Raw genomic sequence first — 66,430 nt, forward strand, 5'->3', positions numbered from 1 at the left:
TATCTGCCTGTGTGTTAGTATATCTGTATCTGTGTGTCTGTTTCTCTGCAGGTTTGGTAATGTTTGTATCTGTGTATGTACATGTGTGTCAGTGTATGTGTCTGTATATATGACTGTGTGTTAGTGTGTCTCTATATCTGTGTATCTGTATATCTGCAGGTGTGGCAATGTTTGTGGGTATCTGCAGGTGTGGCAATGTGTGTTTCAGTCCATCTGTGCAACTGTATGTGTGTCTGTGTATCTGTCCCAAACTTACCTACGCCTGGCACCCGCGCTGCTCCCCTCCTCTGGCCACATGGGCAGAACGCACCGCGTGGCCCTATTACTGCAGTCCTCAGGCCGTGTGGCCCAAACACTCCACGTGGTTGCGCGGGCTGAATAGGATTGTATTCCCCTTTGGTCCCGCGAACAGCTCCTTCTGCTGCCCTAAACTGCAGCCCCGTCTAAGCTACCCCATGCTGTTTGGGGTTGCAGAAAAGACGTGGACCAATGGGAACTCAGATGAACTTATTTAAGACCTGTTCTAGCCATTACCTTTTGCCCTAGCATGGTTTCTGTCCTGTCACACGTTAATGCTAATAGTAAGTCTCTCTTGTTATATCCTGCTTTTGTCCTCTGCTTGTTTTTGACTTGTGATTTCTGGTATCCTGACCTGGCTTCCTATTTGACTTTTGATTTCTGGTAGTCTGACCTGGCTTTGAACATACTCTGTATATATATATATATATATATATATATATATATATATATATATACACACACACACAATAAATTGGGGTTTTGCACTCCAGCCTCTGTGTTCCTTGTCAGGTGCTCAGCTGCACAATTTACACAGTGGTATACAAGCCAGCACTCAAGATCTTCTTAGGATAAATAGTTTAAGCCAGAGATTAATCCAGGGGGAAAAAAAACAACACTCAATCTGGACACTTTGAAACCTTTATTATTGGGAAAGAGAGGCAAAAAATGTCAGTCTTTTACGCATTTGTAGTGGTAGGGTAGGTGGCGCCCGGTGGACCCTAGATAAGAAGTCAAACCATTCAAAACCTGTTTGATTGCTTATAATGAGTGGGCGTCAGAATACTCCGGACACCATAACCACTGCACAATCCATGAATACTTGAGTAGCAACTGCATATACCAGGATCACGGTGCTCATATTTTCCACCTGGTGAGAAAGTTTAAGTGTGATTCACGAAAAAAGAGAGGATCACAGGCACTCCAAATTGAAACCGTATGCAGATTTATTAGGAAAAAATGCAACGCCAAGCAACGTTTCGACCGACAAAGGTCTTTTTCAAGCTTGGCGTTGCATTTTTTCCTAATAAATCTGCATACGGTTTCAATTTGGAGTGCCTGTGATCCTCTCTTTTTTCGTGTATTATTCTGGGATTGCTGGTCCTGATCCGGAGCACCCTTGGCCGTTGGGATTGAGTGCGGTTCCCACCATCTACTTTGCGCAATAGTTTAAGTGTGATTGGCTCAAGGAGAGTATAGAGCTGTTAAAGGACCACTCTAGGCACCCAGACCACTTCAGCTTAATGAAGTGGTCTGGGTGCCTGGTCCCTCTAGGATTAACCCTTTTTTTTATAAGCATAGCAGTTTCAGAGACACTGCTTTGTTTATACTGAGGGTTAATCCAGCCTCCAGAGCCTCTAGTGGCTATCTCATTGACAGCCGCTAGAGGCGCTTGCGTGCTTCTCACTGTGAAAATCACAGTGAGAAGACGCCAGCGTCCATAGGAAAGCATTGTAAATGCTTTCCTATGTGACCGGCTGAATGCGCACGCGGCTCCTGCCCAGGGCTGGATTAAGAGCACAGTGGGCCTGGTGCTGACAATTATGATGGGCCTAACTACGGAATCTTATCGACCAAAAACACTAAAACAGTCATACCTCCCAAGCGTCATGTATCTGATGGAGATGGTGCTGGAGGGAAACTCATAGGATGCAGCTATAAGAAAACACATACTCTATGCTAATCTCTCTCTAATTTATGTTTTCATCTGTCAAGTAAATCCATAACCCCTAACAGCAGTTTCCAGTGAAGCAGGAAGTCAATGGGTGGGGTAAAAGGGTGGGCCACTGGTGCGAATCACGTAACCTGCCAAAAGGGGAGAACATGCCTAAAAAGGGGGCATGTCTGTCCAAAGAATTGGAAGGCCAGCCTGGCATGAATGCATGTCAGGCTGCCAGCCAATCATGCAGGCTGTCCAACTAAGGGCATACTATGCAAGCAGCACCCTGAGCTTGACATAAATGCGTCTAATGATGCGCTCACTCCATGCTTTCTAAGGACTGTCCCCTAGCACCCCACTAAGGACTGTCCCCTAGCTGGTCCACTTGTCTCCTCACCTTCTTACTAGCAGGCAGAAGTTCCTGGAAGGGGCCAGGGTGGTGGTTTTAACATAATAGGGTCAGAAATACATGATTGTGTTCCTGAACCTATAGTGCTCCTTTAAGCAAGAGTATGTGAAGAGTAGTTAGGGTTGCCACCTTTCTTGGAAAAAAATACCAGTCTTAATCATTTTTATAATTAATTAGTTATGCGTGACATCACATGATGTAAATCACAAGGAGTGATATCAGAGAAAATTCTGTAAAATCACCAACAAACTACTCACAGTTTGATTCTGCTGTATATATGGATTGCTCCCAGTGTCTCCCTGTCTCCCAGTGTCTCAGTCTTGCAAGTCACCCAGTGTCTCAGTGTCAGTGTCCCCATGTCGCCCAATCCCTAGTCTCCCAGTGTCTCAGTGTCCCCATTTCTCCCAGTGTCCCAATGTCTCAGTGTGTCCCCATGTCACTAGGATACACTGAGAGAGCTGGGGACACAGAGAGACATGGTGACACTGAGAGAAATGGGGACACTGAAAGACATGGGGACATTGAGAGACCCGGGGACACTGAGAGACATGGGGACACAGAGACATGAGGACACAGAGACATGAGGACACAGAGACATGAGGACACAGAGACATGGGGACACTGGGAGACATTTGTGGAAACTGGGCGAAATGGGGACACTGAGACACTAGTGACACAGACACTGGGAGACATTGGGACACTGAAACATTTGGGGACACTAAGACACTAGGGACACAGAGACATGGGAACACAGACACTGGGAGACTAGGGGACACTGGGAGACTAGAGGACATAGACATGGGGACACTGGGACATATAGGGACACATGGGGACACTAGGCACACTGAGAAACATGGGACACAGACACTGGGGACACTGGCTGGGGGACATGGGGACACTGGGAGACATGGGGACATAGTGTCTCCGTGTCCCAATGTCTCAGTGTCTCCCAATGTCCCTATGTCTCACAGCGTCCCCATGTGTCTCAGTATTTCCAGGTCTCCCAGTGTCTGTGTCCCCATGTGTCCCAGTGTCTCAGTGTCCCCTAGTGTCTGTGTCCCCATGTGTCCCCTAGTGTCTGTGTCCCCTAGTGTCTCAGTGTTCCCATATGTCCCCTAGTGTCTCAGTGTCCCTGCTGCCTTTCCCCACATCCCTCACTTACCTGAGCTGTAGAGCTGCTGTCTGGACTCTGTGCTGTGTTGCTGCTCCCCCACGGATCAGTGAGCAGTAGAGAGAGGCAGGGATATGCTGTGTAACTTCCTATCCCTGCCTCTCTCCACACACAGTGACCCCTACTGGCTGGTGCTGGTATTGCAGAGTAATCTCCATTTATTCTGAGAAAAAAACCTGCATTTGTATTGCCGGTATTACTGCAATACCGGCATGGCCAGGCAGCCTCAAATACCAGCTGTGCCAGTAAAATACCAGTCAGGTGGCAAACCTAAGAGTAGTATGTAAAAAAAAAATTTTTTATTTTTTTTTTAAATGGGCCTATTCCATGGGCCTGGGCCTGGAGCTGCAGCTCCATCAGCCCCTATGTTAATCCGGCCCTGCTCCTGCCACGCATGCACATTCAGCCGATGACGTCGCGAGGAAGGAGGAGAGGAGGAGGAAAGCTCCCCGCCCGGCGCTGGAGAAAGGTGTTTAACCCCTTCCTCTCTCCAGAGCCTGGCGGGAGGGGGTCCCTGAGGGTGGGGGCACCCTCAGGGCACTATAGTGCCAGGAAAACGAGTATGTTTTCCTGGCACTATAGTGGTCCTTTAAGGGTACATCAGATAGCAGGAGTGCACTCTAATATTTCTATATGTCTGTAATAGAAATAATTCCCTTATTTAGGTCAAAGATACTGTATGCATCTAATAGTTTGAAAGCCTACTCTGGTTTACACATTGGAGCTCTGCAACAAGTAGGAACTTCCCTTAGGTCAGGGAAACGAACAGAAGTTGCTTGTGTTGCAGAGCTCCACAGCAATATATCTCAGTCCTACACTACTACTACTACAGCAAGCTGCATAATTTATTTTTTTGTATATGTAAGTGCAGTTAAAGGCTCTTTCTTAGGACTACATTTATTAAATTCACTGTTGATTATGGCCTGATGTAATGTTATTCTTACTCTGGCTGCACACATTTTAAATCAATTGTCATTACGTAACTATACTGTTTGTTTTTTTGTTCGTATCCCAGTGGAATGTATATTAGGCTTGTGCATTCAGTTTCAAACAAATCGCAATATGTCCAGGTTTTTGGGCGATCAGCAGTGGCGTACACACAATCCATGGGGCCCCACCGACACCCCATACATAGATAGACACAGACACTCACATACATACAGACACACACACACACACATAGAGACACACATACAGATACATACATAGACACACACACATACATAGACACACATACAGACACATACACACACACAGATAAATACAGACACATACATAGTCACAGACACACAGACACATACATACAGAGACACACATACATAGACACACAGATACATACAGACACATATAGAGACACATACACCTGCAAAATATTTTAGTCACTCTCCTATTACCTACCTTTTAGGTTCAGGAGAGTGACTTCCCTGGGGTCCAGTGGCTCAGGTTGATGGGAGGCAGAGTTCCCACTCTGACTCCCTCTGCTTCCACCCGCGCGACTCCTGGTGGTTGCTGGGAGGAGTGACCACAGCAGTCACTTCTCCCAGCGTGGGCCCAGTCGCGCTGTTACCGGGCCCACTCTGATGATGATATTAATTTCCATCGGGTGGCCCTAACAGCATGGGCCACCCGATAGGCCCGTTGACCTGCGGCCCCGGCAATTATACTGCGCGGCCAGGGCCGCAACACATGGGGCACCCGGTTGCAGGGGTCCACATGGCAGCCGGGCCCCCTGGAGTGACGGGCCCGGTCGCAGCTGCGACCCCTGCGACCGCGGTATGTACGCTGCTGGCGATCGGTATGTCGTCCGAATTCTGAATTGCCATATGAGCAAATAGAATTTTTTTTTTTTTTTTTTTTTTTTTAAATAAGGCAAGAATAAGGCATTTTCTTTGTTTTGTGATTCTGGGTTCTGGGTCTGTGGTGCAAAAACTTTTTTGAAAAAAAAATAAATGATTGAAGAAAAAATATGTTTGATTGCTAGGGGACAGCCATTGAATGTTGATTTCCTTCTATTGGACACTGAAGTGACCAGCAGAGGGAAACAATGAGGGGCAGTGAACAATATACTTTATATATTACAGGTGATACTCAAAAAGTTAATTTCAGTAATGCAGCGTAAAATAGGAAACTAATATATGAGATAGACGCATTACATACAAAGCAAGATAGTTCAAGCCGTGATTTGTCATAAGTGTGATGATTATGGTTTACAGCTCATGAAAACCCCAAATCCACAATCTCAGTAAATTAGAATATTGTGAAAAGGTGCAATCTTCTAGGCTCACAGTGTCCCACTCTAATCAGCTAAGTAAGCCATAACACCTGCAAAGGGTTTCTGAGCCTTTAATTGGTCTCTCAGTCTGGTTCAGTAGGAATCACAATCATGGGGAAGACTGCTGACCTTACAGTTGTGCAGAAAACCATCATTGACACCCTCCAGGTGGGAAAGCTTTAAAAGGTAATTGCGAAGGAAGTTGGATGTTCCCAAATTGCTGTATCAAAGCACATTAATAGAAAGTTATGTGGAAGGGAAAAGTGTGGAATAAAAAGGTGCACAAGCAGCAGGGATGACCGCTAGACATGTGCAATTCGTTTTGGTCTGAATATGAATTCGGAAGAATTTCGGACAATTCGGACATTCGGGTACTTCCGAATGTCCGAAGTGCCGAATTGCCGAGGTCCCGAATTTCCGAAGTTCCAAAGTGTCAGTATTGCCTAAGTACTAATATACTTACCCAGTGAAAGAAGAAGAATGTTACATTGTAAACAATGTTAAATAAAAAGTATACAAACATAGCCAGGATTCAGCTGTAAGCATTTGCAACACTTACAACAATCAAGTAACATACATTCATATAAAATGTAAGTTACTTGGCCAGTCAATGTAATGACAGGAAAGAATAAGTAGATAACTCCCTAATTCCCATGGTATTAGGGAGCTATCTACTAAAAGGCTGAAAGACCCAAATTGGTCTTTCAGCCAAATTTACTAATACTAAGTAAAGATTACTTAGTATTAGTAAATTATGCCCCTACTCGCTATACCGCAAGTAGGGGCATGTCTATTAAACAGTGAGCCTATTGCTGCTCACTGTAAAAAATAAATAAAAAATAAGGTCCCCCCTCCCGAGACCCCACTCGCGTGTCCCCCCCCCCCCCACTCGCGGGTGTAGGCCCTAATGTAAAATAATGGGGGGGACCTATTGTCCTCCCCCCGGGCCCCCACGCCTGAGCAGTGGGTGGGGACCATAATGTAAAATAATGGGGGGAACTATTATCCTCTCCCCAGGCCCCCACCCCTGAGCGGTGGGTGGGGGCCCTAAATCAGAATAAGGGGTGGGGACCTAATGTCCTCCCCCCTGGCCCCCACCCCTGAGCAGTGGGTGGGGGCCATAATGTAAAATAATGGGGGGAACTATTATCCTCTCCCCAGGCCCCCACCCCTGAGCGGTGGGTGGGGGCCCTAAATTATAATAAGGGGGGGACCTAATGTCCTCCCCCCTGTTCCCGGGGCCCTACAGTAAAATAAGGGGGGGAACCTATGTTCTCCACCCTGGCCCCCACCCCTGAGGCATACGTTCTCAGACTCTGCTCTATGAAAAATATGGGTCCACGATCTGGCCCATGCAGTGGCATACGTTCTCAGACACTGCTTGTGACAGACCGCCATCACTAAGTACCATGCCCACTGCTTATTTGTGTGGTCTCCCCTTGTATTATGTGTTTCCCCATGTATTTCTATGCCTTTGATGTATTGTGCCTGTATATGCAGCAGCTCTGTAAAGTAGAGTAAGTGAAATGGATTACTCTGTGCCTCTCCCCCTTCCTTTTGTGAATGTATGGTCTGCCTATATCTTTCCCCCTCCCTTTTCCTGTCACAGCAGGACCTTGCCACAGAGACACTGTTTGTCACGTCTAAACATTTGTTATGAAGGAACACAACTGCAGATTTCTTATAGTTTGAATATTTATTATAAAAAGTAAAAGGTATTGACTTTAATTCCAATTTACAGGTACTGTAGCTTTAAGTAATAAACGATAACTGAAGTCCACAATTATATGCACTGTAGCTTTAACCCCTTAAGGACCAAACTTCTGGAATAAAAGGGAATCATGACATGTCACACATGTCATGTGTCCTTAAGGGGTTAAGTAGTAAACGATAACTGAAGTCCACAATTATATGCACTGTAGCTTTAAGTAGTAAACGATAACTGAAGTCCACAATTATAGGCACTGTAGCTTTAAGTAGTAAACGATAACTGAAGTCCACAATTATATGCACTGTAGCTTTAAGTAGTAAACGATGACTGAATCAGAAAGAGTCCTTTAGTAGTATTAATTAATTAGGTGATAAGAAGTTACAATAGCTGTTCCATAGACTTAAACTGAAGTAAGACAGATGCAGCTAACTGAGACAAAGCATGAGTTGAAGTTAGCTGTAACGAGGTTGTTTTAACGAAGGACTTTGGAGACAGGAAATAACAGCTTTGAGATGCAACGCTTATCACAGAGGTTTTACTTAGCTTCCGGCACATAGAACACTGGTTCCCGAGATCTCCTCAGAGGCGGTTTATCCTGAATGGTGAGAGTTCAGCTTTAGTCGTGGATGAGGAAAGGTGAAGGGAACTTGAAGTCTTCCAGTCCGGTCCGGTAACAGAGGGCTTTCACAACGTTGTTGCAGCCGGTTCGTGAGTACGGAACGTAGTTCAATAATCCAGCGTCGATCAGCTGGTGCGGTCAGATTAAATAGGGAGACCGTGTCATAAAGAGGTGTGGCTAAGCTCCGTGGAACCAGGAAGAAAGAGGATATCATAATTAAGGCATGACACTGTTTAACCTAGATGCATTGTCCTTCCTCCCTCCCCCTTCAGCTTCTTGGGATTGCAACCCCTGTTGTTTTGTGTTGGAGACCCCATGTAGGGGTCTGTGTCTGTAAACCAGGTGTCAAGTCCTGGGGGAAAAAGTGCGGGAACTCCTCCCCCCCCCAAAAAAAAACCAAAACACTTGTATGCATATATAAACGCGTGCACACACATACACTCACAGACGCACACACATACTCAGACACTCACACAGTGGTGTATTTTAATTTTGTGCTGCCCTAGGCATGACTATACCTGAGCACCCCCCTAACCTAAATTTACCACCCCTTCCTGGCAAGGGCGCACCGCTTCCTGATTAAGAACCCATCCCTTCCTCTTAAGACTTTTCCTGCTCCTTTTAAAGAAATACTATAGTGCCAGGAAAACAAACTATAGTGCCCCCGTCCCCCACTCAACACTGAAGGGGTTAAAATCCTATGGGTAATTAGCAGATGCTGGATGTCCTCATGCACAGGGTGGGGACGTCCAGCATCAGTTGGGCGACTTTTGGTCACCTAACCACCCGAAAGTCCCTCTAGTGGCTGTCTGGTAGACAGCCAGTAGAGGTGGAGTTACCCCTCAAGGTAATTATTGCAGTTTCTGAGAAACCGCAATAATTACACTTGCAGGTTTAAGGGGACTGGGACACTGCACTCAGACCACTTCAATGAGCTGAAGTTGTCTGGGTGCCTATAGTGTCTCTTTAAGCACACTCTCTGACAGACACCCACACTGGCAGATACACACTGACAGTAACACACACACTCAATGACAAACACACAGACGTCACTGATTTGACACGCACACATTCACTGACACACACTCATTCATTGACAGAGAGACACACACAAACACACTGACAGACACACACTAATAGTCACACACACACTAAATGACAGACTCTCACTGATTTGACAGACACTTGCAAACATACACTAAGAGAAGCACATACACGCAAACATACACTAACAGAAGCACACACACGTGCATACACTAACAGAAGCACTTACACTCATACACACACGTGCATAACAGACGTAAGTACACTCATACACACACACTGACACAAACATACACTAACAGACATAAACTAACAGAAATACACACACATACATAGACTAACAGACATACACACACATACACTAACAGACACACATACACACTAACAGACATACACAAATACACACTAACAGACATACACACACATACACTAACAGACATACACACACATACATACACACACATACATACTAACAGACATACACACACATACACTAACAGACATAAACACATACACTAACACACACACACAGACATACACACACATACACTAACAGACACACACACACACATACACTAACAGACATAAACACATACACTAACAGACACACACAGACATACACACACATACACTAACAGACAAATACATACACTAACAGACACACACATACACTAACAGACACACACAGACATACACTAACAGACACACAGACATACACACACATACACTAACAGACACACACAGACATACACACACATACACTAACAGACACACACAGACATACACACACATACACTAACAGACACACACAGACATACACACACATACACTAACAGACACACACAGACAAACACTAACAGACACACACAGACATACACACACAGACATACACTAACAGACATACACACACAGACATACACTAACAGACACACACAGACATACACTAACAGACACACACAGACATACACACACAGACATACACTAACAGACACACACAGACATACACTAACAGACACACACAGACATACACACACAGACATACACTAACAGACATACACAGACATACACAGACATACACACACATACACTAACAGACACACACAGACATACACACACATACACTAACAGACACACACAGACATACACACACATACACTAACAGACACACACAGACAAACACTAACAGACACACACAGACATACACACACAGACATACACTAACAGACATACACACACAGACATACACTAACAGACACACACAGACATACACTAACAGACACACACAGACATACACACACAGACATACACTAACAGACACACACAGACATACACTAACAGACACACACAGACATACACACACAGACATACACTAACAGACATACACAGACATACACTAACAGACACACACAGACATACACACACAGACATACACTAACAGACACACACAGACATACATATATACAAATTATTAATATTATTGCCCACCCACCCAGCCTCCCTACCTTTTAGGAAACCTGTCATGGGTGGGCCACCTGATTGCCCCTCTCTCCCCCCGGCGGGCGGCTCTCTCCCCCCCGGCGGGCGGCTCTCTCCCCCCCCGGCGGCGGGTCTCTCCCGGTCACACGCGGCGAGGGAGCTGTGTCCTCTCTGCTCCCTCTCGCCGCGTGGGTTGTCTGCTGATGCAGGGAGACGGAATATGACGTCATATTCCGGCTCCCTGCATCAGAAAACGGCGCGCGGCGAGAGGGAGCAGAGAGGACACTAACAGAAGCACATACACTCATACACACACGTGCATACGCTAACAGACGTAAGTACACTCATACACACACACTGACACAAACATACACTAACATACATAAACTAACAGAAATACACACACATACATAGACTAACAGACATACACACACATACACTAACAGACACACATACACACTAACAGACATACACAAATACACACTAACAGACATACACACACATACACTAACAGACATACACACACATACACACACACACATACATACTAACAGACATACACACACATACACTAACAGACATAAACACATACACTAACACACACACACAGACATACACACACATACACTAACAGACACACACACACACACATACACTAACAGACATAAACACATACACTAACAGACATACACAGACATACACACACACATACACTAACAGACAAATACATACACTAAAATCCTATGGGTAATTAGCAGATGCTGGATGTCCTCATGCACAGGGTGGGGACGTCCAGCATCAGTTGGGTGACTTTTGGTCACCTAACCACCCGAAAGTCCCTCTAGTGGCTGTCTGGTAGACAGCCAGTAGAGGTGGAGTTACCCCTCAAGGTAATTATTGCAGTTTCTGAGAAACCGCAATAATTACACTTGCAGGTTTAAGGGGACTGGGACACTGCACCCAGACCACTTCAATGAGCTGAAGTTGTCTGGGTGCCTATAGTGTCCCTTTAAGCACACTCTCTGACAGACACCCACACTGGCAGATACACACTGACAGTAACACACACACTCAATGACAAACACACAGACGTCACTGATTTGACACGCACACATTCACTGACACACACTCATTCATTGACAGAGAGACACACACAAACACACTGACAGACACACACTAATAGTCACACACACACTAAATGACAGACTCTCACTGATTTGACAGACACTTGCAAACATACACTAAGAGAAGCACATACACGCAAACATACACTAACAGAAGCCCACACACGTGCATACACTAACAGAAGCACATACACTCATACACACACGTGCATACGCTAACAGACGTAAGTACACTCATACACACATACTGACACAAACATACACTAACAGACATAAACTAACAGAAATACACACACATACATAGACTAACAGACATACACACACATACACTAACAGACACACATACACACTAACAGACATACACAAATACACACTAACAGACATACACACACATACACTAACAGACATACACACACATACATAGACATACATACATACTAACAGACATACACACACATACACTAACAGACATAAACACATACACTAACACACACACAGACATACACACACATACACTAACAGACACACACACACACATACACTAACAGACATAAACACATACACTAACAGACACACACAGACATACACACACATACACTAACAGACAAATACATACACTAACAGACACACACATACACTAACAGACACACACAGACATACACTAACAGACACACAGACATACACACACATACACTAACAGACACACACAGACATACACGCACATACACTAACAGACACACACAGACATACACACACATACACTAACAGACACACACAGACATACACATACACTAACAGACACACACAGACATACACTAACAGACACACACAGACATACACACACAGACATACACTAACAGACACACACAGACATACACACACAGACATACACTAACAGACACACACAGACATACACTAACAGACACACACAGACATACACACAGACATACACTAACAGACACACACAGACATACACTAACAGACACACACAGACATACACACACAGACATACACTAACAGTCATACACAGACATACACTAACAGACACACACAGACATACACACACAGACATACACTAACAGACACACACAGACATACACTAACAGACACACACAGACATACACACACAGACATACACTAACAGACACACACAGACATACACACACAGACATACACTAACAGACATACACAGACATACACTAACAGACACACACAGACATACACACACAGACATACACTAACAGACACACACAGACATACATATATACAAATTATTAATATTATTGCCCACCCACCCAGCCTCCCTACCTTTTAGGAAACCTGTCATGGGTGGGCCACCTGATTGCCCCTCTCTCCCCCCGGCGGGCGGCTCTCTCCCCCCCGGCGGGCGGCTCTCTCCCCCCCCGGCGGCGGGTCTCTCCCGGTCACACGCGGCGAGGGAGCTGTGTCCTCTCTGCTCCCTCTCGCCGCGTGGGTTGTCTGCTGATGCAGGGAGACGGAATATGACGTCATATTCCGGCTCCCTGCATCAGAAAACGGCGCGCGGCGAGAGGGAGCAGAGAGGACACTAACAGAAGCACATACACTCATACACACACGTGCATACGCTAACAGACGTAAGTACACTCATACACACACACTGACACAAACATACACTAACATACATAAACTAACAGAAATACACACACATACATAGACTAACAGACATACACACACATACACTAACAGACACACATACACACTAACAGACATACACAAATACACACTAACAGACATACACACACATACACTAACAGACATACACACACATACACACACACACATACATACTAACAGACATACACACACATACACTAACAGACATAAACACATACACTAACACACACACACAGACATACACACACATACACTAACAGACACACACACACACACATACACTAACAGACATAAACACATACACTAACAGACATACACAGACATACACACACACATACACTAACAGACAAATACATACACTAAAATCCTATGGGTAATTAGCAGATGCTGGATGTCCTCATGCACAGGGTGGGGACGTCCAGCATCAGTTGGGTGACTTTTGGTCACCTAACCACCCGAAAGTCCCTCTAGTGGCTGTCTGGTAGACAGCCAGTAGAGGTGGAGTTACCCCTCAAGGTAATTATTGCAGTTTCTGAGAAACCGCAATAATTACACTTGCAGGTTTAAGGGGACTGGGACACTGCACCCAGACCACTTCAATGAGCTGAAGTTGTCTGGGTGCCTATAGTGTCCCTTTAAGCACACTCTCTGACAGACACCCACACTGGCAGATACACACTGACAGTAACACACACACTCAATGACAAACACACAGACGTCACTGATTTGACACGCACACATTCACTGACACACACTCATTCATTGACAGAGAGACACACACAAACACACTGACAGACACACACTAATAGTCACACACACACTAAATGACAGACTCTCACTGATTTGACAGACACTTGCAAACATACACTAAGAGAAGCACATACACGCAAACATACACTAACAGAAGCCCACACACGTGCATACACTAACAGAAGCACATACACTCATACACACACGTGCATACGCTAACAGACGTAAGTACACTCATACACACATACTGACACAAACATACACTAACAGACATAAACTAACAGAAATACACACACATACATAGACTAACAGACATACACACACATACACTAACAGACACACATACACACTAACAGACATACACAAATACACACTAACAGACATACACACACATACACTAACAGACATACACACACATACATAGACATACATACATACTAACAGACATACACACACATACACTAACAGACATAAACACATACACTAACACACACACAGACATACACACACATACACTAACAGACACACACACACACATACACTAACAGACATAAACACATACACTAACAGACACACACAGACATACACACACATACACTAACAGACAAATACATACACTAACAGACACACACATACACTAACAGACACACACAGACATACACTAACAGACACACAGACATACACACACATACACTAACAGACACACACAGACATACACGCACATACACTAACAGACACACACAGACATACACACACATACACTAACAGACACACACAGACATACACATACACTAACAGACACACACAGACATACACTAACAGACACACACAGACATACACACACAGACATACACTAACAGACACACACAGACATACACACACAGACATACACTAACAGACACACACAGACATACACTAACAGACACACACAGACATACACACAGACATACACTAACAGACACACACAGACATACACTAACAGACACACACAGACATACACACACAGACATACACTAACAGTCATACACAGACATACACTAACAGACACACACAGACATACACACACAGACATACACTAACAGACACACACAGACATACACTAACAGACACACACAGACATACATATATACAAATTATTAATATTATTGCCCACCCACCCAGCCTCCCTACCTTTTAGGAAACCTGTCATGGGTGGGCCACCTGATTGCCCCTCTCTCCCCCCTGGCGGGCGGCTCTCTCCCCCCCGGCGGGCGTCTCTCTCCCCCCCGGCGGCGGGTCTCTCTCGGTCACACGCGGCGAGGGAGCTGTGTCCTCTCTGCTCCCTCTCGCCGCGTGGGTTGTCTGCTGATGCAGGGAGACGGAATATGACGTCATATTCCGGCTCCCTGCATCAGAAAACGGCGCTCGGCGAGAGGGAGCAGAGAGGACACTAACAGAAGCACATACACTCATACACACACGTGCATACGCTAACAGACGTAAGTACACTCATACACACACACTGACACAAACATACACTAACAGACATAAACTAACAGAAATACACACACATACATAGACTAACAGACATACACACACATACACTAACAGACACACATACACACTAACAGACATACACAAATACACACTAACAGACATACACACACATACACTAACAGACATACACACACATACATACACACACATACATACTAACAGACATACACACACATACACTAACAGACATAAACACATACACTAACACACACACACAGACATACACACACATACACTAACAGACACACACACACACACATACACTAACAGACATAAACACATACACTAACAGACATACACAGACATACACACACACATACACTAACAGACAAATACATACACTAACAGACACACACATACACTAATAGACACACACAGACATACACTAACAGACACACAGACATACACACACATACACTAACAGACACACACAGACATACACACACATACACTAACAGACACACACAGACATACACTAACAGACACACACAGACATACACACAGACATACACTAACAGACACACACAGACATACACTAACAGACACACACAGACATACACACACAGACATACACTAACAGACACACACAGACATACACTAACAGACACACACAGACATACACACACAGACATACACTAACAGACATACACAGACATACACACACAGACATACACTAACAGACACACAGACATACACTAACAGACACACACAGACATACATATATACAAATTATTAATATTATTGCCCACCCACCCAGCCTCCCTACCTTTTAGGAAACCTGTCATGGGTGGGCCACCTGATTGCCCCTCTCTCCCCCCCGGCGGGCGGCTCTCTCCCCCCCGGCGGGCGGCTCTCTCCCCCCCGGCGGCGGGTCTCTCCCGGTCACACGCGGCGAGGGAGCTGTGTCCTCTCTGCTCCCTCTCGCCGCGTGGGTTGTCTGCTGATGCAGGGAGCCGGAATATGACGTCATATTCCGGCTCCCTGCATCAGAAAACGGCGCGCGGCGAGAGGGAGCAGAGAGGACACAGCTCCCTCGCCGCGTGTGACCGGGAGAGAGCCGCCCGCCGGGGGGGAGAGAGCCGCCCGCCGGGGGGAGAGAGGGGCAATCAGGTGCCCCCCCCATGACAGGGGGAACACAGGGCATTGGGGGGCGGCATTTTTTGCCGCCCCCTGAGTGCCTGCAGGGGGAACGGCATTCCTGCTGTGAAAAAAGTGCAGGAACGCCGTTCCTACGCGTTCCTGCAGGACTCGAGCCCTGCTGTAAACCTATGTGTAACAAAATAAACTGAGTCAGTCCATGTTTGTACCTCCAGAACTTGGTCTTGTCCAGTTACTTGGAGGAAGAAAGGGTCAATCCATGTGCCAGCTTGTTGCGGCTGGTGGAGGATGCAGCGGGTGTAAGGACTGTAACTCCCAGGACTGAGGCCGTTCAGTGCCTAGAAGGGAGCATAGCTAGTTCCCCTACCCAGTGCAGCTAGGAGGTAACTGGTCGGGTTACACTGCTTTATGGAAAATGTAGGTCCACGATCTTCCCACGCCTCGGAGCCCCAACTTGTGCAGGGGAGGAAGGGGAGGTAAGAAGGAGGGGAGATGAGAAAAAGAGGGGGTAAGAAGAAGAAAGGGGGAGTAAGAAAAAGAGGGGGGAGTAAGAAGAAGAAGAGTGGGGAGTAAGAAGAAGAAGGGGTAAGATGAAGAGGGGGGTAAGAAGAGGGGGGAGTAAGAAGAAGAAGGGGGTAAGAAGAAGAAGGGGTGTAAGAAGAAGAAGGAGGGAGTAAGAAGAGGGGGGTAAGAAGAAGGGGGAGTAATAAGAAGAAGGGGGAGCAATAAGAAGATGGGGGGTAATAAGAACAGGTGGGGGAGTAAGAAGAACAAGGGGGGGAGTAAGAAGAACAAGGGGGGGAAGTAAGAAGAACACAGGGAAGAGGGGGGTAAGAAGAACACAGGGAGGGTGGAAGAGGGGATGAGAAGAGCACAGGGAGGGTGGGTGAGTGTGAGAAGAGACCGCTAGGGGAGGGTGGGGGAGAGGAGAGACCACTAAGGGGCAGGGGAGAGCACTAAGGGACAGAAGGGACAGCTCTATAGGAAAGGGGGCAAGACAGGGAGCTCTTTTACACTACGCGCGCACACACACACACACAATGCATCCCTATACATACACAGAAACACAACATGCTTCCCTTGCACACAGAGAAACACACAATGCATCCATTACACACACACACACAATGCAACCCTTACACACAAAGACAATGCATCCTTTGCACACATACACAGAAACAGACAATGCAAACCCTTACACACACATGCAAACACACACACTGCTTTTCTTACATACACACAGAAACACAATGCATCTCTTACACTCAATGCACACACATACAGACACACACCTTGCATCCCTTATGCATACAAACACAGATTCACACAATGCATCCCTTACACACAACCAGAAACACACAATACATCCCTTATACACAAATACACACTGCTTCCACTACATACAAACACACTGCATCACCTACACAAACTGGTATCCCTATACACTACATACCATAAGCACACATATTAGATCCTCTACAATAACACATAACACATCCCCTACACACTCCACTCCCTGTGAGCGAACTCATGGGTGGGTGGAACATATAAGTGGACTTATGAGTGGGTCTTATGGGCATACTCACCGTCAGGCCCTGGGGCCCAGACCTTGAGCTGTGTAAGGGGCCCCAAAAAAATGGAGCTGCTTCCAATTCTCCCAGAACATTGAATTTTGTGACCACAGTTGCCAACAGCCTCCAGTTGCCAAACTGCAGCTCATCATCATCCTCATCTGGTTGTAAGTAGGCAATCTAGTATATTATTAGTGACACTAATCTATAATTGACCTCACATTAAAGGGACACTATAGCTTAATGAAGTGGTTATGGTGTCTATAGCCTGTCCCTGCAGGCTTTTTAATGTAAACACACACTGTGTGCAGCACTGGCGCTAGTTCAAATGTCAGATCATATGGGTGGGGCATTGTGATGTCACATGGGAGGGCAGCAAATTTTTCTTTTGTCTAGGGCGGCAAAAATCCTTGCACCGGCTCTGATCCTGGGCAGGTGCACCAGTCTACTGGTGACCCACAGGAGGGGAATGCACTGACTGCAGTGCACTCTCCTCCTGCCCAGACCCGTCTTTACCACAGTGCAAGTGCCTTCTGCCCCTAATTTACAGTGGCTCACACTCTCAACAAGCAGTGCCTGGAGCCCTTTGCAGAGACAGGAACAAAGAGGTTCTGCGGCAGCTGACCGTCCTGCAAGCATTACATTAAACAGCTGTTCTCCATGCAGCCACATGGCGCTGTGCTGGGAGAATGTGATTACTCTTCACTTCCTCCCAGCCTACAGAGCAGCGCGTGGGAGAGAGAGAGGAGGAGGCATGATTTAATCTTACAATAAATCCTCTAAGCAAACCTTTATAAATTTTGGGGGATCAGCTTTGTTTCCACAGTTTATCGGTGTTTACTCGGATGTCTGTTGAGGGATATTGAGGGATTTCTAAGTAGTAAGATCAGTGTGTATCAGCAGGGCCAGCCATTGGGGTGTGCACGCTGTGCGGTCACGCAGGGTGCCATGACAACAGAGGCGCCCGGCGGCCAACACAGCTCACAAGTTGGGTACACCAGCATATTTAATTTAAACGATTCACTGGTGGTCCACTGGTGCGCACCAGCAGTAGGTGCAGTCAGATCATATCCTCTCCCTCGTGGTTCCGGCGCTCAGTTAGTGAGTCAGAGCACAGGCTCAGAGATTCTCAGCCTGCGCTCTGACAACATTGAAAGTCAGAGCCGTGAAGGAGCGGGTATGGCAAAGTGCTACTGATTAGCATAACATCAATATCCGTTATAAAACCAGGAAAAGGTGGGCATGGATCGTGAACTGATTTGGTGGTGCAATGGGCCACTTGACTGGTTTTGCCCCCCAGGCCTAAGGCTGCCAGCCCTCCCCTGGGTGGTGGCCACTCACCAGTTTCCTCACATGTATTCACATCCCGGGGTCTCTAACATATCCGCTGATCACCTTTCCCGTTTCCACTTGCAGGCATTCCATGAGACTCTACCCACTGCCTCTCATCTGGCTACTCCTGTCCCCCATTTCGAGACATGTTAATGGATTACATGTATTGTCACGCACACAGAGGCTCGCCCACTTGGAACTCGCGGGTAACACTAGGAAATCCTGCGACGGTGCCTTTTCACCTTTTTACCAAATTCACTACTGACTTTCATATTCACCACAAGTGGCAATGGAGTTCGCATGTTACTAACCAGGCTTGGCCTTTATTCAAATCACTATTCAGGCCACTCTTTTCGCATAGGGGCATCAGCCTCCTCCAATAACACTCCAGCACATATCATTAAAGCCATGGAACGCTGGAAATCATCCACATACACTCTATATATCCCGTAGCCAGTTAAAGAGATTTGTCAAGCCTTTCAAGACTTGTCTAAATAATTGATGTATTGTAGAACGCATAAAATCTTGTATGGTACACTTCCGTTTGCCCTGTTTTTCACAGGCCTACTGCATTGTTGGTTCCGGCACACCACAACTGACTGATGTTTGTAAACTATGCTATTATTACTATTCATATGTTATTACTAATTATATGTTATTTAACCATTACAGCAATATTGCCCCAACCACAAATTTAAGGCAGGGCCTATAGTTGTCAGAGGAGCTTGGGTCCCCTTTCTAAGGGCCTCCAATCCTCTCTCACATACCTTTATTGGTCTGGCAAGTTAAACCTCCCACCACTTCCTCTTTCACATCACCCTCTATAGGTGCGCCCTCTTTTTTTACAGCCCGGCACACCACAACCAACTGGTGTATGTAAACGATGTTATTATTACTATTAATATGTTATTACTAATTATATGTTATCTAACCATTACTGAAATATTGCCCCGACCACAAATATATATATTGTGGGGACTCCTCAAGTTCACCTTCCCTTCCAATCCGCTTAACTCCATAGAAAGATAGAGATATTCCTCATACGTCTTCTACATAAATCCTTACAGAGAGTTACTCATACGTCTTCTACATAAATCCTTACCCAAGGGTCAAGTCCTAAAAAATAATTGTGGGAACTTCTTAAGTTCACATCCCCTTCTTATCCATTACGTAATTCATATCTCCCTTTTAACCACCTAATGGCAAATTCTATTTTGTTGTTTAAATGCCTAAATAATTATCCTATCAGCATATAATACACTGCTGACAATGACACATCACCTGTTCTTAATATTTCCAGGCGGCTGATTCAAAGCATAGACTGTGCCAGTTTCTCAATGACTGCAATAATTACCAGATTTTACTAATTACATGACGTAAAGTCATGATTTTATAAAGGACACGGAGGCGAATATTATGCTTATCTCTTTCTTTATTATACCTCAGCAGCAAAGAGAAGGTATAAGATATTCATAGAAAAAAACTCAATAAGAACAGGTTCTCAAAGGGTTAACATAACATTCTACCCTTAACCAATAGGAACAGTCCTCTTGTCCATAACCACCCATGTGACCTTTCCTCTCCCTCTTTCTTTGGTCATGCCGAAGCTGGATCATCATAACTTGAGAAGAACAATTTGGAAACTTTATCCCTTGTAACGAACTCTTCTATGCAACTGAACTGTAGAAGTTATCCATTTGAACTGTGCTGACAACTGGTCATCTGAAGGTTTCGATATTTGATCTTCAAGCTGAAATGGGATAGAGAAAAGAAGTGGTAAAATATGGTCTCGCAACTGTTTGCCACATTGGTGTTGCTTAACTCTATGTATTCGTTATCTGTACAGATTAACTTGCCTGTTGTATGTGCCATGGTATGTAATATAACTTATGGTACATAATCGACTCGTATCTAGACAAACTCAACCTTATCTGCATGTCAGGATATATCGGGTGGGCATACAATTCTGTCTTAAAACTGGTTTGAAATGACATACTTACCGGGTGGGCGAATATTCGCCTCCGTGTCCTTTATAAAATCATGACTTTACGTCATGTAATTAGTAAAATCTGGTAATTTTATTAAAGGACACGGAGGCTCATATTATGCTAGTTCAAAGCTGTGCAATGACTGTCGATGATATGTGGTCTGTAGGGTGAAAATAGTAATCTTTAAAGGTGGACTCACGGGACCAATCTGCCGTCCGCAATAGGTCTTCCAACCTGCATCCCAAAGTGAACGCTTTGGACGCCATAGCTCCCCTGGTGGGGTGTGCGCCATATATGGACGTGTCTATATTAGCGGTGGTCATTATCCACTTCACCCATCGGGCTATTGTTACCGAGGATACTGGTTGGTGTGGCGTGTTGATGGCCAAAAACAGTTCGTGGTGTCTCGGATTTCTAAATGCCTGTGTCCGTTTTTCATATTCCTTCAGGGAGGCTATTGGACATAGGTTTACGTTATGAGGGAATGCTGGGTATGATATTGATGAAATCGTTGTTTTGGTACGTCTGGAGATGTTGAATGTTACTCCCGTTGGGGTGAACGAGCGTGCATCAACGTCTAGTGCCCGAACATCCGAAACTCGTTTGCATGAAATCAGGCAGAAGAGCATGGCCAGTTTCGAGATAGATTGCTTCAATGTGAGAGAAGAGTTCTGTGGCCATCTTTCTAATAAGTTTAAGACTAGATTCACGTCCCACACTGATGTGTATCGGGGTTGTGGGGGTCTGGCAAATCGAACCCCACGTAGGAGTCTGCACACCAGTAGGTGTTTGCCCGCTGGGGATCCTTCCCAGCCTTTGTGTCCAGCGGAGATCGCTGATCTGTAAACATTGATCGTCCGATACGCCAGGCCTTGGTCGTATAGGAGTGTGAGGAAACGTAACATATAATTCACAGAGGCACATACGGGATCCACTTGTTGTTCCATGCACCAACCACTCCAGGCGTTCCAGGCCCTACTGTAGGATCTCCGTGTTCCTGGAGCCCAGGCTCCCGCCAATAGTTCGAGAGTTGTCTGTGGAACATCTGGTATGACCCAGGGTCCCCTGAGAGGAGCCACGCTAGCAATTTGAGTTGACCCTGCATCACCAGTGGATGTGGGTTCCCTTCGGGATCCGAAAGGAGGTGTGGATGCTCTGGTAGCAATCTGGGAACATCTATGGACATCTCCATGAGTGAAGGGAACCAAGGCTGTGTTGTCCAGAATGGTGTTATGAGGACCATGGACGTCCGCGAGCGGTCGAGGTGTACCAATGTTCGTGCCAGTAGAGCGAATGGAGGGAAAGCGTATAGTCTTCTGACCGGCCATGGATGGAGGAATGCATCCATAGCTACTGCTTCTGGGTCCGGTCTCCAACTGAAGAATTTCGGAAGTTGAGTATTCAATCTCGACGCAAACAGGTCCATGTACATCGGGCCCCATAATGTCTGAAGTTTTAAGAACGTTGCGCGGTTCAGGTGCCAATCGCTGGCATCCCGTAGGTATCTGGAATTCCAGTCTGCTATGGTGTTCGAGAGTCCCGGAATGTATTCGGCTTGAACTGATATGTTGCGTTCCAAGCAAAACTGCCAGAAGTCCGTGGCTAAGTCTGCCAGGATTTTGGATCTGGTGCCGCCGAGGCGGTTGATGTATTGGACTGCTGATATGTTGTCCATCCGCAAAATGATGGAGCAGTGTGTTTTGGGACCCAGGAGGCTCTTCAGCGCGAAAGAGCCTGCCATAAGTTCCAGGCTGTTGATGTGTAGTGCCTTTTCCGGTTGGGACCATCTTCCTCCCGTGGAGATAGGACCACAACGCGCTCCCCAGCCCCGCGTGCTGGCATCGGATTCTATTATGCAATCTGGGGCGGTGCCGAAGATTGCTCTGCCATTCCATGCTTCCATGTGCTGGAGCCACCACCTGAGCTCCTCTTTGGCTGTGTGATCGAGTGGCACGGAGTCTGAGTAGAAGTGACCTGATTGTAGTTGTGCTGTTTTCAGTCTCTGTAGGGCTCTGTAATGTAGGGGGCCCGGGAAGATTGCCTGTATGGAGGCTGAGAGGAGTCCGATTATTCTGGCTAGTTGTCTCACGGTTAGCGTTGGACGAGCCAGCGTTCTGCGAATCTCCTTCTTGATAGTCTTGATCTTTGAAGGTGGTAGGCTTAGGGTCCCTTGGACTGCCTCTATAGTGATTCCTAGGAATTCCATGGACTGGGAGGGGATTAGAACTGATTTCTCCCAGTTGATTAGGAATCCCAGGTTGTGAAGGAGGGATAGTGCCCAGGATAGATGTTGTTGAAGTAGAAGGGCATCCTGTGCCATGATCAGCATATCGTCCAAATATATGATCATGCGCACCCCTCTGCTGCGCAGCAGTGCCACTACCGGTTTTAGCAGTTTTGTAAAGCACCATGGTGCTGATGAGAGGCCAAATGGTAGGCACCGGAACCTCCATGTCTGTTGGTTCCATTGAAACTGGAGGAGGTGGTGACACTCCTCTGCGATGGGGATGGTGAGATAGGCATCTTGGAGGTCCAGTTTGACCATCCAATCCCCCAGCCTGAGAAGGTCTCGTAGGCAATGGATCCCTTCCATTTTGAAGTGGTGATATCGTACGAATGTATTGAGAGGGCGTAGGTTGATCACCGGCCTCACGCCGCCGCCCTTTTTGGGAACCAAGAACAGGTTGCTCAGGAAGCCTGGGGAGTGAGGCGCGACCTGGTAGATCGCGCCCTTCTCCGTCAGTGCTCCGATTTCCCTCGACACTAGTTCCCTGTCTTGGGGGGCAAACACCATCCGCCTTGGCATAGTGTATTGTATCGGGTTTTGCACAAACTCTATGTGGTACCCTAGCACTGTGTTGAGGATCCAGGCATCGGACGTGAGTCTTTGCCATGCCCCGAAAAATTGGGATAGTCTGCCTCCCACATGTGTTATACCAGAATGAGGTAGGGGAAGAGAACTTACCATAAGGCCGTCGGCCGTATGTGGCACCTCTGTGTCCTCTGGACTGCCATGATCTGCCCCTGACAGGAAAGAAGGGTGTAGGATTCCTGGCTTCTGTCTGTGGGAACCTGGATGTAGTGGGGCCTCGGTAGCCCCGGTAGGAGCCCCGTGATGAGCGGCTGGACAGACGGCCCCGATGTCTGCCAGCCCCCCCAAAAACCTTTGGTGAGAACACTCGAGATTTGTTTGCGCCTTGTCCAGGGCTGTAAATGTGCTCACATAGGTACCCAACTCTTTCACAAAATTGTCTCCAAAAAGGAGGCCTTTTGCCTGTGTACCAGGCTCAGATATGGCCATGTTGACCAGTTTCGGGTCGATCTTCATGAGGATCGCCTTTCGCCTCTCTGTGCTTAGCGCAGCGTTGGAATTGCCGATGAGGCAAATAGAGCGCTGTGCCCATTCTCGAATAGCCAGGAGGTCTACAGGTGTGTCACCTGAGAGTGCCGCTTCGACCATGTCGAAGATTTTTGCGCTGGGGCCCAAGGAGTCAAGCACCTTGTCCTGGCAGTGGCGCAGCGAATAATCCAAACCCTTTTTGGCCTTCCAGCCAGCTTTGCCCAGGAACTGGGCAATTTTTGGGTCCACTTCTGGTGTGGCACAGGCCATATCCGGGACCGTCGGGCGTGGACATTCCGCCCTTAGCTTGTTCCTGGTATTTTTATCCAGGGGTTTCCTAATCCTGGCCGCAATATACTGGGCCACATGGTCAGCCGGAAACCATTCGGTAGATCTAGGATGTTGTAGGTCGTCCGGGTTAAAGAGGGGCTCGCCCTGAGGGTCCAGGATGATGGAGTCATCCATAGCCGCCTTACCCGTGTTGGTAGGGTTTGCTGCCAGGCTGCGCTCCGGAGAGGAGTTCTCCGATTCAACAGAGTCTATTTCTTCAGACTCGTTCAGTACCTCCTCCAGTTCCGAATCAGAGTCGGATGTCTCAGTTTGGGCTTTTGCCCATTTCCATTTCCTCACCGTTTTTGCCCGGTGGGAGGCTCGTTTACGTGGGGCCCCACGTCCTCATTAGTGACAGGGCGCAACCTGTCCGTCATATATGTTTTGGAGGTTCGTCTGCCCACGTGGTGGGTCTTTTCAGTGGCCTTGCGACCGGTGAGGGAAGCAGGCTTGTCATCTTGGGCCTTGGGGTGGAGGCCGCTAGGGTTGTGATTAGACGCCAGGATGGCGTTACTAATGGATTGTGTCAGGTTGTCTGACATTGCCCCCATAGCCGTGTATATGGCCTGTGTGACCGACTTGGCCATGGTCGCGTCCAGGAGCGTATGGAACTCCTCTGAGTTCAGCTGCTCCATGGAAGCTGCGTCCTCTCTCTGTGGTGAGAGTGGGCGCGTGGCAGGGGACACCCGGAGCTTGGTGTCCTTGCTGGCAGTAGTAGGAGTGCCAGTCTCCTGGGCTCTGGGGTTCAGCATGCTAGATATATTGGCTGAAGGGAGTGAGAGAAATTGTGTAATATTCAGTTTGCACAAGCAACTGAATAACCACAGAGTGTATGTGTAACTATTATGAATGTACACTCAAACTGTATATATACACAGAATTATTCACAGAGTTTCCTGGTACAAGAAATTCTGATTAATGTGGCTGGCTAGGAGTGATAGGACAAGGCACAAGCAAAAGACTGTCAGCTTACCGAGTGTTCCCTCCGGAATGGCCGCAAGGGAGCACTGGTAAGCTGCAAGCCCCAGCCAGCAGCCAATCCGCGCACTCCCGCCCGCCCCTCAGATCACAGGAGGGCGTCGGGAAAAAGGCGGGAAAAATCCTGTCAGCCGTTAATGGTAATGGCTGCCGCTCTGTGCGGCTGCCAATGCGCATGCGCGAGCGTTTACCAGCCGCGAAACGCTCGCGCTGGAGAAAACGGTCGCGGTGAGCGCTCAGGGGGGAAGGATGGGGATATGGAACGGGTAATAAACTACCCGGAGCGGTGAGGGAGGGGGTGGGTTTACCGCCTGAGGCGGTAAACCGCTGAGTGAAGAAAACCCCAAAGCGTGTTGACACGCTGGCTTAAAGGGGTATACCTAAGGGAAAAAACTGTGTGGAAAAATACATAAATAGTACATAAATTCAAGCAAATTAAGCAATAAAATTCCTCTGACTAGAGAGAAGAAAATTAGGTGATACTTAGCTGAGGCAGCAGCAAAGAAAGAGGGAGAGGAAAGGTCACATGGGTGGTTATGGACAAGAGGACTGTTCCTATTGGTTAAGGGTAGAATGTTATGTTAACCCTTTGAGAACCTGTTCTTATTGAGTTTTTTTCTATGAATATCTTATACCTTCTCTTTGCTGCTGAGGTATAATAAAGAAAGAGATAAGCATAATATGAGCCTCCGTGTCCTTTAATAAAATTACAATTGCAGGGTTAAACTGACTAGGACATTGCACCCAGACCACTTCAATGAGCTGTAGTGGTCTGGGTGCCTACAGTGTCCCTTTAAGAATGGGAAACAAATAAAATAAATTTAACACCAAGTGCAACTGAAGAAAACGAATTCAATTTTTTTTTTCATCAGTTCTCATTGTTATATGCATAGGACTAGGATCTAAATTATGTTTTGGTAGTTAAAGCTAACCCTACAGTAACTCCCCCAACCCTATATGTACTCTACTTTAATAATATATCTACTAAGTACTCTACTTTAACACTATATCTACTCTACTTGTACCCCTACGTTTACACTATCCTTAACTATATACGTACCCTAACCTTAACCCTACAATATCCCTAACAAAGGCTTTAACCCTAACCTAACATTAACCCTTACCTTACCCTACACCTAACCCTAACTCTGCCACTCCTTCTAAGGGATTCCCTCTGCTAATACCAGTATTAATATCAACAGAGGGATTTCCAAGTTAAAACAGGAGATAATTGTCTATGACTGTCATCTGCTGGCTGTTTCTATAATAAGAGGACCGCATGCGTATGGGGGCAAGTCCACTAATGCCTGCATGTCATTCTGTCAAAACGACCTTGGTCTTCTGTGAATAGAGAAACACAGGATTATATAGAGCACTTAATTTGCATATCTTTCATTTAAAATGTTAAGTACTCTGTATAAATAATTCTGTAATATAAGCAACCCTCCTCCTTTTAAGATAAGAAGTGTGGAAATTCAGTTTCCTGCGTTGAATTTTAATATTATATATTATCTTTTCAATTAATGGAATACTTTTTGGATAAACTTTTTTAAATTATCTAATATTTTTAAAAGTATTTTAATATGTTGCTATTTTGATTATATATATATATATATATATATATATATATATATATATATATATATATAAAATTATCAAAATAGTATCATATATTAAAATACTTTTCAAAATATTAGATAATTATATATACATTATCAAAATAGTAACATATTAAAATATTTTTCTAAATATTAGATAATTTTAAAAAGTTTATATTTATTATGTATGGTATATTTTTTATATTTTGATGGAATAATTCTGAAAGTTTATCCAAAAATATTGAATTAATTGAAAAGTTTATCCCAAAATATTAAATTGAGGCCATAGTAAAATAACTCATTTCCCGCTGGACTGGAGCCCTGTCCTTACCAAACCAAATTGTTTTCCTTGCCTTAAAGCTGATTTGGTTTGAAAGATATCGTTTTTGCACTGATACAGACCTCTCAGTGTATTTCCCTTTGGCCAGAAGAAAGACCCTGATGATTTATTGCCCCAATAAAATGCCAAGCACAAACACAACTAAATATGCTCTTTTTGTTTTTTAAATTGTATTTTATAAGGTCCATTTGTTATGACCAGTGTCACATAATGAAAGGCATGCAATGATCCATAACACAATAATCACTTCTCACAAATATGCTATTGTGCATTTCTTTCAAAGAACCTGATCTCTCTTTCTGTAAGATCCTCCCTTCCTGTAGCTGTTTAGTTTCGTTTATTATAAACTAGCGAGTGCCCCTCAGTTTACAACAAGGAAAGGAGGAGGACAATGTATGTCTACGATCCTGTGAGGTTCGGACTCAGCCCCCGGGAGAGAGAGGGGATCATAGAGTTGCTGGGATTAATGAATCCTATTGACCTGAATAAACTAGCAAGAACTATCTCCGGGTCTAAGAGAGTGCGCAAGGGGACAGGTAAGGAGACACAGGTAAACATAGAACGCGGGAAATTGGAAAGTGACGATCAGAGGTTCCAATGCTACATTGTATCAGCACCCCCGCATGGTTACAGCGCGGACTCAATGTTTTATACTATCTCTGGAACTCTGCCTCCAGCTTTAGGTCATTCAAACAGGGCTGACAAACTGGGTGAAAGTGAGAGAATGGCAAAGTGAGAGTGAGGGGTTAAAGTGAGAGAGTGAGGGAATGGCAGAGTGAGAGTGAGGGGATGAAAGTGAGAGAGCGAGAGAATGGCAGAGTGAGAGTGAGGGGTGAAAGTGAGAGAGTGAGGGAATGGCAGAGTGAGGGGATGAGAGTGACAGAATGGCAGAGTGAGAGCGAGGGGTGAAAGTGAGAGAGTGAGGGAATGGCAGAGTGAGAGTGAGGGGTGAAAGTGAGAGAATGGCAGAGTGAGAGTGAGGGGTGAAAGTGAGAGAGTGAGGGAATGGCAGAGTGAGAGTGAGGGGTGAAAGTGAGAGAGTGAGGGAATGGCAGAGTGAGAGTGAGGGGTGAAAGTGAGAGAATGGCAGAGTGAGAGTGAGGGGTGAAAGTGAGAGAGTGAGGGAATGGCAGAGTGAGAGTGAGGGGTGAAAGTGAGAGAGTGAGGGAATGGCAGAGTGAGAGTGAGTGAAGGAAAGTGAGAGAGTGAGAGAAAGTGATTGGGCACGAATCTATGCACTGATGCAGTTATATAAGTGTCTCTTCTCCAGGAAATCAATTGGCAAACCTGATGTTTTGCTACAAATGCAATGGAAGACATTTTATATTGTCATAGAATACTTTGTGGTTATGTAATTATGCCGCTACCTATGCACACTGGCACACAAGCACACATAGGTAGTAACATTTATCTTAATTAAGTAGTTATTGTGGATTTATTAGCTCAGGCAATTGTTTCTGCTGGAGTACATGTCAAAACATTCTAGAAACAAGGGAAGTGTGTTTTTTGTGGTTTGAAATATAAACCTACTCGGAAAACGTCTATACAAGGAAATGAAGTGAAAATATTTTTTTATTTCATCTTTGATCTGTAGGATTTGTCTTTTTTTTTCCTTTTCCAATATCAATATAATAGTTGTTAAAAAATAAAAATGTTAATTTGATATGTTACAATCACACACACACACACACACACTTATTATTATTATAATTTTTTAAATATATATATGTTATTATCTTATAATATGCAAAAACCGACTTTGGGCTCAATTCTATGTCTTTTCATGTGCAGTAAACAGTCATCTTACTATTCTGTTGTTTTCAGAAAAATGGTTTGTCAAATGCAATAAATATCTCTTGCCCGCATTTTATTGCATCTTTTTTTTATCATAGGAACCTATTAGGAGTACAATAAATTGTGCCACCTAAATGCTGATTATTTTAAGGGTGGATATATCTACTAAAGGGCGAGGAAGAAGGTTTATCACCTGCTCTTCAATAAACACATCTATCCGTAAATTAGCAACAGACACATTTCAAAAATACTAAAAAGATCCAGTGCCAGTGCCAAGTTCTACCTGCAGCCTGTCCCACCTTCAATGGTGTCTAACTGCAGGGCAGAGCCGGACTACCAATTAAGGGACCAAGGCAGGTGCCTAGGGAGGGCCCTGGCTTAGACAGTGGGCCACCCTGCCCTATTCAAGCCAGCAGGGAGATCAAATCATTGAAGAAGCATTGTGGTCTATACCAATAGCCGCTTCAGATCACTTTAAGAGCACCCCTTGCAGTATCCCCAGCACTTCTTGATGACTCTGAAAGTGACAGCCAGTGCTTGGAGTAACCTTTTCAACTATATACGTTTTCACTAGTTGATGTTGACTCCATGCTTTACGGGACTGAACTGGTTTCCAATGGTCAGTTTTTCACACTCTGGTTCTGTTTTCTCAATATATTAGTTCAATACTAGAGATGTCGCGAACATAAAATTCAGGTATGATGTTGTATCGATCAGGTAGTGTAAGGGTTACGCCCGCTTCACAGTGACAGACCAAACTCCCCGTTTAACGCACCGCAAACAACCGCAAACAGTCAATTTGCACAACCGCAAACTCCCCATTTGCACAAGGTTGGATACCCAGCTATCCATGTCCCGTTCCTTGTCCTCATTGATGTCATTGAAGGCTTTGCAGACCAGGTATCAGTGGTCAGATGGACCCTTGCCCCAACACTATGTGCCAGACATGCCATTACTTCCTTTTGCACAATCGAGTACAGGTTGGGGATTGCCTTTTGTGCAAAGAAATTTCGGCTGGGTACCTTCCACTGCGGTGTCCCAATAGCTACACATTTTTGGAACGCCTCAGACTCAACCAGCTTGTATGGTAAAAGCTGGCGGGCTAAGAGTTCAGACAAGCCAGCTGTCATATCCTGGGCAAGGGGGTGACTTTGTGACATTGGCTTCTTATGCTCAAACATGTCCTTGACAGACACCTGACTGTGGGCAGATGAGCAGGAACTGCTCAAGGCGAGAGACGGAGTGGCGGATGGTTGAGAGGGGGCAAGGAGGACAGCAGTGGTTGACGTGGCTGAAGATGCTGGACCAGGAGGAGGATGGCTACTTTGAGTTTGTGTGCTGCTTGTACTCATGTGTTGATCCCATAGGTGTTTGTGATGTGCGATCATGTGCCTTCGCAAAGCAGTTGTACCTAGGTGGGTGTTGGACTTCCCATGACTCAGTTTCTTTTGGCACAGGTTGCAAATGGCATCGCTGTTGTCAGAGGCAGACACACAAAAAAAATGCCACACTGCTGAGCTCTGCAATGACGGCATTCTGGTGGTGGCAACAGCATGCGTTGATTGGTGTGCTGTCGGGCTGACCCCAGGTGCCGATGCATGCTGTCTGGCTGTGCCACTAGTTCCTTGCGACGACCTCCCCCTGCTTCCAACTCGTCTCCTCCTCCTCTCTGTCTCCCCAGCTGAACTTTCCCCCTGTTCTTCTTCTCTTCTAGCGGGCACCCACGTGACATCCACGGACATCAACCGCTTCACTTGTATCTGACAACTCAGCAAAGGAAGCAGCAGCGGGTACAACATCATCATCATCACACCATACGTCCATGTGTGTAATGCTACCTGACTGAGACATATCCCTGTTATCTACATCCTCTGGCAATAATGGTTGCGCATCACTCATTTCTTCCAACTGATGTGTAAATAACTCCTCTGACAGATCAAGTGAAGCGGCTGTGGTGCTAGTGTTGGTGGTGGCGGCAGGCAGGCGAGTGGTAACTTAAGAGGTGCCGGAAGCTAAGCTGGAGGAGGATGGGGCGTCAAGGTTCCGAGCGGAAGCTGTAGAAGATTGGGTGTCCTGTGTTAGCCAGTCAACTATGTCCTCAGAACTTTTTGAGTTCAGGGTACGTGGCCTCTGAACACTGGGCATTATTCTAGGGCCAAATTTTAATCACAGCACCACGACCACGACAGCCCCTGCGGGGTGTCCTGCCTCTGCCTGTCATTTTTTTTTTTCGATTAGTGGTACTATGCGTGCAAGCTACTGTGACAACAGATATGACTGGCACTGTGCACTGGCAGAAGTTGGCAGAGTAGATGCTGTAGGCCTGACACACATGCTTGCAGACAACTAACTGCTATTCAATCTATTACAGTCAAATTTTTTTTTTTTTAAATGTACACTACTGTTACACCAGATATGAGTTGCACTGGTGTGACAATGTGCCCTGGCAGGCCCTGAAACGCACACGTGTGAAGGAAACTGACTGCTATTATATTACAGTCAAAAAAGTTTTTTGTTTTTTTTAAATGCAAGCTATTGTGACACCAGATATGAGTGGTGGCACTGGGCAAGTGGGCACAGTATACGCTGTGAGCCTGACACACACACTGGCAGGCAGGCAACTGCAATTAGATTACACAGAAGAAAAAAAAAGCAGACTGATGTTCTAGCCCTAAAAAGGGCTTTTTGGGGTGCTGTCCTTACAGCAGAGATCAGATGAGTCCTTCAGGACTGTAGTGGACACTGAATACACTAGCCTAGCTATCGATTTCCCTATTAAATCAGCAGCAGCTACACTGTCCCTCCTCTCACTAAGAATGCAGCTTCCGGGGAGTGGGGCCTAGCTGTCATGGAGGAATAGACGCACTTTGTGTGAGTTCCCTCAATATCTCACTTTAAGCAGCTATCAACAAGCTAATTTCACCCCAGAAGGGGATTACCCAGCAATGTTGCTCCTACCTGACCGACCTGACATGCTTAATAGCGGTCAGCAACTCGACAGAGTCTTACCTCCCCGTGGCAAGTGTGACCTGGTGCTCACCGGGCGGGAGAGGCGGCCGATCTCCCGATCCTGGGATGCCCAGGAGCAGCTACTTCCCGGCAGGAGCTCCATTACCCCCCCCCCCCCCTCGGACCGGTGGGGGTTATCCCGGTCCACCCCTGAGAGGCTGTCTGGAGCTAATGGACACACAGAGCACAGCCACCCAGGCTGACATACTCATCTGCGACTCTCCCAATATGGTGGCAGCCGCGTGTCCTCCTGGTACCAGCAAAGCATGGCAGGATATTGAGTCTAAGCTGGACAGACTCTTTAATCAATTTTGGAAGCAAATAACAAGCAGGAAGCCCCAACAAGCTCCACCACAGCCCCAACAAGCTCCACCACAGCTAAGCGAAGCAGTCCCCGTTAAAATCCACCAACGCAAAAGGCGTCGAAGACGGGACCGGAGGCACAAACAGAAATGCAGAGCCTGCCCCACGTCAAGCACTCGCCTCCACCTTAAGCCACCACAATCCCGCACCGGACGTGAAGCACCCCCGGGACAAATCCAACCACCCGACAAAACAAGCTTCCACCACCTCAAGCCAGAGACTTGCCTTTGTTGTTCCAGGTATCAGGGACTCCCAGGGTCTGCACCTGACGCCCAGAAGGGATCGGATGAGCACAAGCACTAAACAGCAGCCTGCCAAGCATGTCCCACTATAGCCGATCCTCCACACCATGCCTTTGATCACATGAACTGCTCTCTGCACATTAACTAATCGTAAAGTAGCAAGCGTTTAAACATGTCATTATTTCACCTCCTAAAGAGTTTATTGTTGTAGTTCCTTACATGCCTTTACCTTAACCGTTCATGTATTATGTTATTCACTAGTCTCATCTCATGGTGCGACTCACACTTGATTTATAACTAGTGGTGGAGCTGCTGATATAAATACACAGTTGATAACGTGCAAGCTACACCCTAAACATGACAGCCATCTTTCACAACAATGTACTGCTATATACTCATACCCTCAGTGCAACTAGCCATGATATACGCACATTCAGCCTAGCATGCTCAAATATAACACACTTCTATCTAAAAAAAAAAAAGAAAAAAAGAATGCAGCTTCCGAATGAATCTAAAATGGATGCTGTCCAGGAGGTGGGAGGGTCTGGGAGGAAGGGTCTGCTGCTGATTGGCTGGAATGTGTCTGCTGACTGTGAGGTACAGGGTCAAAGTTTACTCAATGATGACGAATAGGGGGCGGACCGAACATCGCATATGTTCGCCATCCGTGGCGAACGCGAACAAGCTATGTTCGCCGGGAACTATTCGCCAGTGAACTGTACGGGACATCTCTATTCAATACATTTTGATGATGCCTTCCGTGTAGTGCATAATTAATTTCTTATGTTTCTTTTTTTCTGTAGCTATTGGTTTAATATTAAAGCGGACTAGAAATGCAGAGCAGCTTTTGAAGAGGAAAAAAGTTTCCCATGAAGTTATTTTTCAATATCTTTGGCAGAAAAATGTTTGTGTGCCAGAAACTTATAAAAAGCCTGATTTGATCAACAATGTACTAATGCTGTGGGGGATTCAAGTGAGTAATATTATTCCAACTGAATTTCTAAATAAAATTTTATGTACTGATTATATCAATGGCAGGCAAACTTAGGGGCTCATGGTTTTCCAACAGCACTATAACATTATACTTATTTAGGCAATTTAAAAATGTATCTTGATTACCTGCATTGGAATAACCACTTCACAGACAACCATTTTTTATTCTACTGTATTACTGTTTTTCTATTTTAGATAAGCTAGTGTGTCTAGGAACAGATAGCTGTTAGCTTGGATATAGATTGGTGCCCTCGAAGACACAAGCTGAGCACCATGTAGTCTAGTACTTATAATACTTCCGAATCTACTTTTTTTCTATACATGCTTAGGCTACTATTCATAGTCTGTTTACTCACTATCCTATATCGTTCTCTTAGACTATTTGCAGCCCTTCTTTTATACCTAATGACTAGGAATATGGCCATCACTCTATTTACTGGGACTCTGTCGTTTTCCGTATTACAAAGTTACGACGCCATCAGTGTTACAATCAGTCAGCTTAATTAACCCCTTAGTGATCAGGCAGTTTTTCTTACCATTAATGACAAGGGCTGTTTTTACATTTCTGCGTTTTTTTGTGTTTAGCTGTAAATTTCCTCCTACTCATTTACTGTACCCACACATATTATATACCGTTTTTCTCGCCATTAAATCGTCTTTCTAAATATACCATTACTTGCATCATATCATATAATTTACTATAACAAAATTTTAAAATATGATGAAAAAATAAAAAAATCCCATGGGGAGACAAAATTATATTTACATAAGCCAGGTGCAAACTATATAAACACTCCCTCAAGTGTTTAAATATAAAAATCCATACATAATATAGAATGCACACTACAACAACTTAATCGTAAAGTACAACAAGACTTTATTCAATAGAAGAATTACAATATCCAACACAAACCAATAATAGACAAAGTATATTATGTGGAATAATTGTATACCGTATATACATTATATATTATATGTGTTCCTTTATATACTTACTGTGTATATTGTGGGGACAATTTAGTGCCGATGGCCATCAGCTGTATGGGGGCTTTACAAGCACACAAATGGGAAGACTGATACAGGTACCCTTGATAAAGGCAACCAGTTGGTGCCGAAACATTGGAGGAGTTGATGACATGTGTTTCTACCTTGGGGCTTGAAAGATTTTTTGGTATAGTATTTTTGTATAACTGTTTGCCTCTTTTTCTGTTCCTTTGTCTGTTATTGGTTTGTGTTGGATATTGTAATTCTTCTATTGAATAAAGTCTTATTGTACTTTACGATTAAGTTGTTGTAGTGTGCATTCTATATTATGTATGAAAAAATTTAAAAAACATACTTTTCCTAACTTTGACCCCCAAAATCTATTACGCATCTACAACCGCCAAAAAACACCCATGCTAAATAGTTTCCAAATTTTGTCCTGAGTTTAGAAATACCCAATGTTAACATGTTCTTAGCTTTTTGTTGCAAGTTATAGGGCTATAAGTACAAGTAGGACACTGTTGTTTCAATATATATATTTTTAAAATGTATCAATAGTGACATTGTAACACTGTTATCTGTCATAAATCTCTGAATCACACCTCACTCGAGTTGAGTGAACCCGGACTGTAAAGTTCGGGTTCGTACCGAACATTATGTTTTTTGCACCCCGGACCCGAACACGGACATATCACTGTATGTTCGGGTTGGAGTTCGGTGTTCGGCGATTTAATGGCGCGTTTTGAAAGGCTGCAGGGCAGCCAATCAACAAGCATTTGACTCGTGTGCCCTTAGAAGCCATCACAGCCATGCCTACTAATGGCATGGCTGTGATTGGCCAGTGCAGCATGTGACACAGGCTCTATATATAAGCTGGAGTCGCGTAGCGCTGCACGCACATGAGCTCTTATCAGTGTATTGAGAGCATGCTGCCGCTGTTAGGGACAAATAGAAGCTTCAAATACTGCTGTCACATTGCAGTTTTAAAACTTAATTTTTTTGGGGTGCTAAAAAGTACATTAGCGGGGTGCACTTCATATCTGAGAGTCAAATAGAAGTGTCAAATACTGCGGTTACAGCGCACTTGTAAAAATTCTAATTGTTTTGGTGCTAAACTGCTTAATAGTAAATTTGGGTCGTGCTCTTCATATCTGAGAGTCAAATAGAACCGTCAAATAGTGCTGTGACATAGCATTTTTAAACATTCACATTTTTTGACTGCTAAATAGTACATTTGCGGCCTGCGGTGCACTTCATATCTGAGAGTCAAATAGAACCGTCAAATACCGTGTTTACAGCGCAATTGTAAACATTCTTATTTTCTGGGTGCTAATCTGCTAAATAGTAAATTCGGGGCGTATTTTTCATATCTGAGAGTCAAATAGAAGCGTCAAATACTGCGGTTACAGCGCACTTGTAAAAATTCTAATTGTTTTAGTGCTAAACTGCTAAATAGTAGATTTGGGGCATGCTCTTCATATCTGAGAGTCAAATAGAAGCGTCAAATAGTGCGGTTACAGCGCAATTGTAAACATTCTTATTTACTGGGTGCTAAACTGCTAAATAGTAAATTTGGGGCGTGATCTTCATATCTGAGAGTCAAATAGAAGCATCAAATACTGCTCTTATAACGCAGTTTGAAACATTCTTATTTTCTGGGTGCTAATCTGCCAAATAGTAAATTTGGGGCGTGCTCTTTATATCTGAGAGTCAAATAGAAGCGTCAAATACTGCGGTTACAGTGCAATTGTAAACATTCTTATTTTCTGGGTGCTAAACTGCTAAATAGTAAATTTGGGGCGTGATCTTCATATCTGAGAGTCAAATAGAAGCGTCAAATACTGCGCTTACAGCGCACTTGTAAAAATTCCAATTGTTTTGGTGCTAAACTGCTAAATAGTAAATTTGGGGCGTGCTCTTCATATCTGAGAGTCAAATAGAACCATCAAATATTGTGCTTACATTGCAGTTGTAAAAATTCTAATTCATTAGGTGCTAAAAAGTCAATTTGATGCCTGCACTTCATATCTGAGAGTCAAAAAGAAGCGTCAAATACTACGGTTATAGCGCACTTGTAAAAATTCTAATTGTTTTGGTGCTAAACTGCTTAACCCCTTAACGCCGTTACGGCGTGCTATGCCGTCACGGGTTAAGTGGGCTTTAACGCCGTTATGACGGCATAGCACGCCGTAACGGCTTGCAGCCCCAGGAGGTAAGTTATACTTACCTCCGCCGCGATCCGCTTCGGGAGGACTGCCTCACAGCCCAGGCAGCCCTCCCACGGCAAATGAGGCCCCCGGGGGCCATGTGATCGCTCTCAAAGAGCGATCACATGGCCCCCTATAGCTGGCTGTGGATATGCCAGCAGGGGGACTGTTTGAAATATCAGACAGTCCCCCTGCTGGTGGGAAGAATTAAAAAAAATAATTAGACATGTGTAAAAATAAAATAAATGCATTTTTATATATATATAATATGTATATATATTATATATAATATATATACATATTATATATATGTAACGTCATACAAAGTGTATTTTAATATTAATATAAGTATATATATTAATATTAAAATACACTTAGAATGACATTACATATATATAATATGTATATATATTATATATATAATAGATGTACATATATATATTATATATAAATACGTATAATTAAAATAATAAATAAATTAAATAATAAAATAAATAAATAAAATATTGAAACAAAATTTAATATAAATTATATATGCATATGTAATTTCATTCTAACTGTATTTTGTTATTAATATATATATATCGGTAACAAAATACACTTAGAATTACATTCTATATATATCTATCTATATATAAAATGCAAATAACCGCAAATATATATATATAGATAAATACATATAATTACATAAAAGATTACATCAGTATACACGTAGAAATTAAATACCTATAAATGCATATATATTAAAATTCTACATGTATATTTAAATCATCTTTTAACGTAATTATGTGATTTGATTAATTAAAATTTGATTGACATGCATGACAACACAGGGAGAAAGTGCAGAGAATTTAATTTGCAAGCACTATATTTGACCCTGTAACTCTCCAAGACACCATAAAACCTGTACATAGGGGGTACTGTTTTACCCGGGAGACTTCGCTGAACTCAAATATTCATGTTTCAAACTGGTAAATTGTATTACAACGATGATATTTTAAGTAAAAGTGACGTTTTTTGCATTTTTTACAAGCGAACTGCACTTTTATGGTCTATATTATTGTTGTAATATGTTTTACTGTTTTAAAACACTAATATTTGTGTTTAGTGAAGTCTCCCGAGAATAACAGTACCCCCCATGTACAGGTTTTATGGTGTTTTGGAACGTTAGAGAGTCACATATAAGGCTTGCATTTCATTTTTTTCACATTGAAATTTGCCAGATTGGTTATGTTGCCTTTGAGAGCGTATGGTAGCCCAGGAATGAGAATTACCCCCATGATGGCATACCATTTGCAAAAGTAGACAACCCGAGGTATTGCAAGCGGGGTATGTCCAGTCTTTCTTAGTAGCCACTTAGTCACAAACACTGGCCAAATATTCGTTTTTTGCTTTTTTCACACAAAAACAAATATGAACGCTAACTTTGGCCAGTGTTTGTGACTAAGTGGCTACTAAAAAAGACTAAACATACCCCACTTTCAATACATTGGCTTGTCTACTTTTTCAAATGGTATGCCATTATGGGGGTAATTCTCATTCCTGGGCTACCACACCGTCTCAAAGGTAACATTACCAATCTGGCAAATTTCAATTTGAAAATGTAATGTTCTATATTTGACCCTGTAACTTTCCAAAACAACATAAAACCTGTTAATGGGGGGTACTGTTGTACTCGTGAGACATCGCTGATTACAAATATGTGCATTTTTTTTGCAGTAAAACCTAACAGTATTATGACATTCACAGTTAAAATGTCAGACGGAAATGCAAATGTAAAAAAAAATCTTATTTTCTCACATTTTTTTTACTTTTATTCATAATAAATGATGTTCCATATATGAATAGTTAATGATAGATTAAAGCCCTGTTTCTCCTGAACAAAATGATATATAATAAGTGTGGGTGCATATAATTTGAAAGAGGGGAACTACGGGTGAACAGACACATAGCGCAAATTCCAGTTTTTGTTTACGTTTTGTTTTGATCAGAACGTGCACTATTGACTCCGTCCTGAAGGGGTTAATAGTAATTTTGGGTCGTGCTCTTCATATCTGAGAGTCAAATAGAACCGTCAAATAGTGCTGTGACATAGCATTTTTAAACATTCCCATTTTTTGGCTGCTAAATAGTACATTTGCGGCCTGCGGTGCACTTCATATCGGAGAGTCAAATAGAACCGTCAAATATTATGCTTACATTGCAGTTGTAAAAATTCTAATACTTTAGGTGCTAAAAAGTCAATTTGATGCCTGCACTTCATATCTGAGAGTCAAAAAGAAGCGTCAAATACTGCTGTCACATTGCAGTTTTCAAACTTAAAATTTTTTGGGTGCTAAAAAGTACATTAGTGGGGTGCACTTCATATCTGAGAGTCAAATAGAAGCATCAAATACTGCGGTTACAGCGCACTTGTAAAAATTAATTGTTTTGGTGCTAAACTGCTAAATAGTAAATTTGGGGCATGCTCTTCATATCTGAGAGTCAAATAGAACGTCAAATAGTGTGCATACATTGCAGTTGTAAAAATTCTAATTCTTTAGGTGCTAAAAAGCAAATTTTTTGGGTGCTAAAAAGTACATTAGTGGGGTGCACTTCATATCTGAGAGTCAAATAGAAGCATCAAATACTGCGGTTACAGCGCACTTGTAAAAATTAATTGTTTTGGTGCTAAACTGCTAAATAGTAAATTTGATGCCTGCACTTCATATCTGAGCGTCAAATAGAAGCGTCAAATACTGTGTTTACAGCGCACTTTGACAAATTCCCATTTTTTTGCTCCTAAGAAGTACATTTAGAGTGTGCTCTTCATATCTGAGAGTCAAATAGAAGCGTCAAATACTGTGGTTACAGTGCAATTGTAAACATTCTTATTTTCTGGGTGCTAATCTGCTAAATAGTAAATTTGGGGCGTGCTATTCATATCTGAGAGTCAAATAGAAGCGTCAAATACTGCGGTTACAGCGCACTTGTAAAAATTCTAATTGTTTTGGTGCTAAACTGCTAAATAGTAAATTTGGGGCATGCTCTTCATATCTGAGAGTCAAATAGAGCGTCAAATAGTGCGGTTACAGCGCAATTGTAAACATTCTTTATTTTATGGGTGCTAAACTGCTAAATAGTAAATTTTTTGGCTGCTAAATAGTAAATTTGCGGCCTGCGGTGCACTTCATATCTGAGAGTCAAATAGAACCGTCAAATACTGTGATTTAGAGAAGAAAAACGAAACGAATCTGTCCCAGTATGGTACTAAGAAATCTGTCCCAATATTACAATGAAAAGGGAACAATAAATACTTTATTAATAAATACAAAAACAAACTGGTGATGAGTCACTAGGTGCTAATGCCTACAGGTGCTAATGGCTCGATGGACACTAGCTGAGGCAGAAGGTGTGACTGATACCGTTTATAACATAAAGAGTATCCCCAAACTGGAGGGGAGTAAACAAGACATACACAAATAAAAATGGGTGTCAGAAGGAGGCGGACATTAATACCTCACAGTCATAGGCGTGCGCAGCCTGTTGCATTAGGGTGTGCACCCTAAAGCACAAACACACACGCCGCGTATATATGTATTTTTATATACACATACACACACACATACATACATACACACACACATATATATATACATACATATACATGTATATATATATATATATATATACAAATATACATAGGTGCAGTGTGTGATTGTGAGCGGTGCAGCGTGTAAGGGGTGCAGTGAGTGTGATTGCGAGGAGTACAGTGTGGTGTAATTGTGAAGGGTGCAGTGTGTTATTGTGAGGGTTACAGTGTATGTAATTGTAAGGGGGGCAGTTTGTGTAATTGTGAGGGATTCAGTGTGTGTGGGGTACAGTGTGTATGGTTGTGAGGGGTGCACTGTGTGGGCGACAGGGGTTAGGAGGGTGGAGGGGCAAAGACAGGGGTTGGGGTAGAGGGACAGGAGGTAGGGGGGTGGAGGGGCAGTGACAGGAGGTAGCGGGAGTAGACGGTTAGTGACAGGGGTTAGGGGGTAGAGGGGGAGTAACGGGTTAGGGGGATAGAGGAGTAGTGACAGGGGTTAGGGGGATAGAGGGGTAGTGACAGGGGGTGGGGGAGTGGAAGGGCAGTAACAGGGGTTAAGGGGGTGGAGAGGCAGTGACATGGGTTAGGGAGGTAGAGGGGCAGTGACAGGTGTTAGGGGTAGAGGGGTAGTGACAGGGGATAGAGGGGTAGTGACAGGGGTTAGGGGGGCAGTGACAGGGGTTAGGGGGGTAGTGACAGGGCTTAGGGGGGTAGTGTCAGGGGTTAGGGGGGTAGTGACAGGGGTTAGGGGGTAGTGACAGGGGTTAGGGGGTAGTGATAGGGGTTAGGGGGTTAAAGGGGTAGTGACAGGGGTTAGAGGGGTAGTGACAGGGGTTAGAGAGGTAGTGACAGGGGTTGGAGGGGTAGTGACAGGGGTTAGAGGGGTAGTGATGGGTTAGGGGGGTAGTGACAGGGGTTAGGGGGTAGTGACAGGGGTTAGGGGGTTAGAGGGGTAGTGACAGGGGTTAGAGAGGTAGTGACAGGGGTTGGAGGGGTAGTGACAGGGGTTAGAGGGGTAGTGATGGGTTAGGGGGGTAGTGACAGGGGTTAGGGGGTAGTGACAGGGGTTAGGGGGTTAGAGGGGTAGTGACAGGGGTTAGAGGGGTAGTGATGGGTTAGGGGGGTAGTGACAGGGGTTAGAGGGGTAGTGATAGGTTAGGGGGGTAGTGACAGGGGTTAGAGGGGTAGTGACAGGGGTTAGTGACAGGGGTTAGGGGGGTGGAGGGGTAGTGACAGGGGTTAGAGGGCTAGGGACAGGGGTTAGGGGGTATGGGGGCAGAGGCAGGGTGGGGGGGGCAGTGAGTGACAGGGGACAGAGGGGGGTTTAAATACCTGCCCTGGTGGTCCAGTGGGCGCCCTCTCTCTTCAGTCTGCAGCTCCGCCGGGAGTGAGCTGCAGACCACATGGTGAGTCTCGCGATCTCCAGGCAGAGCGTTGCCGCGGCAACGCTCTGACAGGCTGGAGATCGCGAGACACCTCAGTCTGCAGCTCACTCCCGGCGGAGCTGCAGACTGAGGCTGAATCTCCATCAGGGCAGACGGACAGGAGGGGCCTCTCACCCGGCGGCATTGTGGGCAAGCCGCCGGGCCCCCTCCTGTGTCGGGTCCTCGGTCATAGACCGAGGACCCGACATGTCAGTCTGCCCAGAGGCAGTGCAGCACGGAGGTGTGATTTCAGGAGCGTTTAGCATTGAAAGAACTTAAATCACTTGATAACATCATCATCAAGCCAGCCGATAAGGGGGAAAATATCGTCCTACTAAATAGACAAGAATACATTAACATGTGTATGACCCATCTGGACGACAATTCCTGTTATAGGACTCTCCCCCTGGACCCAACCCCCAAGTTCATCAGTGAACTAAAAACCCTGTTAGTGGACGCCAACACAGAACAGGTCATAACTTTAGACGAGCTTAAATTTCTCCTACCACACCACAATCCGACAATTGCCACTTTTTACTGTTTACCAAAAGTGCACAAGGGCACCCGACCGCCACCTGGAAGACCCATTGTATCTGGCAACAATTGTCTGATGGAACGTCTCAGCCAGTATCTAGATACAATTCTACATCCTATGGTACTCACCCTACCCTCCTATCTTCAGGACACTAAAACAACTCTACAACTTCTACAAGATATGACAGTTCCTCCCTACACTATGTTGGCCAGTCTAGACGTAGTTGCCCAGTACACCAACATTCCCCATCATATGGGACTCAAAGCTTGTAAATATTTTTTGGAAAACACCTCCTATAACGACTCTCAGAAAAAGTTCTTCATCTCTGCTCTACACTTTGTACTGACCCATAATTATTTCACCTTTAATGGACAGTACTACTTACAAATCTCTGGGACCGCTATGGGCACTACTTGTGCACCCACATATGCTAACCTATTCTTGGGATGGTGGGAGCAGCATGTCATCACATCAGACGGATTTAGCCAATTTCACGGCTATGTTCTGAGCTGGCACAGATATATCGACGACGTGCTGCTCCTATGGACAGGCTCCATACAGACTTTTGAGGAATTTGTTGAGGCTCTTAATGAGAATGAGATCAACCTGAAATTGACACACATGATCGATGAACACGAATTGGTGTTTCTTGATCTTAAAATCATACTAACTGAGGATGGCACCATTCAGACAGAACTATTTAGGAAGTCCACCTCCACCAACAGCCTCCTTCATTGGGGCAGTCACCACCCCTACAGGCTAAAAGCATCCATTCCATTCAGCCAGTATCTACGGGCAAGAAGAAACTGCTCAGAAAAACATACTTACTACAATGAATGTCAACTCTTAAGATCTAAATTCAAAGAATTAGGGTACCCAAACCGTGTCCTGAAAAAAGCTTTTCAACGGGCCAGTGGCATTGATAGACACCTGAGCCTGACCACAACCGGACCAAAATCAGAATCAAAGACTCCTAGGTGCATTGCCACTTTTGATCAAGGCTGGAATACCATGTCACACATACTCGACAACAATTGGCCCATCCTACTCCACAACCCATTCCTAAAAAATATTTTACCCTCTCATCCACCCCTTACGGCACGTAGACCCACGAATCTTCAGGACCTTCTTGTCCACAGTCATCTCACATTACCTGCCCCACCTACCAATTGGCTATCAAATACTAAGGGCACGTACAAATGCGGTCATTGTAAGGCATGTCAGTACATCACTCCATCCAAAACTGTGCAATCTACACAATGTAACCACTAATGCTTTGGTGAACTGCAGCACTACACGGGTTATTTATTTAATAACGTGCAGCTGCGGCACCCAATACATAGGCAAGACATTTCAACAGTTTCGGAGGAGAATTTTACAACATATCAACTCCGTCAATAACATCATTTCCCCCACACCAGTGGCCAGACACATCATCAACTTTCACGATGGCAAAGTTGAAAACTTAAGTTTTCAGGCAATAGAAAGATTATTGCCCAACCCTAGAAAAGGCAACTTTAACAAAATTTTGTTGCAAAAAGAATCCAAATGGATCTATCTCTTCAAGACATTGGTCCCACATGGATTGAATGAAGAATTTAATTATACTGCATTCATCCATTAGTTATCAGCGCTTGTTCAGCGATCAATCCATATTATTCTTTTACAAAAACACTCTAACCATCACATGGTCACTTAGGAGACATCCCTTCTCAAATTATTTGTTAACTGTTCCATATGGACCCTTTATTATTTACCACTAGTTAAACCTATATATAATTGGGGTATCTCTCTACATGGCCACTACAGTCTTGTATCAACCTCTTTGTGACAACCATTCAATTCCTGAAAGGGAATACTCTGAATCAGTTTTGGAAACATTGTAACCAATCCTGTTCCCCTCCAACCCTGAGGACTTTTAGTACCAGGACTATCACATCCTGTTTTCCCCTAATTCTCATATCACATTCTATGTACATAACCACTAGCCCCAAGACTGAGGGCTAATTCACATTACTAGGTCTCTAGGCATCACACCAGCCTACCGACACTACTATCACCCTTACTAACATTGAAACGCTTTCGTTTCACTCTATGTGATCAAATTGAGCCACCGTAGCCTCCTACGTTAGTGGCTGACGTCATCGCCATGTTAGGTCCAATGAGCATCTCCGGCGGGTTATTTAAACCTATTCAGCCTGGGGAGTCATTTCTCCCTGATGAGCCTCTGCTCGGCGAAACGCGCGTCGGGGCTTTGGACATTGTATCCGGCTTAAACAACAAATGTTCGTGGGCGACCGTGTCCTTCCAGCATCAAGCTATATCGCTATAACCTGGATACATTTCTGTTTGACTACCAAATCATATGTTCTCAGACTACTGGGTTAAGTCTTATCTTTAGCCCAGTTTCGAGATTAATATAGACAGGAGACTTAATTTAATTTACTTTATTGACAGGTGCCCTTGTAGGCACAGTTTAGCGGGACAGTTAGACGGGTACCTCGGCAGTAAACTTTTTGATAGGTGCCCCCGAAGGCACAGTTTAGGTGCTCATCCACCGTCTTCCACTGCAGCTAGCTAGCTCGTAATTCACAGTCAGGTGCCCTTGAAGGCACAGTCTAGGAATTCAGTAGGAATCTTACTGTATACTACTTCTATCGGGTGCCCTGCACAGAGGCATCAGCACAGCATAAGAGGGAACAGGGTGCAAAAGCGGAGCGGCCGTCCCCTAGCGCTTGTCAGCATGTATTATCTTTAGAATTCCCACAGTTATCCAAGTAACAGTTGAAGCGATAAAAAGAACCATAACAGATTTAACGAGTCATTTGCAGTTTTGTAGTCCGGTGACCGGGACCCAGACACTGTCTGGGTGGCGGTCGGACGACCGGGACCCAGTATGCCCGATGTTGAAGTTAGGAGTCACAGTGTGGAATGGATTAGCAGGGTCTGGTGTTGAGCACCAGCGTTTGTGCGGCCACATACCAGGACCCTGATGCAGCTTCAGTAAAAAGAGTACTGGATACCAGAAGCCATCACCAGACTGATCCGCAACTTGGAACAGGATGTGACATTTACTGTAGCGGCTGTGTGAGCTTTCGCACGTAACTTTGGCCTTCCCGCTCACCGCCTCATATGCGACGTGCCCACAAGGTGGAACTCCACCTTGCACATGCTGGAGAGACTGTGCGAGCAGCAGCAGGCGATAGTGGAGTTTCAGCTGCACCACTCACGGGTCAGTCGCTCTGCACCAGACTTGCCCTCCAATTGATCAGAGTTAAAGGATTTCAAGTGTACTCATCAAAATTACAGGGCCTCTAAAGAGTTGTTATTTGTCGTCACTACCTTCCCGCGAGTGGGTCATTTGCTGCCTTCCTTGCATGTGGTAGCCGTTTCTCAGACTCCCTCTCCGGAATCGAACCCTGATTCCCCGTTACCCGTTGTCACCATGGTAGGCGCAGTAAATGGCATTGAAAGTTGATATGGATGACATACGAATGCGTTGTCGCCTTGTTGTTGGGGAGCCCATTGAAAAAGTGCTCTAGCATGATGAGCTGGGTGATCTCCTCCGAGAACTTGGCTTGATGGGAGTTCAGACAGTTCTGGGTGGCCTTTGTGATGCGGCATGCCCACTCCGCATGGGAGTCCTTCTCCCCTTTCCGGGTCTCCCTAAACTTTCGGCGGCATTGCTCGGGGGTGACCGCATACCGGGCCAGGAGGATTTGGGTAATAAAGGGATAGTCTCTGATCTGCTCTTCTGGTACAGCCTGGTAAATATCCGCTGCCTTCCCCAATAGTTTGCTGGCCAGGATGGTGACCCAGTCGCCGGGGTCCACGTCTTGGAGTAGGCACTGGCGCTCAAAGTCTTGTAAAAAGTCATAAATGCCTTCTTCTGCTTCCTTGAACTCTTTGAAGGCATTGTATGGTAGCTTGTGGGCCAGGGTGGTTGTGCTTCCTGGCGCCCTCTGCTCCCTTCTTCCTTCATCTGGGTTATGGAGGTAGCCCTCTGTCTATTTGCAAGGACATAGGCTTGCACCTCCAAAAAGGTCCTGCTGACAATCTCCTCTGAGGGTGGCTCTCTGTAATATGCCAGGCGCTGTTCCACCTCCTTGCGCACTTCCCCCTCATCTCCGGCCCCTGGCTGGGGTTCATTGCCTCACTGCGTGCCTGGTCGTCCTCCATGAGCGCAGCAGTCATTTTGGCCTTGTTACGCCCACCAGGTGTTATTCCTCTGGCTCCACACAAGTCCTGCAGTGTAGGTCGCTTTAGAGCACTGTAGTCCATCGGTCTGTTGGCAGGGACATGGGATCCCGCCGCTTGCCACCAATTGAAGCGGGACCTGTGTAACCGATGGTTATCCCCTTTGATTAGAATAGGTCAGACCCATTTCCCCAGTAACCGGATGGGACACAGTTCCAGGATACAACGTTTGACAATTTTTATTTGGGTACACAGCTTTGCCTCCTCTTCCTACTCCGCTTCCTCCTCCTCTACCACCTCCTCATCCGGTCAGCGTAACACCTTCACCACCAACTTCAGCACAGCCAGCGGGAAACGACAGCAGGCTGTTTTAAAACTCATATGTTTGGGGGAAAAACCCCACACCACGCAGGAGCTTTGGACAGGCATGGAACAACAGACCAATGATTGGTTGTTGCCCCTGAGCCTCAAGCCCGGCCTGGTAGTGTGCGATAATGGGCGAAATCTCGTAGCAGCTCTGGGCCTCGCCGGTGCATGTGCTAAATTTGGTAGTGCACAAATTCCTGAAAAACTACCCAGATATATCAGAGCTGCTGCAGAATGTGCAGGCCGTCTGTGCGCGCTTTTGGCGTTCTCACCCTGCTGCTGCTCGCCTGTCTTCCTGCCTTCCCGCTCACCGCCTCATGAGACTGTGCGAGCAGCAGCAGGCGATAGTGAAGTTTCAGCTGCAGCATGCACGGGTCAGTCGCTCTGCGGAACAGAGTTTTCTTTTTTTATATGTCCCAATATTTTGGGGGCTACCCCAATTCAAATATATATATATATATATATATATATATAAAAAACAGTGTTGGCTACCTCCTCCTCCTCCACCGGTGCTTCCACCTAAACCGCCATGGTCATCGCCTCCTCAAACTATGGGTCACTTAGTATAAACTATGTACACAATAGCAGAGGCTTGTGAAGGCCTTTTCTCCATCAGGAGTTGAGCTCAGTTTGAACAATGAAAGAGAATACCCTGCACTCCAACCCTCTCTCAAATGGATAATTATGGTGATCCTCCTGACAGCCATGCTTTAGATTTTGATTTATGTTCTTCCAAAGCTAAAATCAAAGATTCCATCTAGTGCTATTTTATGGCTCAGCTGTATTTTAAATTTTTAGGTATTTAATGTTATTTTAAGTGATTTCCCTATCTACATTTGTTCGGGTTCACATTGACTTCAATGGGGTTTGGGTTCGGGGTCAAGTTCAGGGTCAAGTTCGATCCCGAACCCGGACCTTTTTTTAAAGTTTGGCCGAACCCGCCGGACCCGAACATCCAGGTGTCCGCTCAACTCTACACCTCACATGTACATATTTTTTTAAAGAAGACAACCCAGAGTATTCAATATGTCCAGTGTTTTGTTAGTAGTCACAAACACTGGCCAAAGTTAGCATTTATATTGGTTTGTGTGTTAAAAATGCAAAAAACAATTATGAACGCTAACTTTGTGACTAATTAGCTACTACAAAGGACTGAACATACCCCATTTGCAATACCTTGGGTGGTCTTCTTTTGTAAATGGTATGCCATCATGGAGGTAATTCTCATTCCTGGGCTTCCATACGCTCTCAAAGGCAACATAACAATCTGGCAAATTTCAATGTGAAAAAATGGGAAATCAAGCCTTATATTTGACCATTTAACTTTCAGAAACACTATAAAACCTGTACATGGGGGATACTGTTATACTTGGGAGACTTCGCGGAATACAAATATTAGTGTTTCAAAACAGTAAAATGTATCACAACAAATGATATCATCAGTAGAAGTGGCCTTTTGGGTATGGAACATGCAAAAACTGTCACTTTTACTGACAATATCATCGCTGTGATATGTTTTACTGATTTCAAGCCAACCAATCAGAGTACTCTGTGTCATTTTACACAGCGTGGGAAAATTCCAAAGAACTTTCCCACGCTGTGTAAAATGACTAGCACTCTGATTGGTTTAATTCCAAGTCAACCAATTAGAGTGTTCTGAATCAAATTGCAGGATGTGGGAAGGCTTTATAAGCCCTACCCCACCCTGCAGGGCTCAGTTTGCGCCGTGCCCTCGCCACGTGAAGATGGATAATTTTTTTAGCGTTGTGTTTTTTTCTTTTTCGTTGGATTTTTTTGCGCTCTGTTTTTTTTGTTTTTGTTTTTTACAAGTTTTTAGTTTTTTTTTAACAATGGGCTGAAAAATGAAGATTTTAGAAAAAAAAGACATCAAATGGTAAGTTTAATTTTTTTTTACAGGCACTTAGTTCTTTTATTTCCCCCTCACTATTTTTAGGGTGAGGGGGGCAGGTAGGGGTCTAATAACTTTTGTTTTGGGTGGGGGAGTGACTAGGGACTTGGGGAGGGGGACAATTTCATTTAGTGTTTAATTCGTATTTTCTCCCATTTTTTTTTATATTTTTACCTAAATATTAGATGTTAAATGAAAGCCCTGTTTCCCCTGAACAAAATGATATATATAATAAGTGTGGGTGCACATAATATGAAAGAGGCGAATTACACCTGAACAGACATATAGAGCAAATGCCAGGTTTTGTTTGCGTTTTGTTTTGATCACAAGTCCGTGTACATTTGGCTCACTCCTTCAGGGGTTAACACTCTAACAACCTTAGTTAACCCCTTAACGCCGTTACGACGTGCTATGTCGTCATGCTTTAAGTGGGCTTTAAAGCCGTTGTGACGGCATAGCACGCCGTAACGGCTTTGAGCCCTGGAGCGCCCGGGATACTTACCTTCCCGGCGCTCCGCTTCGGGAGGACTGCCTCACAGCCCAGGCAGCCCTCCCATGGCAAATCAGGCCCCCAGGGGCCATGTGATCGCTCTCAAAGAGCGATCACATGGCCCCCTATAGCTGGCTGTGGATCTGCCAGCAGGGAGACTGTCTAAAATATCAGACAGTCCCCCTGCTGGTAGGTAGTGTAAAAAAAAATTATTAGACAGGTTATAAAATAAATTAAATGCATTTATATATATATAATATATGTATATATATTATATATATAATATATATGTATATTATATATATTTAACGTCATACATAGTGTATTTTAATACTAATTTAAGTACATATATTAGTATTAAAATACACTTAGAATGACGTTACATATATATAATATACATATATTATATATATAATAGATATGTACACATATATTATATATATACATACGTATAATTACAATAATAAATAAATAAAATAATAAAATTCATAAATAAAATATTGAAACAAAATTTAATATAAATTATATATACATATGTAATTTCATTCTAACTGTATTTTGTTATTAATATATATATATATATTGGTAACAAAATACACTTAGAATGACATTCTATATATATCTATCTATATATAAAATGCAAATAACCGCAAATATATATATATATAAATAAATACATATAATTACATAAAAGATTACATTAGTATACACGTAGAATTTAAATACCTATAAATGCATATATATTAAAATTCTACGTGTATATTTAAGTAATCTTTTAACATAAATAGGTGATTTGATTAATTAAAATTTGATTGACATACCTGACAACACAGGGAGAAAGTGCTGAGAATTTAATTCGCAAGCACTATATTTGACCCTGTAACTCTCCAAGACAACATAAAACCTGTACATGGGGGGTACTGTTTTACTCGGGAGACTTCGCTGAACTCAAATATTAGTGTTTCCAATTGGCAAAAAACGAACTGCACTTTTATGGACTATATTATTGTTGTAATATGTTTTACTGTTTTAAAACACTAATATTTGTGTTTAGTGAAGTCTCCCGAGAATAACAGTACCCCCATGTACAGGTTTCATGGTGTTTTGGAAAGTTAGAGAGTCACATATAAGGCTTGCATTTCATTTTTTTGACATTGAAATTTGCCAGATTGGTTATGTTGCATTTGAGAGCATATGGTAGCCCAGGAATGAGAATTACCTCCATGATGGCATACCATTTGCAAAAGTAGACAACCCAAGGTATTGCAAGTGGGGTATGTCCAGTCTTTAAGTGGCTACTAAAAAAGACTAAACATACCCCACTTTCAATACCTTTGGTTGTCTACTTTTTCAAATGGTATGCCATTATGGGGGTAATTCTCATTGCTGGGCTACCACACCGTCTCAAAGGTAACATTACCAATCTGGCAAATTTCTATTTGAAAATGGAACGTTCTATATTTGACCCTGTAACTTTCCAAAACACCATAAAACCTGTTAATGGGGGATACTGTTGTACTCGTGAGACATCGCTGATTACAAATATGTGCATTTTTGTGCAGGAAAACCTAACAGTATTATGACATTCACAGTTAAAATGTCAGACGGAAATACAAATTTAACCCCTTAAGGACGGAGGACGGTTCAGGACCGTCATCGGCATTTTTGCGTTGCCGACCGGTGACGGTCCTGAACCGTCCTAACCGTCCAATGTACTTACCCGATCGCCGTCGTTCCCCCGGTGGCGATCGGCGGTGCTCCCGTTGTGGGGAGACTGCCTGCAGCCCAGACAGTCTCCCCATGGCGGTTTAGGACCCCTGTGGCCATGTGATCGCCCAACAGGGCGACCACATGGTCACAATAGGTGTCCAAGTATCTGCCTGCAGGGGGACTGTCTGTGCTGACAGTCTCCCTGCAACTGTAAAATCAGTGTAAAATCAGAAAAAAAATTAAAGTGAAAGTTAATAAAAAAAAAATATTATTATATATGTGTATATATGTATGATATATAGACATATATTATACCTATATAATATATGTCTATATATCATATATATAATGTCATGCTAAGTGTATTTTTATATTAATATGTACATATATTAATATAAAAATACACTTATAATTAAATTACAGACGTATATATATATAATATATATAATAACTATATATATTGTATATATATATTGTTATAAAATACGAATAATAAGTAATTTAAATTAAATTAAAAAAATGTAAAATAATAATAAAAATTTTTAAAAAAATTATTTATCTATACGAAATTTTATTCTAACTGTATTTTGATATTAATATATATATATATATTTATATCAAAATACACTTAGAATGAAATTGTATATAAATCTATGTATATATAAATAAATAAAAAGAATGCGAACTATTCATATGTCCATATACAAAATTACATAAATAATTATATAAATATACACGTAGACTTCAAATATATAAATATGCATATATATTTAAATTCTACGTGCGTATTTATGTAATATTTTTACATAATTAAGTTATTTTATTGATTGCAATTTAAGGGACCTGCCTGCCAACCCAGGCCGAAAGTCCAGAGAATTTAAATTGCTATCACTGTATTTTACCCTGTAACGTTCTACAACACCCTAAAACCTGTACATGGGGGTACTGTTTTACTCGGGAGACTTCGCTGAACACAAATATTAGTGATTCAAAACAGTAAAACATATCACAGGGATGATATTGTCAGTGAAAGTGACTTTTTTTTGCATTTTTCACACACAAACAGCACTTTTACTGATTATATAATTGTTGTGATACATTTTCCAGTTTTGAAACACTAATATTTGTGTTCAGCAAAGTCTCCTGAGTAGAACAGGACCCCCCATGTACAGGTTTTATAGCGTTTTTGAAAGTTCAGGGTCAAATATATGGGTCAAATATTTTTACATTGAAAACGGCCAGGTTGGTTACGTTGCCTTTGAGAGCGTATGGTAGCCCAGGAATGAGAATTACCCCCATGATGGCATACCATTTGCAAAAGAATACAACCCAAGGTATTGCAAATGGGGTATGTCCAGTCTTTTTTAGTAGCCACTTTGTCACAAACACTGGCCAAAATTAGCGTTCACACACAAACAAATATGAACGCTAACTTTGGCCAGTGTTTGCGACTAAGTGGCTACTAAAAAAGTCTGGACATACCCCATATTGAATACCTTGGGTTGTCTACTTTTAAAAAAATATGTACATGTGGGGTGTTATTTAGCGATTTATGACAGATAATAGTGTTACAATGTCACTATTGATACATTTTAAAAATGTATGTTTTGAAACCGCAATATCCTACTTGTACTTATAGCCCTATAACATGCAAAAAAATAGCAAAAAGCATGTAAACACTGGGTATTTTTGAACTCAGGACAACATTTTGAATCTATTTAGCAGTTTTTCACTGTCAAAAGTCAAAAAACGTGTATTTTTTTCAATTTTTCATCATATTTTTTAATTTTTTTAAAATTAAATTACATGAGATTATATAAATAATGGTATGTAAAGAAAGCCCCTTTTGTCCTGAAAAAAACAATATATAATTTGCATGGGAACAGTAAATGAGAGAGCGGAAAATTACAGCTAAACACAAACACCACAAAAGTGTAAAAAGATGCCTGGTCGCAAATGTACAACATCGCAAAAACAGTCCGGTCCTTAAGGGGTTAAAAAAAAATCTTATTTTCTCACATTTTTTTAAAATTTTATTCATAATGAATTATGTTCCATATATGAATAGTTAATGATAAATTAAAGCCCTGTTTCTCCTGAACAAAATGATATATAATAAGTGTGGGTGCATATAATATGAAAGAGGGGAACTACGGGTGAACAGACATATAGCGCAAATTCCAGTTTTTGTTTACGTTTTGTTTTGATCAGAACGTGCACTATTGACTCCGTCCTGAAGGGGTTAAAGTGTCAAAATAAAACAAGTGCACTGTGCTTTAGTCATTGCAAAAAACTTTGTGCAAAAAACAGCAACTAAGTGCAATTTTATTAAAAGCTCTTATAAGGAGCTGCTTTTTATAATAATTTTTATATTATTAGATTTTGTTTTGGTATGCATTTTAAAAGGAGCTGCTTTTTCTAATATTTTTTATAATAATATTAGATTAGCTTTTTGGCACATCTTTAAATATTTATATTTTTAGACATTGGTTAGCACTTTTTTTTTACTTGTTTTGTTAAATATGTACTGTATGTGTTTTGTTATGTATATGTGTGGGAAGTCTGTGATGTTATGTGAGTGTGGGCTGTACACCGTGTTTAGCATGCATTTTTGTTTGTGGTATGGTATTTGAAGTGGTTGGCTTATAGGGTTTTGTGTGTGAACTTGAGCTGTTCATTGTATTGTGTGCATTTTTTTGTGGCAGAAGCTGTTTGTGAAGTTGTATGTGTGGATTTTTTGTGGTATTGTGTGTAGAGATATACTGTATAGTCAACCATTTAGAAGTCTTGACTCTTTCGTGGAATTTAGCTAAACCCGAAGACTATTGTGGGTTCCTTATCTGATCTTCTGTTCTCCTCATCTGACCCATTTGGGTCGGCAGACTCACATGCCATGCAAAGGCACCCCGCATATCATAGGTTGCTAACCCCTGGATTATACTTTAATATTTCCTTCCAATGTTTTTCTTCCTTATTGTATTTTATCTTTTATAACATTTTAAAAACTCATAGATATACAGTCATGGGAAAAAGAAAGTACATCTTCTTTGAATTCTATGATTTTACATATCAGCACATAACAATCATCTGTTCCTTAGCAGGTCTTACATAGTAATTAAGTAATTAAGAGTTAAGAGGCAGTAGAAGTAGCAGGCAAGTGCTGCTAATAAAATGCCCTTCATTAATTTATCATCAGCAAGTGTGACCACCTCTACAAAAGCCAATGTTTCAGCACTTTGATGGTTTGGAAGTGTTAACACAATGCCATTTGTTGTAGTTTATCTGAAGCTGTATTTACCTAATTTTAACACCTTAATTGTTGGTGTTATCCAGCATTTAATGGGCTTAAAAGCAGCAGCAGGGGCATAGAGCATTGTAACGGTTTTGAGCCTCTGAGTGTCAGGATCCTTACCTACCTCAGGTACCCGCTTTTGGGGGACTGCTTGACAACCCAGGCAGTCCCCCTCCAGTAATCTGACCCTCCTGGGTCAAGTGATCATGATAACCTCACTATCACATGCCCACAGTAGCTAGCTGATGCTCAGCCTGCGGGGGGGGGGGGGGGGGGGGGGGGGCTGCCTGGGTTGTCAGGGAATTGCCCAGACACTGTAAAGATGGGGGAAAAAAAAAAAAACAACTTAAATTGTCACAAATAAATACACATGTGTGTATATGTACAGAAAAGAAAAAATAGCCACTAATTGTGGCCAACATTTGTGATGCAGTGGCTAGAACATATAACTCAAAACATGCCAGAAAATCGCTCTGTCAAATTTCCAAGTTAACATTTTTGGTCCAGTGACTTCCCTAAAAACCATGCAAAACACACATCAGGAGTATGAAGTATCCTATGAAAATGAAATGTGAAAAAAACCAAACAAATACAAGTATTACCACTAAATGGTATAATAACCAATCAACTCAAAATAAACCACTTGGAGAATTCTGGGTTGCCTACTTTTTAAAATGGTTTACGATAATGGCAGAAATATTATTATATATTTATATATAATAATATATGTTATATATATTATATATATATATATATACATATATTTTACTACTCTTCACATGCTGTTGCTTTGTGCAGAGGGAATTAAGTGTGAAAACATAAGTGGGATGTAGGAGAACAAACCTTGTGTGGACTGGATTGTGGGCTTGAGTGGACTATGAAATTAGTTAAGGTAAAGCTGACTCTGTAGACTCTGCAAGTGCTGCTTCTTCGGTTTCTCTAACACTGTGGCATGTCCCCTTTCTACTACACTTGCTAAATCCACCTTTTCTCTATGCCAGACTTTATACCAGGAGCCTCTGCCTGATAGTCAGACAGTAAAGTGAGGAGTGGATAAGTAAGTACTTGCAGTATTTATTTTATAACTTCTAAAAATGTATTTTATATCTAAACATATTGTGCTTTTTAACAGTCAGGACTAATTAGTAAATATATTTTGAGAAAGTTTTCTATTGTTGCACTTGGTGTAAAAATTCTTAAATGTGAAACTGACAAAAAATGTGTTTTTAATTTTTTTTTTCTCCACATTTTAAAAATATTTTATTCTATTTAGTATTGTATTATGTATACATGTAGGGTATCAAGAAAGAAGAAAAAAGAAAGCCCTATTTCTGTAATTATATGTAATATGTATGGGTGGACTTTAGACTTTGGGGGAAATTGTCACAGAATGAACACAAGGCAAAAGTGCATAAAAAAGGCCTTCGTCATAAATGTTTGCATCTCAAAAAAGCCTTATTTCTAAAGGGGTTAAGCCAGCGGTTCCTAAACTGTCGGGCACACAGGGGCGTCGCAAGATATTTTCCCGGTGCTATGATCATAGCACCGGTAACTGTGCCTTCCTCTCCCCTTCAGGACCAGAGGGAAGATCAGAGATCTTCCTCCTCGGCCCCCTAGCAGTGTAATGTTGGAAGCCGGCAGGGGAGGCAGCCCCGCCGGCTTCTCCTCTCGTGAGCTCAGAGTGTTGCCGCGGTTACAGTGTGAATGTGAATCTCGCGAGAGTGAACTCTAGCCTGAGCTGCAGGCTAGAGTTCACTCTCACCACTGGGACCACCAGGGCCTTTCCACCGGACCACTGTCCCCACTCCCAGGCAAAGGTAAGAAGGCGAGGGGGATATGAAAATTATTGTTTGTTTTTTTTAATAAAAAAAATAAAAAAATATATTTATTAATCTTCCCTCCCATCCCCACATAACTCCCCCCATACGCACATACTGCCCCCCCACACACACACTGTACCCCTCACACACACTGCATCCCCCCCCACACACATACACACTGCCCTCCACACACACACACACACACACACACACACTGTGCCCCTCACACACTCTTCTCCTCCACACACACTGTACCCCTCACACAAAGTGCCCCCCTCACACACTGCCCTCTGCACACACTGCACCACATGCATACTGCCTCCCCATACACACACTGCCCCCCACACACACTGTACCCCTCACACACTCTGCACCCCCCACACACTGTACCTCTCACATAAACTACTCCTCACACACTCTGCACCCCACACACTGTACCTCTCACACAAACTAACCCTCACATAAACTGCCCCCCACACTGTACCCATCACGCACACACTGCACCACATGCACACTGTACCCCAATACACATACACTGCATCACTCACGCACACACTGCCCCACACACTATGCACAACTCTCACACACACTGCCCCCCTAACACACACACTACATCCTTCTCACACACACTTTACCCCCCCACACACACATTACATCCATCACAAACACAATGCATCCCCATACACACACTGCACCCCCCCACACACACATACACACTTCACCCCTCACACACACAACTGCCCATTTCCCTTACTACTGCCCTTATCCTGGCAGATCCTAGGTAAATTGTCAAACAGTTTGACTACTTATCCTGGGAGGGCACCACGGCACTCCTGACACCATAACCACTTCAGAGTGCTGCAGTGGTTATTGTGCCTTGTTTGTTTCTTTAAGTAACCTACCAATGCCCCTCCCAAGATTAGGTTCTGGATCCGCCCCTGACCGGAAAACATTTCTGCTGAACAGGGGTCCAGTATATTATGTATTTATTTATAAAATATTTTATCAGGATGGATTTCATTGCATTGTTAAAAATAGGATACAATATTACAAAAAAAATATACAAGCTATATATGTATATACATATACACACATATATAAATTTAATACATAACAGGTATTAAATATATTCAACCATGACAGGTGAATTCTGTGCTGAGGTATATGCCATAGATCTCTTAAAATATTTTAGACTGAATAAAGATTTGACTGTGTCCCTGAGGTTATTCCATAATTGTGGTGCTCTGTAGGAAGAGTACATATATACTACCTAGAAATTTGTTTTGACTTGGGGCGCCTTGGAAAAATATTGAAATATAAAGGTCATCTTGAACCTAAAAAGTTTGGGAAACAACTGGGTTAAGCTAGTTATACAACTTACTTTCTCTCTTTGTGATATTCTAGCACCCTTATTAAGATTGTTAGATAGCCTGTTTAAATGTGGGGCTCAACACAATTATTCTGTTATTTTGTCTTATTTGTCAGATTGAACAATGAAGCTCCTCAGAAGACCGCACCACGAGGGAAGAATAGCAAGTGCCTACATGTGGAAAATAAACAAGCGCAATCATATATGAAATAAAAGTGAAATATGATATGTAAATTAATATTGTCCGTATCCCTTATTTTAAATCACATGCTATTAATGGAATTTATATGAACTAGTCATTGAATAGGCTGAACATAGAACTGCTGTAGCATATCACAGAATGTTCTAAAATATGTAATCCTCAAAATTCTCCTGCCAATATGTTCCTTGTCAAACATGTAAGTTTGCTTAGAGTTCTAGAATGTGAAGCACTCAGATTGAAATGACAACGCAAATTTGGTAAAATTATTTACCTTAAAAACATAAATCAATTCAGCAAAAAACATATTCATGTTTACACATATGTTCATTACATATTTCTATAATATGCAATATATAACAGCTGCAATGCATCATAAGAACATGTTGACAGTACATTCGAAATAAACAGAGGGCAGCTTATAATAAAAATGTATTTTATTTATTTATTTGAAAAATTTAGCAATAAGGCATAATGGCAATTTCAATGTGGAAGGAATTGTCCTATTTGGCAACCTGAAGTGTATATTTTAACATTACTATTATTCAATGCAAATAGAAAATACACATGTGGTAGAGCTCTCACTCTTATCTAAGGCTATGAAGAATAACCAAATTGAATAGAGGGATATAATTACGCTGGCATGTGTTTAACTCCTTCTTTAACCGTTACATCTATACATATGATGTCCAGTCCCCTTTCCTATTTTCCAGTGCTAGCAAGTCCCACTCCCAAAGCCCCAATAATCATGCAGTTCCATTTAAAATGTATTGTGTTTTTTACCAATTAGTAAACATCAAGTTTCTGACATCTTGAACTTTGAAGTGATGGCTTTGACAATCTGTAAATAGGACTGCCTGACAGTTTTTCGTTTTCTCATACTTGAACACTGAAGAGGTTATGCAATAAACACAGAAATTTGTCCAGATGTAGGAATCTAGTGAAAATGACCGAATCCAGATTGCTATGGCAATACCCATATTTACAAAGGCCAATTTTGGGCAGAATTAAGGTGGTCCGAACAAATCTGCAATCTTAAGGCATTCGGAGGACCACTAATGCAGTGGCATATATGAGCTTGTTGGCCTTTGTGATGGTGTTGGTTGGGGTTGTGGACAGTGCCTTGTTAACCTCATCTAGTGGATATGTACTATTTCTTTCAATTGGTATCCAGTTATAGGCTCAGAGTGTCAGCTGCAAAACCATCTGCAATGCTACCAGCAGCATTTGCAGACAATTTGACCCTCCTTTAATATGTGTTTCAAATTTAGAAAAAAAATCCTTGTATGGTATTCTATATATATATATATATATATAACATATATATCACATGTAAATCAAAACACTTATATAAATGGCAAAGTGATTAATGTGGGTTAGGGATTGCAGCCACTAAGTGCAATATACAAAAGGTTGAGCATATACAAATGTATACAGGAATTTTAGTCAGCCACGGGAGTCTCAGGAGGAAAAAACTGATAATGTGTAATATTGCCAATCAAAATAAATACATATAAAATACATAGGAGAGTTAACTCACACATTAAGGAGCTACCAAGAGTTCAGCTATCATCAGAGTGGACAGTACAATCCCTGTCTAAGGATATATAGTGCTCAATGCTGGTGAGTGGTCTCCACTTCTAGTTGCAGTATATGGGAATACACAAAGTACTTTCTCCATAAGTACTTTCTCCAACATATTATGAAGAAATAGACTTTATTAAATAAAGCAATTAGATGAAAACAATAACTAAGAACAAATGAGTGAAAAACAGACTATAGAACACACGTAACACGTTTCACCTTGATTTTATCAGAAGTGCATTTTGTCCATCAAGTGTCTAGGAATATATAGGCAGTCCAATGTTGATTGATATGATCCTTGTGGTCCTTATTAATGTCTTAGTGTAGGCCTTCTGGTTTCGTCATCGCCTGGAAGTGACATCATTGGCACTTCCCATATTACAAATTGGTGATTACCTTTGCTGATTTCCCTTAGTTCAGCCAGTGTCACCTGGAAGTGTTTGATATAAAGGTTATAAAGAGGTGAATTAGGAGATTGTTTTCCAAAGGCGCAATTTGATATTTGGAAATAAATGCTCCAGGGTTCGTGAGCCTTATTTTCATCTTGGTAAAGATAGATGAATTGTTTAAACTAATCTCTGCTCTCTACATTTTTGAATGTTAAGCCTTTTAAGATGGGAGGTTTTTTTTTGAGATATACTTAAATTGCTATAAATTAATCCCAACAGTTTCTTCTCGAGTTTATCACATGGAATGGCAATGACAATATTTTTGCCTTTCATTAAGTCTTTCTTCCATACTAGTATGTTTTATAAAACTCATAAAATCAGTGGTGATTCTTTTGAGAAGCAGAATAATTTAATTAATTATTGTCATGTTTATGAGTAAGTACTCAGTATGGTGGATTCAAGAGAAAACATAACTAGATGCAATAGAGAGTCTATAGGGCACAGGGCAAAAAGTCTGATGTATATAGTTAGCAGCATTAATTTTAAGTCAATATTATTTCAAAGCATGACATTGGTTCACACAGCAATTTTGGTTCTGGATATCCAGTTCACTCCCTGGTTCCCCTCCTCTCTTCCTCAATCCATTTCCTCTCTCATGTCATTACCTCTTAATATTTGTTCTTGAGAGCCCCCTTTACCAACCCATCAGTCTAACAACCTAAGGAGAAGGAACAGGGCCGGCGCTTCCTATAGGCGACTTAAGCAGTCGCCTAGGGCGCCGGCCCCTCTAATGTTGCAGCCGCCGTCTCTAGACATCTTTATTAGAACATGTGTTCCACTTGTTCTAATAAATGTGGCTGAAGTCATTGGAGTATACTAATACTGGTATTTATTATCTTCTGGTCTTGTGCTTGCCCTTGGTTCAGCTAATCACCCTGTCTTAAGTGAATTGAGTGTGGTTCCTTTTCCATTTTTGCTATTGTGCTTTCCTTAAGGCATGTCTTCAACTACTCTCTTTCTTCTGGCATTGTGCCTGCTCCCCTTAAACATGCTACTGTTGTAACCATCCTAAAAAAGCCATCTCATGACCCACCTTCCCTTTCTAACTTTTGTCACATATCCCTGCTCCCTTTTTCCTCAAAGCTTCTAGAAAGACTTGTCTTTAGCCATTTAGCTTTCTTCCTCAATCCCAACTCTCTCCTAGACTCTCTTCAATCTGGCTTCTAGAAAGACTTGTCTTTAGCCATTTAGCTTTCTTCCTCAATTCCAACTCTCTCCTAGACTTTCTCTAGTCTGGCTTCTGCCCCCTCCACTCCACTGAAAAAGCTCTTATTAATGTTACAGATTATCTAATTGCGGATAAATCCAAAGGCCACTACTCTATTCTTATTCTTCTTGACCTCTCTGCTGCCTTTGAAACTGTTGACCATGTCCTCCTTCTAAAAACTCTTCAATCACTTTGTCTCTGTGAATCTGTCCTATTGTGGGTTTCCTCTTGTCTCATCTAACGTTCATTCAGTTTCTCGTTTTCTATTGACACCTCCTCCCCACGTCCTGTTTCAGTTGGAGTCCCCAAAGGCTCTGTTCTTGGTCCCCTTTTGTTTTCTTTTTATACTGCTTCTCTTGGAAAATGTATTCATTCTCTCCTCCCCTGAACTCCCTCCTGCTGTCATTGGTTGTCCTTCCAATATCTCTCTAAAGCTCAGCTTCTTATTTTATCTCCTCATAAAACCTATCCTTTTCTTTTGCTCTCCATGCAAGTTGATGGTACCTGTATCAGTCCATCGTTGCAGGCTCGCTGTATTGGTGTTATGTTTGATTCTGGCCTCATCTTTGGGCCTCACGTCCAGTCTGTTGCTAAAACCTGTCAATCCCACCTTAAAAACACTGCCCGCATCTGCTCCTTTCTTATAGAAGATGTTGCTAAGGAGCGTGTTCATGCGCTAGTAATCTCTCATATTGATTACTGTAATTCTCTCCTTGTTGGTCTCTCCATAAGCTACAGTCTGTATTGAATGCTGCTGCCATGTTAATTTTTCTTTCCTGTCCCTCCTCCTATAGACAGGGCTGCCATCACACAGCTCAAGGTTTGGATCCCCAGGACCCACCCCCAAAAAAAAACATAGCAATCACCCCTGAATCCACACTCCGTGTTTGCCCCTGTGTCTGTCCACAAAGATGCAGTGAGTGTAAAGTGGATATGGTGTGTATGTTGTGGATGCAGTGTGGTTGTTTGTGTAGTTGATGGAGAGTGTGTGAGTATGTTTGTGGGAAGTATAGGGGCTGCATTCTGTGGGATTTATTATTTAAAAAAAAAAAAATTTTGCATTCATTTATTATTTTTTTTCTCTCTGGTGGTCCAGTGGCACTGTGCAGGCTGCCAGGTGATGTCTAGTGAAAATATTGGCCAGCCAACAAGATCTTCAGCTTCGGCAGCTTCTCTCTGAAAAACTCGTGAGCCTGGTCTGCATGTTGTGCGGAGCATTGCCATGGTAACCCGCGGCAACACTCAGGTGGCCTGGGGCTTGCGAAAGTTGGAGAGAGCTTCTGGAAGCTGACAATCACATGTGCTGGGCCTCCTCTTCACTATACTGACTGCCAAAGGCACGCAGGGGCAGTGGTAGAACTAATGTAGAGAGGGCCCTGGTACAGGATTTTTTTGGGGGGGACTCCCTCTAGAGCACAAAGGTGCCAACACGTAGATTCCCATCTGTTGTACAAGTCCCACAGTGCTTTTCCAACTAGGGATCTACAATTTGCCCATCCTTACAAGGTTGTATGTAGCACTGAGCAGCATTTCTGTGTGTGAATGTTGGGGTTTGAATGCAGGCATGCATTTGTGTGTAGAGTATATACTGACGCACACACTGACAAACATGCAAGTACACAGACATTCTGACACACACTGACATACATGCAAGTACATAGACACACATATACACACACTGACACACACACACACACATACAGATACACACTGAGACATACACATTGACACACAGATACACACACTTATACACAGATACACACTGATGCATACGCACATAGACACACACACTGACACACAGATACACACATTGATATACACTAATAGATACACACAGTAATACACAAACGCAAACTGATACATACACACACTGACACATACACACACAGAGATACACACACTGATAAATACACACAGATACACACACACTGACACACACATACATGTTATTACTTGTATATTAGCAGCCAAACTCTTATTAGCTTACCTCCTGTCTGGAGGGTGACTTGCCTGGAGTGGTGGTCCTGCTGCTGTCTGAGGAGTGTGGGAGTCTAGAGCAGCTCACTCCTTTATCTCCCTGACATTGCTGCCTGGCCTCCTTCTCCCTCCCACGCAGCGCTCTTTCTCTCTGGGAGGAAGTGACAGGTTGTCACTTCCATCCTGCTGGCTGATATCAAAGGGGCCCGGTCATGCTGTTAAAGTGTCAAGGAGCTCACTGGGCCATCGAGTGGTCCTAAGTGCATGGGTCACCCGATGGGCTCCATCAGCGTGCGGGAATCGGTGTGGTTGCACCGGCAGTAGTTCCACCACTGTAATATGTGCACAGTGGCATTCCACACAAAAAATGTGGGGCTCGGGTGCTGGGCCCCCCAGGACTGCAGGGCCCGTGAATACCACGGAATACCTGATGGCTGCCCTGTCTATAGGCATCACTTCAAAATACTAACTCTTACATATAAAGCTCTAAACAACCCCTGTTATAGTTCTTCACTAATTCGTGGTATGCCACACATTGGTCTCTCCGCTCTGCCGGTGATCTTCTCCTGTCCGCAGCTTGCATCCTTGCTGCTAACTCGTGCTTGTGAGACTTCTCGCGCGCGTCTCCTTTACTTTGAAACAGCCTGCCTACCCCCAACAGACTCTCTTCTAGTAGTCAATCATTTAAGAAGTCCCTCAAAACTCATCTCTTGTGAAATGCTTATGGTCTCCCAGAATAACTTCTATTTAACAAACAAACCTTAAACCTTACTCTTGCTCTCTTCTGAAGGGCCACACTCCACTCTCACCTCCAGTTCTGCTACTTCCCACCTTGTTTTTTTGTTGCTATCCCTCTTGATGCCCTTCCTAATGTGTTTTTAGACTTCACCTCTTCTAGACTGTAAGCTTATATGAGCAGGATCCTCCTCAACCTATTGTTCCTAACATTTTGCAATTGTCTCATTTATTGTTAAATTTCCCCCTTTTATAATATTGTAAAGCAATGCGGAATAAGTGGACGCTATATATATATATATATATATATATATATATATCAAGCGATAAAGTGGAGCACTCCAAAAGGACTTTTCAATCATGTATTTATTGATACAAAAAGGATTAACTCATCTGTTTCGACGTTTCGACCCCTCAGGGTCTTGATAAAGACCCTGAGGGGTCGAAACGTCGAAACAGATGAGTTAATCCTTTTTGTATCAATAAATACATGATTGAAAAGTCCTTTTGGAGTGCTCCACTTTATCGCTTGATATATATCCGGACGTTGGATAGCACCAAAGGCAAGATATATTGAAGTTGCTTACAGGGGTGAGTGCCTAAATTATCATTTTTTTATATATATATATATATATATATATATGCCAAAAATAATAATATTAATAACATTATGAAACACATGCTATTATAGAGCATGGCTTCATTTGATTGTTTTGTGCATTGATGTTAATATTGTATTTGTAAGACTTCATATTTGCCTGCTTTCATTCAAATCAATGTACTTTTCTATTTATCTGCTTTCATTAATAAAAAAACTTGACTTTCTTTTACAAAACAAATGAATTAATCCTTAATTGTTAGAGATCTTTATTACCCCTTGTTATTCATTAGATATCCTCCTCCAACCAATGTGAAGAGGTTGAACTGCAAGGATCCTATCTTTCATAGGCAACTGAAGAGTTTTATAAAAATCACCAATCCTAAGATGTTGGACCACTGGATGATTTACAAAAAGAGTAAATAACTCGGTCAAGTTGGATTTCACTCAACACCATCAGTGTGATCAAGCAGTGCATGCTGAAAGACTAGATCAGCCTCTTTTTATAGCCAAATGATACTGGTTTCATAATTAAACTGTATGTATCAGTTTAATTAATTGGGTTAGGTTTATCATTGTGTTCTTAACACATTTAGATCTAATTATGTCTGTGTTGCTTTTTTGATCCCTAATGGTCATATTTAAATAAATGCAATTTTTTCATTGCTGCAACAGATTTATGATTTTCTGACATTCCTTTCCTAAATAATTTTTCACCACTTTACATATGTGGTCTTCTGAGATGAAAATTACTGCAAAAAACAGAGAGGACCATTAAACACTGGTGGAGCTGCAGGCTAGAGCTCCCGGGTCCTGCTTCTATCTTCTCTCTGGACTATGCCAGTGGACTGGTTAAGAAGATCTGAAATAGCGCCAGCCGGCAGGGTAGATCCTTTGATCTCCCTTGTCGGCCATAGCCCATGGCAATCGCATCCCACCAGCATTTGTCCTATTTTTTCGATAGCATGGCCAGGCCTGATGACAAGCCATTAATTATATTTAATGCCTTGTCAAAGTCGTCATTTTCCCTCTTTGTTATCTAATCCTTTAACATAGAGATACAGTGCATCCCAAGTGTTCAACGTGTACATTTGTTGCTTTGTAGT

General features: G+C 43.0%; 1 protein-coding gene across 1 annotated transcript; it reads left to right on the plus strand.

The window, feature by feature from the left end:
• Positions 1-28,626: 28,626 nt before the first annotated feature.
• LOC134587118 (uncharacterized protein C3orf38 homolog) lies at positions 28,627-58,809 on the plus strand. Its single transcript, XM_063443261.1, has 3 exons — positions 28,627-28,836; positions 34,512-34,681; positions 58,692-58,809. Exons 1-3 carry the CDS (start codon positions 28,692-28,694, stop codon positions 58,701-58,703), a joined length of 327 nt encoding a protein of 108 aa, XP_063299331.1. The 5' UTR covers positions 28,627-28,691; the 3' UTR covers positions 58,704-58,809.
• The last annotated feature ends 7,621 nt before the right edge of the window (positions 58,810-66,430 follow it).

The sequence above is a fragment of the Pelobates fuscus genome, chromosome 1, assembly GCF_036172605.1.
Source record: "Pelobates fuscus isolate aPelFus1 chromosome 1, aPelFus1.pri, whole genome shotgun sequence".
NCBI classification, from domain to species: domain Eukaryota; kingdom Metazoa; phylum Chordata; class Amphibia; order Anura; family Pelobatidae; genus Pelobates; species Pelobates fuscus.

Excerpts from the sequence above, each read along its gene's own strand:
- LOC134587118 (XM_063443261.1), top strand. The coding sequence starts at position 28,692 with ATGTATGTCTACGATCCTGTGAGGTTCGGACTCAGCCCCCGGGAGAGA. Across the intron at positions 28,837-34,511 it reads GAGAGTGCGCAAGGGGACAG|CTATTGGTTTAATATTAAAG; the intron begins GTAAGGAGACAC and ends TTTTTTCTGTAG.